General features: G+C 45.5%; 7 protein-coding genes, 1 long non-coding RNA gene and 1 pseudogene across 9 annotated transcripts in view; 7 read left to right on the forward strand and 2 right to left on the reverse strand.

Annotated features, from left to right (window-relative positions):
• The window catches only part of LOC100831887 (probable E3 ubiquitin-protein ligase LUL2), a 3,957-nt gene extending 1,286 nt beyond the window's left edge, over nucleotides 1–2,671 (forward strand). Inside the window, exons 2-3 of the mRNA XM_003558276.4 lie at nucleotides 1,244–1,745; nucleotides 2,084–2,671. Coding sequence (XP_003558324.1) covers nucleotides 1,244–1,745; nucleotides 2,084–2,266 — 685 coding nt within the window. The 3' untranslated portion in view covers nucleotides 2,267–2,671. The remainder of the gene's footprint in view (nucleotides 1–1,243; nucleotides 1,746–2,083) is intronic.
• Nucleotides 2,672–5,093: 2,422 nt separating this feature from the next.
• LOC100832184 (chorismate synthase 2, chloroplastic) lies at nucleotides 5,094–9,405 on the forward strand. Its single transcript, XM_003558277.4, has 13 exons — nucleotides 5,094–5,384; nucleotides 5,903–6,053; nucleotides 6,407–6,483; nucleotides 6,580–6,638; nucleotides 6,763–6,846; nucleotides 6,980–7,072; nucleotides 7,543–7,623; nucleotides 7,709–7,840; nucleotides 7,970–8,072; nucleotides 8,163–8,257; nucleotides 8,366–8,431; nucleotides 8,785–8,869; nucleotides 8,954–9,405. Exons 1-13 carry the CDS (start codon nucleotides 5,243–5,245, stop codon nucleotides 9,106–9,108), a joined length of 1,323 nt encoding a protein of 440 aa, XP_003558325.1. The 5' UTR covers nucleotides 5,094–5,242; the 3' UTR covers nucleotides 9,109–9,405.
• A 1,333-nt stretch (nucleotides 9,406–10,738) lies between these two features.
• On the forward strand, nucleotides 10,739–19,386 carry LOC100832687 (protein TPR3). Its single transcript, XM_003558279.4, has 27 exons — nucleotides 10,739–10,953; nucleotides 11,073–11,230; nucleotides 11,314–11,493; nucleotides 11,572–11,685; nucleotides 11,804–11,962; nucleotides 13,301–13,478; nucleotides 13,562–13,682; nucleotides 13,781–13,896; nucleotides 14,028–14,181; nucleotides 14,279–14,388; nucleotides 14,480–14,549; nucleotides 14,626–14,699; nucleotides 14,808–14,903; nucleotides 14,990–15,085; nucleotides 15,187–15,314; nucleotides 15,400–15,634; nucleotides 15,746–15,910; nucleotides 15,990–16,091; nucleotides 16,193–16,339; nucleotides 16,746–16,856; nucleotides 16,975–17,154; nucleotides 17,234–17,362; nucleotides 17,451–17,546; nucleotides 17,631–17,819; nucleotides 17,899–18,065; nucleotides 18,523–18,802; nucleotides 19,073–19,386. The coding sequence occupies exons 2-26, from the start codon at nucleotides 11,151–11,153 to the stop codon at nucleotides 18,728–18,730; spliced, it is 3,405 nt and encodes a 1,134-aa protein (XP_003558327.1). The 5' UTR covers nucleotides 10,739–10,953; nucleotides 11,073–11,150; the 3' UTR covers nucleotides 18,731–18,802; nucleotides 19,073–19,386.
• A 4,438-nt stretch (nucleotides 19,387–23,824) lies between these two features.
• Nucleotides 23,825–26,200, reverse strand: LOC100842411 (patatin-like protein 7). Its single transcript, XM_003561763.4, has 2 exons — nucleotides 24,656–26,200; nucleotides 23,825–24,519 (listed from the first exon to the last, which is right to left on the reverse strand). Exons 1-2 carry the CDS (start codon nucleotides 25,766–25,768, stop codon nucleotides 24,241–24,243), a joined length of 1,392 nt encoding a protein of 463 aa, XP_003561811.1. The 5' UTR covers nucleotides 25,769–26,200; the 3' UTR covers nucleotides 23,825–24,240.
• A 4,963-nt stretch (nucleotides 26,201–31,163) lies between these two features.
• Nucleotides 31,164–32,463, forward strand: LOC100842717 (cytosolic sulfotransferase 5). Its single transcript, XM_003561764.2, has one exon. The coding sequence runs from the start codon at nucleotides 31,258–31,260 to the stop codon at nucleotides 32,308–32,310; it is 1,053 nt and encodes a 350-aa protein (XP_003561812.1). The 5' UTR covers nucleotides 31,164–31,257; the 3' UTR covers nucleotides 32,311–32,463.
• A 1,171-nt stretch (nucleotides 32,464–33,634) lies between these two features.
• LOC100843021 (tyrosine-specific transport protein) lies at nucleotides 33,635–37,474 on the reverse strand. Of its 2 annotated transcripts, none has more exons than XM_003561765.4 (7): nucleotides 36,792–37,474; nucleotides 35,777–36,200; nucleotides 35,170–35,307; nucleotides 34,827–34,986; nucleotides 34,540–34,672; nucleotides 34,267–34,437; nucleotides 33,635–34,134 (listed from the first exon to the last, which is right to left on the reverse strand). In XM_003561765.4, exons 1-7 carry the CDS (start codon nucleotides 37,158–37,160, stop codon nucleotides 33,880–33,882), a joined length of 1,650 nt encoding a protein of 549 aa, XP_003561813.1. In that variant the 5' UTR covers nucleotides 37,161–37,474; the 3' UTR covers nucleotides 33,635–33,879. The 2 variants fall into 2 exon arrangements, with proteins under 2 accessions (XP_003561813.1, XP_024313887.1); XM_024458119.1 differs by lacking the exon at nucleotides 36,792–37,474 and adding an exon at nucleotides 36,327–36,535 and having other exon boundaries at nucleotides 33,710–34,134.
• Nucleotides 37,475–39,426: 1,952 nt separating this feature from the next.
• On the forward strand, nucleotides 39,427–44,131 carry LOC100832995 (probable disease resistance protein At1g61300). The gene is made up of 2 exons (XM_003558280.4): nucleotides 39,427–40,664; nucleotides 41,955–44,131. Exons 1-2 carry the CDS (start codon nucleotides 39,633–39,635, stop codon nucleotides 43,701–43,703), a joined length of 2,781 nt encoding a protein of 926 aa, XP_003558328.1. The 5' UTR covers nucleotides 39,427–39,632; the 3' UTR covers nucleotides 43,704–44,131.
• Nucleotides 44,132–44,585: 454 nt separating this feature from the next.
• Nucleotides 44,586–46,260, forward strand: LOC112271461. Its single transcript, XR_002964444.1, has 2 exons — nucleotides 44,586–45,351; nucleotides 45,753–46,260. It is a non-coding gene; the product is annotated as an uncharacterized LOC112271461 (long non-coding RNA).
• Nucleotides 46,261–50,816: 4,556 nt separating this feature from the next.
• On the forward strand, nucleotides 50,817–57,255 carry LOC100833311 (annotated as a pseudogene).
• Nucleotides 57,256–60,948: the final 3,693 nt, after the last annotated feature.

Genomic DNA, 60,948 nt, shown 5'->3' on the forward strand with positions numbered 1-60,948 from the left:
GCGTACGAAAATATTATCTGGGAACACCAAGATAGATATAAGCCCTCGGAGCTCAGTCATCATTTGCAGTATCCTTGCTAGTTGCTATCCTGGTCTTTGCAAAGAATTCTTCTTCAATAGCTTTTGATCTATTGGCAGACAAGTTAATACAAGTTGGCTTTAGCATTTTCTGCATGTTTATTCATTACTCATTAGATTGCCTCAAAAGTTCTTAGCAAAAACTCTGTGGTTGAGAATACTGTAATAAGGAATTAAGGATGAAGTTTGAATGATCTGTAGTGGTCATAAGCCTGCTTATGTGGATTCATTAACCTTAATAAGTGCCAGTCTGGAATCTGGAGGATGGACACTACATATTTGGGGTTCCTGCCTGATTAAAATGTTGGAACTTTGGAATTGATCGTGAGGTTTACGCCGGATGCTCTATTGTCCATTGTTAACACTTGGTATTACATATGCCCTATTTCCGTGGTGTCCTAGTCAACACTTGATCTTAAGTATGTTATACATTACTCGTTCTTCCCAGCATCACTGTCTGCTCAATTGCCTAAATAACTTGATTGATTTAAATTTGCCTATTTAAATTGTCCCTCTTATTTTTTTTCGACTACGTGGTATATTCTTTCGCGTGGTTAGTTAAGCCTTCGGTTCCTCAACATACATAATGCCATTGTTTTAGTTGATAGCTAGTTGTTGCTGTAGGAATATGTTCATCATCTAGAACATGCCCATCTTGGTCAGAAGTGAATCTGCTGTGACCAGATGTTGGTTACAGAAACTAAAGTGAGTTTTTTAACTTTTAAGTTCTAGTTTATTTGTAGTGCAGCCTCTTATTTTGACCAAACAGTATCTCGGAATTCCAATGCATCTAAGTTCGTGATACTGTTCTGTGATGAAACTTACACCTCAGTTATGTTTTAGTCAATTAGTTTAGTAACATGTTGTTGAATTGTTAATGGCCATCAACATATGTATTTTGAATTCAATGCATTTTTCTGGGATCACTTTACCAAACATAATCAGACTTTCCTCCAAATGTGTTAACGGTCTGCTTGCAGAGAACTTTGGTGCTTTGTGATAACCTGTATTGCTGTTTACAGTAGTACATAGTGTTATTATAGTACCAACATTGCATGACTCAAGCATTACAGCTGTAATTTCCTCATGACGCTGAAAAAAAGTCATATTCTTTCTGTAATTTAAGGTGATTTACCCATTCTTCTTCATCTACTTCCTTGAACAGCATGATTGTCTACTTCTTTGCAAAGGAAGAGCTCAACTGCAACCTAACAGCAGTGAAAGCAGACTTGATTAAGCCTGTTACCGTTAGCTTCAAAGAGGGTCTTGGCCAGAAGTTCAGGCAACCTTCAGGGACAGGAATTGATTTCTCAGCGTTCGAAGACTCTGAGTTGTTGAAACAGGGGGGCATGGAAGTATATCCGCTTGCAGTTAAAGCTGAAACAATATTGTCAGTTGATCCACCATCAGAAGGGGGAGACCAGAAGATAAAAACTCCAAACTCACAGATCACACAGGCTGTGTTTGAAAAGAAAGAAAGTGGGGACTATCAAGTAAGAGTTGTCAGTCAGATCCTTTGGGTAAATGGAACTAGGTATGAATTGCAGGAAATATATGGAATAGGAAACTCTGTGGAAGGGGATGGTGATGCAAATGATCCTGGGAAAGAATGTGTTATCTGCCTCTCGGAGCCAAGGGATACTACTGTCCTTCCATGTAGGCATATGGTAAGTCTCTAATTTATAAAAGCACTAGTTTATGTGCAACATTAGTGATCCATTATTGAACTTAAGTAAGCTATGAATGTGTTTGTCATGGTATTCTAGAAAAAAGAACACGAACTCCAGAACTTCACACTGTTGTTACAAGTATACTGTATATGATTTTTCTTTACATTAATTATACTGTATATGCTTGCCAAGCATGATGTAGGACGGTGCATATTCTACTTTGTAATCCAGAAAAACTCTATTCGACTTTACTGATAGTTAGCCATTTCAAAAGAGTATTTGGCAACCGACTTTGTGCCAGCATCTTTAGCTAACATTTGCACCTCTTGCTGCAGTGCATGTGCAGTGAGTGTGCCAAGGTGCTGAGGTACCAGACCACCCGGTGCCCCATCTGTCGTCAGCCTGTTGAGCGGTTGCTCGAGATCAAAGTGAACAATAAATCTGAAGAGCAGCTTCAGCAGCCGTCCCAATCGCCTCCGCTACCTCCACCCCCTTCTCTACATCAGGAAGAAGTGTAGCTGCAACCAATCTCAGGACAGCGCAAAACATTATATGCTTCTAGATTGCGGCCTTCAGGCCTTCCCCTTCAGGGTGCTCACTCGTTTGAGCATATGGGATGTAAAACTTGCCTCGGTTACCTGTAGTGTATGTAAGCATGTTGAAGCTTCTGGCATCATCATGTGGCTTGCTGACTCCCGTGGGGGGTCTGGCGGATGCCAAGATGGGTGGGTGTAAAACATCTGATACATTCATGCGTGTACTGTTGAATATCTGAAGAAGTGCAGCAGGAGGGCGTGCCTCATGCCTATTTGGTTTCCTCCACCAGGGGAGGAGAAAAAGAGGAACAGAAGGAGACCCCAGATTTGTACAAAGTTTGATGATTCCTATGATATCATATTTTACCGTGATGGTGATACCTTACTCTTCTTGGTTAATATGGCTTGTGTGTATGATACTATTCCGCTTGTGTTCTGAAGCGAAGAGATAAAACATCCGTCGTTATTCTCACTGTTAATCAAAACTTAAAGGAGGAAAACATAGTCACCAACCCTTTCATGAGCAGTTGAACAATATCTGCCACCGGGATTGAGTTGGTAGTGAAGAGCTCGATGTGCTAGCCAACGCAACCAAAATACCGATCTGATAGAAAAAGACCAGTCAATCCACTTATACTTCAACACTCCCTCTCACGTGTGGCTCCCGCAGATTAAAAGTGCGCCACAATTTAATTGCGGCAATAGGGTCTTGAACTCGAGACCTCTTGGGTCTGATATCATGAAGAGCTTCATGCGTTAGCCAACAAAACCAAAATACCGGAAAGGACCGGGCAATCCACATATACTTCAACAGGTAGCGGTAAGCCTGTAAAAGACAAATAAGATCTTGCGGTGATGCCCGCTTGGGGTCAGAATCCGAGGCAATGTTGCACCGTTTGTCTAGTTCAGGCCCTGCCAAAGTACCTAGTCTGAGCAATCAACTGGGCAAATTTCGGGTCAGACATTATGACATTGTCTCTGAGCAATTGTCTTGGATTTAGTACAAAGTTATAAAACACTTATTATGAATCGAAGAGAGTACGTCAATAGTAGCAGTTTTTTTCCTCTCTTTTTTAGACAGTTAGCCGTAGTACTGGTAGTTTTTTTTTACAATATGCAAGTTTTGTACTGTGTTCTAAAAAAGGTTTTTGTGCTACGAGCTTTGTTTAAGAAAAATCTTTTGTGTCGGGTATATCTCGAGAGTTGCTATTGGCATGGCAGAAGTTATACAATGGGGCGTGATGTTCATATTGGGGGGAGGGGGGGGGGGCTCAAAATGGTTTTACTTCCATGCTGAAATAGGCTTGGCAAGGAGATTATTTACAAGAGAGAAAAAAAGAGCCGGTGGGGGGAGGGGGACGATCCCGTAGTGAAGAGAAAATGTTTTTCTCTGCTGTAGCAGGGATACACGTCGCTGGAGTTTGTTTGTTATTTTTATTTTTTTGCGAGAAGAGTTTGTTTGTTATTGACTATGTGGATTCTCCGGTGTGTTACCTAAATTGATGGTAACATAAGGGTGCCGGCGGATGGATCTGGTTTCTCTCTCGGGACAACGGTGGCTTGTCCCTGGCGTCTGCAGGTGAAATGTCTGCGCGTGTGGTCTCATGTGGTAGTGGTGCTAGCTGCACGGCGGGCTGGCCTTATCTGTGCTGGCGGATAGCATGTGCGGTTGCAGCCCTTTGTTGGCTGTGTGCGCGGTGCGGTAGTCTTTGGCAGAGGCAGCATGGTTCCAGCTTCGGTGTGCTTGTGTGTGCGGCGTGCATTTTTGGCTATCGGGCCTAGGTGCCCGTTGTCCTTCATCTCCCTCCCCCATCGCAGGCTGCTATGGGTCCGCGTGAAAACCTAGGAAGGCGGTTGCTGACTCGGTCAATGACTGCGCCTATGGGTGTCGTGGTCCTAATTGGAGACATTGTTATGTCCCTTTTCCGTGTGAAAACCTAGGTACCTAGATCGGTCGACGCCAGCACTCCTTCCTCATGGGCTTCTTGGAGTCGCCATCGGGGAGATGTGAGAAGCTAAGCGAGTCAAATTGTGGCTAGTGGATGGCAGATGTCAACCCTTCCTCGATGTCATCTCGCGGTGATAGTCGTTGCTTTGTGGCGAGCTTCGGATTACTGGTGTCGTCTCGGTTAATTGGTCCCTTTCGGCTGTGTAGAGGACACACATCAGTTTGCAAGGTGCTTAGGGGTTGTGAGCTAGGGTGTGGTCTCCGTTTCACAATGTCCTTCTGATATGCCTTGGCGGTCAGACATCTTTTGACAACACCGAAGAAACTTGTTGGCATGCTCACTGTCTGTGGTGTCGATTGCTAAGTAGGCAATGGTGTTGTGTAATCCGCAAGGTCTCGGTATCGTGATACCCATCGATAACGTTAGATGTGCTCGTACTATTGTTGCTTGTTACTTTTCTTGTGGTGAAGGACGCGTGTGTGCCATCTTGTTTTTTCTTTGTAAGCCCTCTATCTTAATTTAACGAAAGCAATGCTCGTTTCATCAATAAAATAAAATAAATAAATAAGATGAAGTATGAATAAAAATCTATATATTTTTTAAGATAAAGGATTGAAAACCTTTGATCTAGATTAATTTGTCTTCTTTGGAAAGCGTAGGAAAACTTATCAGAGATTGGTATTGTTATTTCTTTTGTTTCAAAAACAGGCCAGAAAGACGAAAATTCATAGAAAACCAAACAGCATGAATTTCTTTACAGTTTCCTCCAGGCCTGGTCAATCGTCTCACCAACCCGAATCGGACCGGCGGTCGTAGGTGCAGGCGTGCAGCACGTCCACGGAACCAGACCCGAGCCGCCGGCGCGCGGTGGTAGGTGGCTGGCGAGTGGCGAATCTCCGTCGCGTATTGAGATTTAAGAGGCCACGATCCCCTCTCCTTCCTTCCTCCTCCGCTTCGCCTCACCAACCGAAACCATTCCATACCAAACCAAGCCAATCTGAGTCTCCCAATGGCAGCAGTGCCCACGTCGCACCAGGTGGCCGCTGGGACGCCCTGGAGCTCCCTCCCCCGCGGGGGCTTCCGCGCGTTTACGGATTCCGCCCCCGCCTCCGTCCGCTTCTCCGTCGGGCGCCGCCGCGCCTCTCGCCTAGGTCTGTCCGGCTGCTCCACCCTCGATTCATGCTGTTAGAACCATTTCGTGCACGTCCGCTGTGTGTGCTCCGTTTATCGGGGTTGGGATAATTTTGACTGCACTGTAAGAGGAGCTTGGGAATTGGGAGTGCTTAGTCAGCTTATGGCTCAGAGTATGGCCATCGCTACTGGCATGTGGAGGAAGGGGCTGTGAAGCTCTATGGAGAAAAGTTTTTGTGATGCTATCTTTGAGAACCATACTTCCGTCGTTTCATTTTTCAAAGATCATTCCCCTAAAATAAAGAAAAAAAGATTCAAAGATCACAGGAGTTTTGATCCTATCACGCATAGCTCAGTACTGGGTTCAATGTTACCTTTCTAATGACTATTTTGAGATCTGGCCATCTGGGGAGTTGTGGTAGTAGCTAGTACTTCTAATGGTCCTTTCTTTTGGCCTTCCAGTGACATCATGAATTTGAATGCTGTATGTAAGTCTTGAGACGAGCTAACATTTGTTGCTCCTTAATTTGGAGAACAGAGGTGAAGGCCGCTGGAAATATCTTCGGGGACTACTTCCAGGTAGCAACTTATGGAGAGTCTCACGGAGGTGGTGTTGGTTGCGTTATCAGTGGTTGTCCACCCAGAATCCCACTCACTGAGGAAGACATGCAAGCAGACCTCGATCGAAGGTGTGGTTCTTCCAGATTTTTATTAGTTTTCCAGTGACAACTAACTGCCGCCAAAATTAGGATGTCACAAATACATTCTCTTGGAGATATAATTATTTCCATGATGGTACTCCCTCTGTTTCAAATTATAGGCCGTATTTGATTCACTAAGACAAGGGACCAACAATTACATTATCAATATGTAATTTATAAGACATGAAATCATTAGATTCTATTCAGAAGTACTCACTTATGCTTATGTATCACAAAAACCACATATTATTAGAGTAATTGTCGGTCAAAGACTTGCCTTACTGAATCCCTATATTTTAAAACGTAGGGAGTAACTAATATGAAAAGGTTGATTATTACAGGCGGCCAGGTCAGAGCAGAATAACCACCCCAAGAAAGGAGACTGATACTTGCAAAATTCTTTCAGGAACGTTTGAAGGTAAGGACCTCTCAAGACATGAGATAACCTTTTGATTTTCAAAAACAATGTATTAGCTTGTGTCAGTGTTGTGACAGCGCTCATGGTTTTCTGCAGGAATGACGACTGGGACGCCAATTCATGTTTTTGTCCCGAACACAGATCAAAGAGGGGGTGTAAGTATATGCTGTTCTTCATATCTATTTTGTAATAATTGTAATTCATGGTAGCTGAACATTTAGAAGGGAAATAATAGTTGGTAATTCTCTTTTTGTTTGACAATCATATTTGGTTCCACAGGATTACACTGAAATGGCCAAGGCGTACAGACCTTCTCATGCTGATTTAACTTATGACCTCAAGTATGGTGTTAGATCTGTGCAGGTACCTTTTGTCATGCACATATAAGAAGTCTAGAGTAATCACATTGAAGCACTAACTGTTGCACCTTTTCTGCTACAACTTTACTTCCTTGAATACTTGAATTAAACATCTTTCTTTGCTCATTGGCTGATAGGGAGGTGGAAGGTCATCAGCAAGAGAAACCATTGGAAGGGTAGCTGCAGGAGCTCTTGCAAAGAAAATTCTTAAGCTCAAATCCGGCGTGGAGGTTTGGTCCTTTCTTGGCACTTTCCTTTTTTACTTTTAACTGTTCCACATTTGGGTATTCGCTTGATGGGCAATATAACCTAAACAAAGAAAAGTTGCATGTGGATACATCCGAAATATGTCCAATCATTTAACATTTGTCTTAAGTTTAATATTAACATTGCTAGGTTATAAAAAAATGAGTAGTGTTTGGCTGTTAGCACAGTATTTTCCTGTTAACTGGCCCCTCTTCATTTTGCTTTCAGCCTGGTTCTTGCTTGACCTAAATACAACAACTCAGTTGCTTATGTAGTTTGATCATCTTGGATACTGTTATGTAGAGCAATACACGATAATACGAGTATCATGCCGCAGTGAATACTGATTTATATCACCTTTTTGTTCACATGCAAAAGGGCAAAATTTGTGGCTCTCTCCCTATTGATAACTTAATCCTTCAGTAACTTATAGCAGAAAAATATATACCTGCAGATTCTGGCATTTGTTTCCAAAGTGCATAAGGTTGTACTTCCAGAAGATGCAGTTGATTATGAAACTGTAACCATGGAGCAGGTCTGGTTCCCACCCCATCTCACTAGTATTACAGGATGCTCTCAGCGAGTTACTGAATTTATCTTGTTTTAAAAAAAAAATCCAGATAGAGAGCAACATTTGTAGATGTCCCAATCCAGAATATGCACAGAAGATGATCGATGCAATTGACGAAGTACGACTTAAAGGGAATTCGATCGGTGGGGTTGTCACATGCATTGCAAGAAATGTTCCTCGTGTAAGTGTTGAGAATGCTGTTATGTTGATTGTGGTGTGTCATCTAGCATAATAAACCAATAAGTTCTCTACCCATGAGTCCACGACTACCATGGTTTTGGCTAATCATCATTCATGCTATAATTTTTAGGGGCTTGGCTCTCCTGTATTCGACAAACTTGAAGCTCTACTGGCGAAGGCTATGCTTTCTCTTCCAGCAAGCAAGGGATTTGAGATTGGTAGTGGATTTGCAGGTAATAAATTGACTTGCACAAAGTTAGTCTTGATGTGTTTGTAGATACCTCCTTTACAGCTGCCCTAAAGTACTGGTATCTTGTTCCCAGGTACTGACTTAACTGGAAGTGAGCATAACGATGAGTTCTATATGGATGAGGGTGGAAATGTCAGAACGCGAACTAATCGCTCGGGCGGTGTACAGGTTTTTTTCCTAGCACCCTATTATGTTACTGTTAGAATGGCCATATTCAGTACTTATAAAGTTATAAGTAGAAGTTTGACACTGATTGATACTTGTATGCGCATGCAGGGAGGGATATCAAACGGTGAAACTATATACTTCAAAGTAGCTTTCAAGCCTACAGCAACTATTGGGGTAAGACATCCTAGTTAAGAAAACTTCCTTTCAGAAAAATAAAATAGAAAAATGTTGTTTCTTGAAAGTGTAGCAACATATTTCCATTTCATGCTTTTTGAATGATAAGAACTGTAATGTTGTGGACACAATTGCAGCTTACAAAGTTACAATCACTGTTATGACGATTATCAAACTTCTCAACAACTAAGAATATTCAAATGTTTATTTGGTGCAGAAGATTTGACTTCTTTCTATTTGAGTATAGTATTATATTTTGTGTATATTTACATAATGTGGGTAGCATTTCATGCTTGCTACTTTTGGAACAGTTGTATACTGATTTATCTGAGATATTGATTTAATTTGCCCAGAAAAAGCAAAATACTGTATCAAGGGATCATGAGGATATTGAACTTATGACAAGGGGTCGTCATGACCCGTGTGTTGTCCCTCGGGGTAATGGATCTATCTAACCTTCTACTTTTTGTTACTTGTAGTGTGTCATATGATCTGATCTTTGTTTCATCATTGCTTTTGTAGCTGTTCCAATGGTGGAAACAATGGCGGCATTGGTTCTAATGGACCAGCTGATGGCGCATGTTGCTCAATGTGAGATGTTTCCACTGAACCTTGCCTTACAAGAACCAATTGGCTCTGCCAACAATACACCTGCACTGGCACCAGATCTAGCATAATGCCTGAAGCCCTTCTATATTTCCACCATCTCTTCTATTCTGCTCTCATGTGCCATATATCTTGGTTTTGCTATGCAGTTCGCAGTTTTGCACCAAACCTGTATCCTAGCGTATATCTTTGATTAGTGTACATCAATAGATGCAATGAAAACCAAAATAAAGCATGTTTATGTTTTGCGGCGTCAACAGTTTGTGAAGGACATCCTGTTAATTAAGCAATGAGTGTAATTTTACTCCATTTGTGGGAGATAACGTTTTTCTATGTGCGCCAGTATCACGGTATGACTTCATGCTTCACCTCGGTCTCTGTTCCTGGCATTGAAGCCGATTTTCTGAAATATTTCCGTGCAGAATTATACTATTATTTATGCAATGTTAAAGTGATTTTTGAGATGTAAAAAAAGATGATAATTTGATTCAAGTGATTATTTGGATTTACAAAAAGACGATAATTCGATCCTTTCACAGAGATTCAGTGGTATGGACCATGACACCGGTCAGTTAGTGACAAAATTAAACTCTAAACACTTTCGTCGTTTGTTTCTTTCCCTTCACAAAATTACTAGGAGAGGAGCATTTGATTTGCTGTAACAACGAAAGAAAATTATTAAAGAGACAAAGTTGCAACACTTGATATGGACGGAGAAAATGCTTATTACTCCCTTCATGACTTCGATGACTCATCAGAGTCGCTTACTTATGGACGGAGGACTATATTTATCATGACTTCGTGTCACAGGAAACATGACTAAACACAATAAGTTCGTATACGAGTAGTATTTATCTTTTTTAAGGGAGTACTTATCTTTCTTAAGGGAGTATGCAACTGACGGTGCTCATGTACGAGTTTAGAAAAAAAGAAGAGACGGTGCTCGTGTACCTCCGTGCACGTTTGGTCTTGAGAACCGAAAAGACCAATCTCCTCTAAAGAAAAAGAAAAGGCCAATTATTTTCTCAGAACAATTAAAGGCATCTTTTAGTTGTTGAGGGATGAGTGAGAGCAGACTGGAGAGGTCTTCATTAAAAGGCAAATCCAATCGCGGATTCCCTTGCGTTAATTGCGACGGCCCCCCGTGGACCCACCATTATGTCCCGTTCATTACAGGGCTTATCACGCTGAGCACATCAGATGTAATAAGTAGATAAGCAGATTAATAAGCAGTCGGCAAAGTTGATAAGTTGTCGTACTTATCAGTGGCAATACGAGAATTCCTATAAATCGCAGCCAGATGGTCACGTCTTTCTGTCTAGTTCCCAGATCACTTTCTCACCCCTCAAGCTCTGATTAGGTGTCCTTCCAGACAGAGCTCAGCAAGTGTTTACATAACCTTTGTTTTTGATTCAGGACAAGACCGTGGGAAAACTTTAGATAAGAAAACCCCAGACTTATTTGTGGAAAGATCTTTGTTTTAGATGATTTGTGCCAAGATCTTGGCACGAGAAAAGCCGTATATGCTTTGCTCTAATTTAGGAAATCTAGGGTTCAGTCATACGCACTCCATTGGTTTATTCTGCACGTTTTTAATTCATTAGCTGGAAAGCTAATCCCGACATCCTTACACACACACACACACGCGGAATTCCATTCTTGTTTCCAGCGGGTTTAAATGCGTTTAGAATTCTGCCCCCCAGGTTCCATTTGTTGACTTACCATACTGCCCCTCGCTCAGTCTCACCCTCCCGGCTCTCTCCATTCCTCTCGCGATAGAGCCTGGCCGCCCCCAAATCGGAAGCCGCCTGATCTCCGCCGGCGGCGCCGAACCGAAGCACGCCGCTTCGAAGTCTCCTCCAACCCCTCCCCTCTGCTGGACTGGCGAGATCCACCCGGAGGGATTCCTTCCGTTGGTAATCCCTAACTTGCTTGGATCGATCTCACTCTGATCTAGTATTTTTTTTTTCTCCTGGTATTTCCCTGCGAATTTGAGCAATCAAAAACTAAACCTGAATCCGAATTTATTCTTCAGTGGGGGTCCTGTGCCCCCGTAGGGCAGGAATAGAACCAAGCCGTCTCGCCCCCTGGGTGGGTAGGTCGTTGGAGGAGGATGTCTTCTCTGAGTCGGGAGCTGGTCTTCCTCATCCTGCAGTTCCTCGACGAGGAGAAGTTTAAGGAGACTGTCCACAAGTGAGTGACTGAAACAAAAAATATGACAAAATATGTTGTTTGTTTGTCTAGTATGCTCAGTTGGAGCTCTTGTCGCTGTTTAGGCTTGAGCAGGAGTCTGGATTCTACTTCAACATGAAGTACTTCGAGGACGAGGTGATCAATGGGAATTGGGATGAAGTGGAGCGCTACCTCGGGGGCTTCACCAAAGTTGATGATAACCGCTACTCAATGAAGATATTCTTTGAGATCCGCAAGCAGAAGTATCTCGAGGCCCTCGATAAGTAAGTGCGACGGGGGAGGTTTCTGTAGTATTTTAAATCCTTGACAGCCTTAATGACTATGGGTTTCTTTCCTGGTAGGCATGATCGGTCGAAGGCGGTCGAAATATTGGTCAAGGACTTGAAGGTATTTGCGTCCTTCAACGAGGAGTTGTTTAAGGAGATCACACAGCTCTTGACTCTGGAGAACTTCAGGTGAAATTGAATCCTGGTGATTGCATTCATGTATAACGTTAGGTTTTGGCCATCATTATTGTGGCTCTAATGGTTGCTGGGTTGCTCAGTGAAAGGTTTCTGCCTTTTTTGTTGATAGGGAGAATGAGCAACTCTCTAAGTATGGTGATACAAAATCTGCAAGAGCAATAATGCTTGTTGAGCTGAAGAAGCTGATAGAAGCTAACCCCTTATTCCGTGACAAGCTTCAGTTTCCCAATCTGAAGAGTTCTAGATTGCGGACACTTATCAACCAAAGGTAGGACATGGAGGAAAAAGTAATCTGGATTCTTTTCTGCTGTCGGGACATGTTTTTTGTTCCTCTATGCTACATATTCATTTGTGCTAATGCTAGGGGGAGTATAATTACTAGTTGAACATTCTTAAGTCTTATAAAACCACTTAAATCTCATCAGTGGACCTTAACCCCCGTTTTCTTGTTGAAATCTGGTAAAAATGTTAAGTTAATGTGGTTGGTCCACTTGTTCTGTTCCCAAATTTATTTGAACCCACCTTGTTTCATTAGGAAAAATTTACCCTGGCTTTATTTATCCTAAGCAAAATGAGGACTGATGTTCATTCATTCACTGAAGATGATAAAAGGAACTTGTTTCATAATGTGTTAAAATCGTGTCCATTGACCCATTTCTACCAATTTTACATTATGATTTCTTTTCATATGAGTTCTGTGGATCCTACAGTCATAAATATATATATTAAGTTAGTTTGCATTTTGTTTTGTTTCTGCAAGTTCATAGTCAAATTCGGCTTAAACTTCAAAAGAGAAAAGAACATACTTTGGTTATTTGTACGTGCCTGCGTATCTCAGAGCAGCAGTTATTATCACGATTTGTTAACCTGTGGACGCCACTCCTTGGAATTGAAACATTTATATATGCCACAAATCTTTTTAGATTCCACTAGTTCTACTATTTCTTTTATTTATTACTATTTACTTCTCAATTATTATTTTCCATCAGAGTTAGTACTACTGTGCTAGTTCATTCTGGGTTCAATTTCACATTCACATGTTGTGTAGAAAATCATGGGTATGTTTGGATAGTTGCCAAAATGTAGCATACCAGTTTTTTGGTCATGAGTCATGACCAATTTTTTTGGCCTTTATTTAGATGGTAGCCTATTTTTTGGCATGCCAGTGCCAATATCCCTACCCACTCTAGTTCATTTTAATTTCCAAAGTTGGCCAACTCATAGACAAGCAAAACCATGACCCATATTTTGGCTAGCCAAATTTTTTGGTAGGGTAAGCTTGGGCTCAAACCAAAAACACTCCATATTACCCAGCATGTCGAATTATTGTCGGGCTTGACCTGTTCAATGCGCTCAACTTGGCTGAGGGCAATCCCAGGAGGCTGTTATGCCTTACCGCGTGCTAGGCTTAAACTACATCCTCGTTGATAGGAGGAGGTTGTTTGGATAAGAATAACATTTATGTTTAAGTTAATTTTCTTTTTGCATTTGTTGTTGTCTCTGTTTTTCTCAAGAGGTTTTTTAAGGAGGTGGAAGGTGGAGACCTCACCACCAACCCCATTTTTCAAGTAGTAATGTCATTTTATGATATATATATATATGGCAGCTTAAACTGGCAGCACCAGCTTTGCAAAAATCCTAGGCCTAATCCTGACATCAAGACCCTCTTTGTTGATCATTCTTGTGGACAACCAAATGGTGCACGCGCTCCATCTCCAGCAAACAATCCGCTACTTGGATCTATACCTAAACCTGGTGGTTTCCCCCAATTGGGTGCCCATGGAGTAAGCTCATTGAGCATTTTTGGATACGTCGTCTATATGGGGAAGTTTACAATTTTTTGTAACTTGATTCATGTATCTTTCAGCCTTTTCAACCTGCACCAACACCTGTCGCACCTCTGGCTGGCTGGATGTCAAACCCGCCAGCAGTAACACACCCTGCTGTTTCTGGAGGTGCTATTGGATTTGGTACTCCTACGAATCCTGGTACTTATGTTTGTTAATATTGCGAAGAATCTTGAATGGTGTGGGTAGGTGGCATTGCATATGGTTGATCAATATCATTTTGCATGTAAATCTTGAAGCTGCTATGTTGAAGCATCCTAGGACACCGTCAACTGCCAATCCTGCTATGGATTATCCACCTGGAGATTCTGATCATCTCTCTAAGAGACCTAGGCCAATTGGGTTGTCTGAGGAGGTATTAGCAATTTCTCTCCCTGAAATATCTGTTGCCACTATACGATTTTTGCAATCAGTACTTGATAAGTCATGTTGTGCGTAATTAATCCTCAATACATACTTGATTGCAACTGTGGTGGTATTTCACAGGTGAATCTTCCGGTGAATATGATGCCGGTGACTTATCCACAGAACCATAGTTACCCACAAGAGGATTTCCATAAAGCTGTTGCACGTACATTGAGTCAAGGATCAACTCCAATGAGCATGGATTTCCATCCAATTCAACAAACTCTTCTTCTTGGTAAGTTTAATTTAATGTTTCTTGCCATCACAAATCTGGATTTATCTCTCCCATAGCACCTCATTTTGTGCTAATTTTTACTTGGTATCTCTTTTAGTTGGTACAAATGTTGGTGAGATTGGGTTGTGGGATGTTGGCTCCAAAGAAAGACTTGTTGTAAGAGCCTTCAAGGTTTGGGAAGTGGCGAAATGTTCTATGCCCCTCCAGGTTTGTCCATTGCAGTATGTAGTTCAGCAACTTGGTATTTTTTAACCTCATTCAATCTGAGCATGTGTGAAATGAAAAATTCTACAAACAGGCAGCGCTGGTTAAGGAACCTAGTATATCAGTTAATCGCATAATATGGAGTCCGGATGGAACTTTGTTTGGTAAGATGGCGTGAACAGTTGTTTTGCTGTGTCCTTTTATGTCAGTACTATTCTAATGTTATTCTCTGTTCCAAAGGTGTTGCTTATTCAAAGCATATAGTACAGATTTATGCGTATCAAGGTGGCGATGATATTAGGCAACACCTGGAGGTATGGCTGCGTATTCTTAGTTCTTACCATCTGCTTATGGTTCATTGTCTTGTACATATTTGACTGCTGTGTTTCCTTAATTTGATTAACCGTTGTTTCCTTGATTAGATTGAAGCACATGTTGGTGGTGTAAATGACATTGCATTTGCCCATCCAAATAAGCAGCTATGTATAATCACCTGCGGAGATGATAAGACAATAAAAGTAAGTTCCTGTGGTGATATCAGTTCTGTGACTGTAGTATATTTGTTGAACTTGTGAATATGAAGTCTAAAATGATTGCATACTAGGTCTGGGAGGCCACTAGTGGAGTGAAACAGTTTACCTTTGAAGGTCATGAAGCTCCTGTATATTCAGTTTGTCCACATTATAAGGAAAATATTCAGGTACTCATGCAGTAATTATGACAGTCATTTGTGTAATATTATTTGCTCTTTTGTATAAGAAAACTAATGTTTCACCTCATGATACTTCACCTATTATGCAGTTCATCTTTTCAACTGCTTTAGATGGGAAGATAAAGGCATGGTTATATGATAATTTGGGGTCCAGAGTTGATTATGATGCACCAGGTCATTGGTGCACTACAATGTCATATAGTGCGGATGGTTCAAGGTTCATAATCTCAGTTTTTGTTAACATCTTTAGTTAGGAATATGCAGGTGTTTGTACTTAGTTTCACTTTCTCTTGGCGCTGTAGGCTGTTTTCTTGTGGGACTAGCAAGGACGGTGAATCACATCTGGTGGAATGGAATGAGAGCGAAGGTGCTGTGAAGAGAACATACCAGGGATTCCGTAAGCGATCGATGGGTGTTGTACAATTTGATACCACTCGAAACAGGTTTTTGGCTGCTGGAGATGAATTCGTGATAAAGATTTGGGACATGGACAACACAAGTCTTCTGACTACCATTGATGCTGAGGGGGGCCTACCTGTGAGTTTTTTTTCGCGTATGGTTGTCTTGGTGAATGGCTGATTGAAACAAATGATATACTCGTTCCGATACATATTATTCTAACCTGGTGCTTGGTCCCACAATTATCAGGCAAGCCCACGCATCCGCTTTAATAAGGAGGGTACTCTGTTGGCTGTTTCTACTGCTGATAATGGCATCAAGGTCTTAGCAAATGCTGATGGTGTTCGTTTGTTGCGCACACTGGAAAATCGTTCTTTTGATGCTTCTCGTAGTGCATCTGAGACCGTAACAAAGGTAGTAGTTAGTCTTAACCACTAAGGATTACGAGATTTTTTTTTCTGCATGCATGATAGAGTCATTTCTTATTTTGCAGCCTCTGATAAATCCGTTGACTGCTGCTGCTGTGGCATCTGCCGCCGCCGCCGCGGCTGCAACCAGTTCTGGAACTGCTGCTCCAGCAGCTATAACTGCAATGGTTTGCTATATCCAATTCCTTTTCTTTTAAATTTTATTCTATTTAAAAATAATTCTGCTATGATCCAAACTAAGTTGGTCATGCTCTGTTTATTTTTACAGAATGGAGATAGCAGAAGCTTAGTTGATGTAAAACCTAGAATAGCTGATGAGTCGATGGATAAGTCAAAGGTCTGGAAGCTTATCGAGATAGCTGATACAACTCAGTGCAGATCATTAAAACTGAGTGATAGTGTTAGGACAACTAAGGTGGTACTTCTTCCCTTGATTCCTGCCTCAACTTATATGTTGAATATGCATTTTTTTTCTCTCTAGCAATCTTGTGGGTACACTGTTGTTTCTACTATTATTTTGATTGTATTAAGTAGCAGCTGTCTTATCTCTTGTTCGCATGCTTGAGGTTTGACAATGTCTTATACTCATGGTCATGGATGTGAACATTTCAGTGTGACTACTAAGTTCTATGTCCATGCTTATCTATTTGCACCTTAGAAGTTCTGCACGTTAGGACTTCCAATTCAGTCCATGATTGTACATAGAATGGAACGGAAGGCATCTCACATTTTGACTTGTATTACTGGTTGCTCCATTCAACTTAGCAATGCTTGGTTTGTCATAAGTCTTTCTCAAGAAATTTATTTGTATGTAATTGCAGATCTCGAGACTGATTTACACGAATTCTGGTGTTGCTATTTTGGCTTTAGCTTCAAATGCTGTCCATCTTCTATGGAAATGGCCACGTAATGACCGAAATTCATCTGGAAAGGTAATCTGCATGTTTCTGCATACTTGCTCAGGTTGCTTATTAGAACTGCACATGAGAGGTGAGTATTTTGTACATTTGACTGTTATTGATTGGTTTAATTTGCTATCAACTCTTCTAGGCTACTGCGAGTGTTTCTCCTCAATTATGGCAACCTCCGAGCGGCATCCTCATGACTAATGATCCTCATGACAATAGTCCTGAAGATGCTGTTCACTGCTTTGCTTTGTCAAAGAATGATTCATATGTTATGTCAGCTTCTGGAGGGAAAATTTCTCTATTCAACATGATGACTTTTAAGGTTGGTATATCATCATGATGATTTGTAATATATTCATTCTCATGTAGAAAATACCCCTTATTGCTAATGGTGTCTGCAGACTATGACAACATTTATGCCTCCACCACCAGCAGCAACCTTTCTTGCATTCCATCCTCAAGATAACAACATAATTGCAATTGGAATGGATGACTCGACTATCCAAATTTACAATGTCCGGATTGATGAGGTATTAGCACCTACTATCATGATTAACATTGTTCTTTTCTACATTGAACAAGGTACACTCAAATACAATTTGTTTGTTCTTTATACAGGTCAAAAGCAAACTTAGAGGACACTCTAAGAAAATTACTGGCCTCGCCTTTTCGAATGTGTTAAATGTGTTGGTATCTTCTGGAGCTGATGCCCAGGTTATTTACTGAACTATTTAGTCAGCTCATGTCTATCGAGTATTTCTGTTACATCCTTACTGTTTTCTATTGTTCCTGTTGTAGATATGTGTTTGGAACACTGATGGGTGGGAAAGGCAAAGGAGCAGATTTTTGCAGATACCATCAGGTCGCACAACATCCAACATCTTAGATACACGAGTTCAGTTCCACCAAGATCAACTGCATTGTCTTGTTGTCCATGAGACCCAGATTGCTATATATGATGCTTCAAAACTAGAACCCATGAAGCAGGTAATGTTTCTCTTTTTATTGTCCATGCTTTGTCTTGCTATGAAGGTTGTCTTGTGGCTCACCTTAACTTTTCTTTCAGTGGCCTGTTAGAGAGAATTCGGCTCCAATAACACATGCCACATTCTCATGTGATAGTCAACTGATTTATGCAAGCTTTCTGGATGCCACTGTCTGCATATTTAGCGCATCAAGTTTGAGACTCCAATGCCGAATTCTTCCAGCTTCTTATCTTCCTCCTAACATCAGGTATTCTAGTTGGCTCAACCAAACATAATTTATGCTGTATGGTTACGGGGAATGGATACCTCTTTCAAGTACTGTTTTAAATTGGGCAATTGCTTCTTCTGAATTGATCTTGCATGGCCTCATTTCAGAGTGTAATTATTGGCATTTGTTCTCAAGTAATTACTTTAGTTCAGTGCAATTACATGATACAATTTTGTGAGTGAAAAAAAATACAGAATTGAGGAAATTCGCAGTGCTACCTAGACTAGCAGATGCAAGCCCATAATAGATCACTCGACTCTGTTGGGAGACTTGTTGCTTTGAGCAACTAAATCCCTAGAGTTACATACCTGAGTTAAATGCCACCTCATGGTATTAGAACAAACATTTTTGAACTCTCAATGGTGTTTTTTTTTCTTCTAAAACGCCCTTATAAGTTTATAACTGACTTCTATGCGATATGTCATTGCTTTTCCAGTTCAAGTGTTCATCCTGTTGTTGTTGCGGCACATCCTTCGGAAGCAAATCAGTTTGCTCTGGGCCTAACAGATGGCACTGTTTATGTCATGGAACCATTGGAATCTGAGAGAAAGTGGGGAAATCCTCCACCGGTGGAGAACGGATCAACGAGCAACTTGTCCACACCCCCTAATGGAGCTTCGAGTTCTGATCAGCCAGAAAGATAATATAGAGAAGTTAGAATCGTTATACTTTTCTATCACTTCTACTCTTCGTGGTGGTATGAGTCACTAACCAAGGTATCCTTCTCATAACTCTGAAATTAATGTGTAATTCAGTGAGATCTGATGCATAGAATGTTCACAATACATCATTTTAAGTTATAAGTTTGATTAATAAACCGTGTTGGAAACTAGAAGAATTTTTTTGCATACCTGATGGATAACATCGTCCACTTAATCCATTGTTTTCTTTTGGTTAGACTAATGTCTGCTTGCATACAGTGTATACACATTGATAAATTCCCAAACTCGGTTTGATTCAGTTTGTTCTCGTCCCTTGTTTTGTAGATGCGCTTCACTCTTACAACTTCACTTTGGAGAGCTGGTTCCAAGGGTGGTGGCGATGAGCACAATAAAAACAAAGCTTATGCTTAACAGCAGTTCTGTCTTTTGCTTATGTTATATGTTTCTGTTACCATTATTAAGTGAGGAGGAATTATTTAGTCCTAGTGTTTCATTTTGTTCTGTTTGTCGTGCTACGAGGAAAGGTCAACCAGTAGATAAGGTGTAGTAGCAGTTTGGCTGTACCTAATCAGTACCCTTATTACATTTCTGTCTAGTAAGCAAAAAAAATATGTTTATCTTTTCTCCCAGTATCGTAACATCTGTTTCATTCGTTTATTTATTGGGTATTTGGGTATGTTGGTGTGGTCAAATTTTCATGTTTAGTGTCCTAGCTTTGTAAGTTGCGCTGCTGTAGGAAACATGGGTTTGTGGTGCTGATTTTTTGGCCTTAATGAAAGACTTGTGTTGGCAGTACAACTGCGAGGTTCGTCAAAAAAAGAATGGCTTGTGTTCAGTATGAAGTATTATTTGCAAGAGACCGTAATACACATGATAGATCATTTCTCTACTGTGTTGTCGGCGGAATGGAGCATCTGGACATCTGGTTTGCTCTGAGCGCGGGGGTTGTGCTTCTGAGGTAAAGCAGGGGCTCGCCTTGCTGGTCTTACGGCTGCGCGTATCAGCCTTTTCCGGTGAAAACCCTCGTTCGGTGCAAACTGTGCAAACTTCATAAAAAGCATGTTTAATAGTTTTAAAAATTTTAAAAAAAAATACCATATGTTGGGATTGAAATGTTCTACAAACCTGCAAAATTTCAACTTCAAAATCAAAAATATTTGAAAGGAATTAAAAAGAGAAATTTACGATGAATAGTGTCAAACACTGAAAGACCACTATTCATGCAGAATTTGCTTTTTCGCTGCTACCAAACGAAACGGGGTTTGGACTTGAAATTTTACACATATATAAAACATCATTTTTCTAACATATGTGATTTTTGTGAGAATTTTTTAAAGTTTTTTCGATGGAGTTTGTACCGTAGAGATGATTTTCATCAGATACTTCGTCTTCCTTGAGGGAGTTATGTATAGTGCAGAGACACGACGCGTCATATGATGAGTGGCCAACAGACCTGTTTGGAACTTCCTATCGAAGGGAAACTGTCCTAACTTGTTACGCAAATGCCTCGCCGCCAAGCGTACCGCACAAGGTAAAGAATTTACAACCAAAGCACCGAAAGGTTTTACAATCCGTTCCAAAAGTAGTAAAATTGACAGAACGTAGGGTCAAATGTGCAGTAGCGGACACCACTTGGTACGGCTATAGCAGGCACCAACACGACATTTAATGAAGCAAACACAAACGGACGTACTCGTAGCACCTGCAGAGGCAGCAAAGCAGCCTGGCTTAGCTTCTGACAAAGGTTTCAGCAGGAAGGAGAGAACAGGCGTAGGCTCAAGAGGGGGACACGGATGCAGCGGCCCTAGCTGCAAAACTGAGCACAGGAGGACAGCTTAACAGGAAGAGCCGAGCCCCCACCGTGGCGGTGAAAGAGAGGCCATGATTGGTGAGGAGCCACCGCTCAGTATATGCAGCCACAGCCCATGCATCAACGCATATATGCAGCCACAGCCCATGCAGTACTGTTGCACTGCTAGCACGGAAGCCTGAAGCACCATGCGTGGACGCCGTCGTACGTAGAGGCCGGCCGTAGGCTAAGCCTGGAGCCCTAAAGGAGTACACTAGCTAGCTAGGCACTAGCCAGGCAAAGCGCCCGGGTGAGCAAGTACAGACAACAGAAAAACAGCAAGGCGATCGGGGCCCTGACGAGTGACGAGCCCGAGGGAGGGAGCAGCTAGCGTTCCACCGGAGGGTACAAGTGCGTGCTGTCCCTGCTAAAAAGGATGGAATACCTGCGTGCATCCCAAGGAGATATGGTCGGTCGTGTACCGTGTACTGGTTCGTACCAGTGTTCCATCACACTCGTACGCACGCTGCCTGCCAGCTTCACTCGGCTCAGGCGCCCCCGGACCCCACCTCCCCTTCTCTCTGTTCTAAATCGGCAGATCTGTTCACTTGCCGTCACGGACAGTTTTACGACGGAACCTATCAGGTTGTCCAGGTTCTCAGGTTGGCAAGCCAGCGATCTCCTTACTGCCGCGGTTTACGACGTACGCGCTGCTCCGTAACCTTTTGCGGCTCGAGTCTTGCGGGTGCCGTGAACGCATGGGGCGAGAGAGTGTTTCTGTCTACCTGCGGCACCAAACAGCAGCTGCAACCCTAGAACAGAACAGGGCAGGGGCAGCACCGCAGGAGAACTTGGCACGGAAAGATTCACAAATCACAATGGAGTGTCGGCTAGCAGGCTCGTGTGATAGACTGCTAGCTGGCGCCCCGCCTGCCCCGGGGCCCAAACTCCCACAAACCTAGAGCACTTGATATATAGAGTGCGGTGCATACTATACTATCAACGTGTCCGTAAGAAATTAACTCGACGCATAGCTGTTTGCTCAGTCTTGGAATAACTATTTCTAAAGTTGTATATGACGTATATATCTCTTTTTTAAACCAGGAAACACACGCATTTCTCTTGTATTTGTTGGAATTGGATGGAAGTCGTAGTGCTAGTTCGTTCCCCAGAAGCAAAGCATGCAATTCTGTGCAAGTATCCATCAATCCATGTAGGACAGCTGCTCGCAGGGGGCATTGTACCTCAGATGCGACATTTGCCCACTAGTCAACAGACAACAGTGCAAAGTGCAAGCCAACAATCGCAAGTGGTGGCAATTCCGAGCTGAGCATTTTGGGATCCCTGCGCTCACCTTTATCCAGCCAAACATTTGATGAGATGAGTGTGTATGGCACCAATGCAAGTAAGCCCACCACATTTTACTTATTTCTCTTCGCACAGAGACCATGCATTGGTTCCCTTTCGGTCGCAAAAATCCCTGGAGGCAACGAGAGGGGGAGGGTTCCAGGAGATTCTTCTTCAGTTCATCTCGAATCTTTTGAAAGGTCCCACCAGAGAGAGTTATTACTGTTAGGAGTGGAGTACTAACTTAAGTAGTAGAGCACTAGTTTTTTCTTTTCTTTTCTCAAAAGGTAATGCACGACTAGTATATTACTACCAGCACTCTCTGTAATGCTATGCAATGAAGACTGACGCCCTTCCCCTTCGGTTTTGTCCTAAATTCTCCGAGCTTCTAGTGCATGCAGAAATGCATGGGAGTAAACCTGGTGGCCCACGCCAAAACGAAAGAACGAAAAAAACTGGTTGAAGCATGGGAACAGCGACGCGAGCAACTTATGGTCCAGTGCATGCATGCTTTGCTCCTCGTCGGGTAGAAAGAACATCGTCGTTATTAGCGCGGACGACATTTCTCGTCTTTCGATGCGAGAAAAGACCACAAAGTTGCGCCCAAGATTCTGGGTCAATCAAGGGGCACCAAGTTTGTCTGTTGTAACACGGGCACGATCCGCTAATGATTCCACGCTAATTAACATCACGGGGGTGAAGTGGTATATGGCTAAGAAAAAGCTTCACGGTTCCTTCGAAAAAAGAAAAAAGAAAAAAGCTTCACGGGATGGAGTAAGTACGGGACATGATGGGCAGCCATAAATCTTCAGCAGAGTCCAAAACTCCGGTCAGGATTAGCCTGTCGGTTGACGGAGTTACAGCCTACGGGACGCCCCCGGCCGGTTTCGATCGGGCACCGTGGCGTTGGAACGCAACGTACATCCTAGACAGCGAGGCGGCGCATGCTCCAAACCTAACTACCAGCAATCATGGAGCGGCAGCGCTAGGTCCGTTCCATCACGGCCTCTCAAAACTCAAAAGACGACAGCCCTCCTCCCCGAGACCGACAGAAATACTCCAGATACTAGCATAAAACCAGACCCCAGCTTTGGACAAGTTAACCCGCCCAGGTGTTGCGCAAAATGTGCAATCTCCAGTCCCGTCACGCTGTGTGTTCATCTGTTGCATTCAGTCAGCCGCTTGCACAGAGCGCCCATATGCACGACGCGAACGTACGGTTTGTCCTGTAGTAGTACCATAAACGTTAACCTACAATCTAAAGCAAATTCAGCTCGAACCTCTTAACTCGCCTGTTAAGGTCATCAGCGGCTGCATGCGGAGGAAAAAGCCGCTACAAGTGCTTCGTGGCATGCTTGGAAAAGAAAACTGTTATTACCCGATTGGGAAAGTTAAATATGAGCCCACGCCCCTATGCTTGATTTAGTTTGCTTGGAGGAATCTTTAGGCTCTTCAATGGAAAAGCATGTCCTGGTCAGTATCAAAGACAGTGATAGGACAAGATATCTACAGGGGTTTTCTTTCTCTGTCTTGCAGAAAAGGATCTCTGAGAGGTCTATTTCCCATTAATCATGTATCGGCATATCTGAAAATAATGCCGCAACAGGAGGAAAAGCCAACACCACCTCTGACTGCTACTCGTTCCCATTAACCCAGGACCGCTCTAAAACCCATGATTGCTCAGAAATGGACTGGTCACTGAACTATGAGATTTAATGGGGACATTGAAGGGATGCAGGGGAAGCAATCTTCTGAATGTTCCGTGCCCCTCGTGCGGCCAGATGCTACAAGTTCAAATGGATTAGCCTTCGTCCAGTAAATAAGCTGTGCCTTTGCAAGCAGCAGACATAAGAGAGGAGTTTGACATGGTTGAATTTCAGGTCAGCATCAAGGACGTCCAGCTGATAAAGATCACTTGCACTGAAATTTTGCAGTGGTAATTCAGCAAATAAATAGCGCTACGGAGATTTTATTTCTTTATTCGGAGAGCCGAAGGCCTGCAATGCAGAAGCGCAGGCAGCAGTACAATCGTTGTTGTGTCCACTGTCTTTCAGTCAGCAGATCATACCACAATTCAAACACCTACATCGAGGTATGTCGAACAATGGCAGGGACAACATGATTCTGCAAGATAGGTAGTAGCTACATATCTACTACTGAAAAAGTAGACATGAAGCTTCGAATATGTATCTCATAGATGTCCGTTTCATATATTTTTCTCCCCTTGGAGTTTCCGGTGGCCATGCCTCGCTGACAACTGCCACGTAAAAAGTGCAGCAGAAATTCCAACCAAAGCAAGGGACGAAGCGAGGGAGGCCTACATGTCCTTTTGTTGCTCCACCACAGCCACCGGCTCTCAGCCCAGCGTCGGCGGCTTCCGCGGCGACTGCTTGAACGCGACGGTGGGCGCGATCCGGGATCCCCTGCTGCGATGCTCGGCGACGAGCTCGGCCGCGAACCAGTCCAGCTTCTCCGCGTTGGTCTGCTCCCCGATCCGCCTCCCCTCGAAGAGCACCGACTCCACGTTCCGCTGCTTCAGCGTCTCGTCCGCCGCGGCCAGCAACGCGTGCACGTTCGCGGGCGTCGGCTCGTACTCCCCGTCCGGCCCGCACGGCGGCATGCTCTCCCGTTTCGCCTGATCGATCAAAAGCGACACGTTGCACAAGACAAATTTAATCCACGGAAACATTCGTCAATGCAAAAAGCAGAAGTGCAGAACATGTCGTGAATCGTGATGCGGACCGAGGAGAATGAATGTTCGCTCTGCTGACCTGAATGCGCAGGTAGTTGGACGAATGGCATTGCCCGAAGGCGCGCGCGACGGCATGGTCCACGAGGTCGGCGGCGCCGTCGGCCGCGATCCGGGCGATGGGGCGCGCCCACTCCTTGGCGCCCCAGCGGCGCATGCGCAGGACGTCGGCGTCGGCCGCGGCTCCAGAGCCACCGCCGCCGGAGCAGCCGCCGATGGAGAGCACGAGGAGGTCCTCGACGCCGCGCACGAACGGGAACTCGTGCTTGTTGTGCAGCACGTGCGTGATGGCCGCGGCCGCCGGGCTGCCCGTGGTGGGCCCGCCGTCCACGGCGGCGCAGGAGGTCGCGCCGTCCACGGACGCCACCTCGGCCGGCTCGAAGCGGCCGGGCTCCGACCAGGCCGCGCGCCCCACCTCGCAGAGGCGGAAGTCGTAGCTCTCGCTCTCCAGGGCGTCGGCGCGGGAGAAGAGCAGCGGCGCCGACGACTTGAGGTCGTAGCAGGAGATGAGCACGGGCTTGATTGTGTCCCGCAGGGTGAGCTCCTCGCCGAACGCCGCCTTCATGGCCGCGTGCAGCGCCGCCGTCGGCGCGGCCAGGGGCCGCTTCCTGGCGCGGCAGAAGAAGGAGCTGGAGCTCGCGGGCCTCCGGAAGAGCCTGGGCGCGTGGTCGGCCACCAGGCGCCAGGTGTCCTCGGCGCGGAACAGCGGGGCGCCCCGCGAGTGCGTCGAGAACAGCATCGCGGCGAAGACGCCGCCCGCCCCCGTACCGGCGGCGAGGTCGAAGTAGTCCGCGACGCGGGCGCTGGGGTCCGCGGACGCCCGCTGGAGCGCCGCCTCAAGGTGCGCGAGCGCGCGGCCGGCGAGCAGCGCGCGTAACCCGCCGCCGCCGCCATCCACGCACAGCACGCACACCTTCCCCCGCTGCGCCGCCTTGCCCCCCGTAACGGCCATCGCCGCCGACGCCTGCGCCGGCGGCTTGGGCAGCCACAGCTGGTGCGGGTCCGTGTACCCGAACAGGAACTTGCTCTCGAGGATGGAGAAAATCTCGTAGCTGAGCTTGTCCGTGTCGGCGCCCCCAATCTCGGCGTCCTCGTGCAGCCTCTCCACCTGCATCTCCTCAGCGTCTTCCTCCATGCCTACCCTAGCCAAACCCCCTCCCGGTCAACAAATTCTTGTGCTCCCCCTACGCAGAAAAAGCAACAAGGAGGGAACAGAATCTCTCGAGGATTCGCAAAGATTGCCGCGAAGACTGCTCGCCCGACCGCCTCGCTTTAATTTGCCCCCGCTCCCTTAAGACGCGACGCTCGCTAGTGGCGCCTTTTGATTCTTGCGCGCAGCAGAGAGCACGCGAAGAAAGAAACGAACGCACAGAGAAAGGAAGAAAGAAAGGTGCGCGAGAGAGAGCGGGGCGGCGGAGGCGGAAGAGAGACGAAGCTAAAAGAGGCGAAGAGGTCGTCGTCCTCGTATGCTGGTCGTCAAAACTGCATTGCCCTCTGATCGTGTCTCTGCTGCACCGTAATTCCCTAACGGATGGAAGTATGGAACGAATTGCCTGGACACCCCTAACCCGGTCCACCGACGTGGAACATCATGCACCGTCCAATCTCGCCTCGAAATCCGTGGTACGGCCTGGCCGCTGTGGACCGGGTCCTCTGATGCTGGTGCCGTGGCACGCTCGTCAACCTGGGGGGTTCCGGGTTAGCAGCAGACAAATTCCAGCAGAGGCGGAAAAGCAAAGGAGGAAAATAATTAATGGGTAGAAATGGTTTCGCGGGCAGCGTAATGGGGAGCTAATAATGATTGCAGCCGTTCCAGGCGCTGGATTTTACCAGGCCGCAACGCCGACGACGTGGACGCCTGTGCGCGGCGACCGTCTAGACCCGGTCCACAGCTGCCGCCTGCCTGCGCGGCCGTGCGTGACGTGGAAGTGGAACGCGAGAGCGACAAGATCAGACCGCGCCACCGCGCCCGCACTCGCAGCACTCTTTTCCCTTTTAAATTTCTTAGTTTTAGGATATGTTGGAGGCAGCAACATTTTTTTCTGAAAGACATGTCAGCGTCACAGCGTGCATGTAGTTATTGTAGTTTGTGTGATTTTGCTCGATCGCAATACCGGATTTTTTACCCGCTCCTCGAAGGCTGCGAGATCACGACTAGACCTGTCGGGTACGGCTGTGTAGGTGCTTACTGACTGGAGGGCCCTACCGCTGGAGTAGTACAACAGAGCTGCGTGTGTCGCGTACGGTCATGTGTAAGTTAAGCAGGGGGCGCATTATGGGGAAAACGAAGTGTCGCCATGGTGCGCAAGACCCTTTTTGATTTGGGATATGCATAATGCATGGTGTACAAGGACTTGGTCTAGCCGCTGCTTCGGCGGTCCAGACAAAAATAAAAAGAGGGTAGGATGGTGTCGTCAAACAACAGGGTTCCTGCAGTTGAGGCGCGCACGGCCCGTGTGTGCGAAAGACGACCTTCGTGCTCATTGAGCACCAACGGCTTGTTTTAAAGCTTCCGAGTTGGTCAAAGGACGAACGGCGGGTACGGGAGCAGTAGGAGAGTGGCCGCGCCCCCACGGACATTCTAAACGCAGCAGATGCGCAGCGCAGTGCCCGGCCGTTCCGTTCCGTTCCCGCCATGTTTCAGGAGCGAATCAGCGGATGACGGGTCGTATGAGCCGAGACGCCAACGCCGGAGACGGCCGGTCGACGACTCGTCAGTGCGCGGCTCTACTGCACGCCTCACGTGTGCCGCGGCCATTGGGAACGGGAGAAAACACGCGGGGCTTCACGTGCTCCGGGTTCGCACAGGTCGTCGTCGTTGCTGACGTTTTTTTTGCCGCCGCCTACTCTCCTCCCCGGCTCCCCGTGGTCAATGGGTTAGGGACAAAATCATGACCGTGCTCGGGTTGGAAGGGATGAGCTCCCACTTGTAAGTTGGAATCAATTGACTGAATCAAGGGGACGCGGAAAGGCCGGAAAGGGAACCGAGACAAAGTTCACATGAGACGCACTTTTTTTTTTGAAAACAGAGACGCACGATATTTGTGATTTGGGACTAATGTTTTCGTACGCTGAGACCGAGCAAATAATAATGCACAAATCCTTTTTTTCTCTAATAGTACAGCTTGATTCGGATGGAATGGGCACATTATTCGGTGTTGTTTTCTTCGATAAAATTAGCTCGGTACTACGTTCCAAAAAAGACTTGCATCACCACTCACTAGATACATTTAATGTTTCGGAACCTGATAATCCATGGAAGTGCGCGTTGACAGGCAGCACCCTACATTCTGCTGTTACTACGGTACTACCGTTTGCGAATTTTCTTTTCGTCCATAATGGATGGCAGTTCGTCTCTTTCGCCAAGCTAAAAACAAACCTGTACGATTGTGCATTGCATCGTATCCCGAGATGTACAGCCGACTTTCAAACGACTTGATTTACGTATTGTACGTTTGCACCTACTGTACTGTATACGCCCAAAATATGAGCAAACTGTACAAGGACAAACTTTTAAGATGGAGCAATATATAAAAAAAAATACTAAATGTACCACTCTAAGAAACTTCTGTCACTTCAGCTTGTATATTCGTGTAATTTACTCAAAAAAAATGTTATGATTGTGTGTCGACATATAATCTCCTAATTTTGGCGGCCATTAAGTTAAGTTCGCCCCCTTTGCTGTCTAATCCAGTGCAAGCTGGTTTCGCTCATGCAGTGCTTTCTATGCCGGTTGTTGAACCAGTCCGACCTTTTACATACCCTAGAGGTCGTCTTACCATCACGTCGGTGAGCAGGTTACCTGCATGGGGTCACCGGCTGTTGCCATGTTCTGAAGTCCTGGTCTCTATGACTATGTACGCCGCCGGAGTCCCAACCTTTCAAGTTGTTGTATCGCGCCAGCCTCAGCGGATGATTCTGCCCATTCAGTTTTTATCTATTTACTTATTTCTCATAAGTCTTTTTGTTATACCCAAGGTGATTAATTATTGAGGATAGCAGAACACATCCCTTTTCTCTGCAACGCAAGACATACCATTTCAGAATACTGATATCTTCGGCTCTTTGTGTTCTTCTGTACTGTACTGAACAGATAGCTGCTAAAGTTGCAGATATCCCGGCATCGGTGGAATGTGAGATCGATCAGAGCGTCAGCGTACACGCTTGCCATGTGATTGCATCTTGTTATTCTACTCAGAGCCAGATCACGATTACTTTACCTCCTCTCCCATTCGTGTAAAAACTTTCTTCACCGGCCATTGACAAAATGAAGCATATGTCCTATCCTCCCACGTCAAGATACCTCTCGTTGGATATCCTCAATGTGCGCTGCGCACACATTTCGTCTAGACTAACACGCAGCTTAACATATACAGTATGACTTTTGTCTTCACCATTCCACTTTGTTGGCGGAGTATGTACTATTACCATGCATGCTTAGAAACTAAGCGAAAAATTAATAAGCGAATACGGACACGTACGCATGGAGAACAGTGGCCGTATATCTTGCGTAAGTGTGTCGAGTTGCCGTCGGTATGCGACGTGGCTGGCTCAAGTCGCCGATGGGTAGGCCGTGCATCTCGATCGTTAGATATGTGTACAGGTGACCCACGTACATCGACCTGTATATAGATATATACATATGGCCCTGCATCCTCTTTTGTGGAGCACTCGACTATAATTAACAGCTGTCACGGAGTCCACACAGTTAACCAACAAAACTTGCAGTTAGCTAGTGGGGGTACAACGACTCCTGTGGATCAGCTAGCTAGAGAGACAACGTGTGCACACTGTTAGGCTTTCTCCACGATCTAAGCCGCTCGTTGGGGACACAGCAATAAGTCAGCAAGCTTAATTAACTAAGACCACGCAGCTCAGATCAGTAGTAGTTTCCGGCCTTAACATACACGAGTATATGGTTCCCCTCTAGGCTATTGGCCGGATTACTCTATTTCTGATCCCAAGCTAGAGGGGAACTGCAGCCTAGGGGAACCGCTATCGTATAAGTCCATTTGCACCGACGATATAAGAGGACACAAACAATTGTATGGTGGATCAACGGTCACATCACATCCGGTCGTGTTGCTGCGTTGATCGATCATCTCCCTCCCGCCTGACAACAAAAGAGCGAGTCAGTGGCGACGAAAAGCACTGAAAACATAAATAAGCTCGTTCGGCATGCAGTCGGCGAGTGTGTGTACAAACGCTATAGTGCGTCCATGTACACGGGCCACCAGTTTCTGGATGACTATGATTTATGAAGCCACCGGGGCCAAACCGCAAAATCCTGTGGGAGGAGGTGACGCCGTGTCGGTTATCAGGAACCAGAGAAGCCTGTTCATCCTTGTTCGCCCGGTGTTGTGTTGTGTTTTTTTTAGAGTCACATGTAATTTTTTGGCCGTTCTAAGTTTTTTTTTAAGCGAACATTGTTTTTTAAATCACCTGTAACTTTTTTTTGTAGCGGAACATTGCTTTTTTTTTTTAGAGGATGAAGCGAACATTGCTGTGCTATACATACCGATCAGGCTATCGTGTGCGAGTTTTGTCAGGCCACCAAATCCCATACGGCCTTAGTTTCTTGTTTGTCAGCATTAAGACCCAACCGAACAGCCACGAGTCCAGGAGCGAGGAAACCCCAGCCCAGCACACATGCACAGTTTTTTTGTTTTTTTTTGAGACCGATGCGGAAGGCCCAAAACTCACCCAGACACCCGCAAGTCAGGATGCCAACGGCTCGTACACGGACAGCCGCAAGTCCAGCAGACTCCGGAGGCACCGGGGGTCCGCTTTGGCCGCAACATGACAACATACTACACGGGCAGCCGCAAGCAGCCGCGTCCAGATGGTACGGTCCGGCGTATACCATGTGCCCAGCCTGACAACCCGGCCGAAAGACCGGGCCGGGTTTGGACCTTGGTACCATTACAGTTTTCGGGCTGGGCTCGGACTTCAATTTCCTGCCCAAAATAAGCCTGGCCCGGTCGGAGAGAATGAACGAATTTGTAAAGGCCTATCCGCTCCTCCGTCCAACGTCGTCTCTCGTCTGGGCCTAGCCCAACAAGGCCGACGCATTTAACGTGGTTCCCAAACCCTATCTCCTCGTAGCAAGTCCCCTCCTCCAGTCTCTTCCCTTCTCCACGAGTCCGCGTCCGGTCCTAGCGGCGACCCGAGCCCGCTGGTCCTTGTGGTCATGCAAATAGTTTCAGTTACATAAAGTTAACGTGATACTCCGTCACGAAATAAGTGACGTGTATTTTTTTAGATTTTTATTCTTGGATGGAGGGACTAGTTTCTTCCAAAATAAGTGTCGCCCACTTTGTTCTGATCCAGCGACATTTATTTTAGGACGGAAAAAGTTGATGTTACGTAGGGCAGTGACACGCAGTTTAGTTGCTTGTTTTGTCAATACGTTTTCGAATAGGCTAAAAGTACGTACATCCATCCAAGCTTGACGTTATTTTATTGACCATGCGATCCATGCGTTTTTTAAGTTAACGAGGAAGCGCATCAATATCAGGCAATCAGGCAAAATGATCTTGTCATTCTTCTATTTATAGCGTCAGATACAACATAGGTCGACGAGCACTTGCATCCTTGATCATTCTTTGCTAGTGCTCTAGTGCAATGGTGAGTAACGCAACAAGTACTCAAGCAGGCCCCGTCCCATTCAAGGACTTCGAAGACGATGTCCACCAGGCCACCGTGGCGCCGGTGCCGGAGAGGCCTCCGGAAGATGAGGACGTTCTGGTCTCCTCCCTGCCGAGCACGGTGCTGCCCGGCGTCCCGTTTTTCAAGCTCCGTTTCTACCAGGGTTTCTGGCTGCACGAGGGGCTGATCCCGGGGGCCATCGCTCTCCAGCGCCGCTTCGAGCCCCACCCAGACGACGTCGTCGTCGCCAGCATACCCAAGTGCGGCACCACGTGGCTCGCCGCGCTGGCGTTCGCCACCATGGCGCGCCGCGCTTACCCGCCCGCCGGCGCCGACCACCCGCTGCTCCGCCTCAACCCGCATCAGGTTGCCCCTTTCATGGACATGTTCTTCGCCCAAGGCCGGGACGCCGTGCTCGACGCGCTCCCGTCCCCGCGTCTCATGTTCACGCACATGCCGCTCGCCATGCTCCCGCGCGCCGTGCCGCCGGCATCCGGCGCTGGCGGTGGCGGGTGCAGGGTCGTCTACATCTGCAGGGAGCCCAAGGATATGGCCGTCTCCTTGTGGCATTTCCGTCGGGCGCTCTGCCCTGAGCTCTCGTTCGCCGACACCTTCGAGTCCTTGTGCGCCGGCCATTCCAGCGGGCCGTTCTGGGACCACATCCTCGGGTACTGGCGCGCGAGCGCCGCGACGCCGGACAACGTGCTCTTCTTGCGGTACGAGGAGCTGCTGCGTGACCCCGCGGAGAACGTCAGGAAGCTGGCGCGCTTCGTCGGGCTCCCGTTCTCCGACGCGGAGGAGGAGACCGGCGTCGTTCACGCCGTCGTCGAGCTATGCAACCTCGACAACATGAGGAGCCTGGAGACCAACAAGAGCGGCCACCTGCCCTACGTCAACTTCCCCATCAAGTCCCTCTTCCGGAAGGGAGTGGCCGGCGACTGGGTGAACCACATGACGCCGGAGATGGCACGCCGCATGGACGATATCGTCGCAGAGAAATTTCGAGACACGGGGCTCACTTTCCCGTGAACCGAGGACGCACGTCAATTCGCCGAGCCCCTATTTTTCATCGCAATAAACATTGAGTGCAAATCTGAATGGAGTGTGGAAAATAAATTTAAATGTTGTTATTGTTATTATGAAGTTGTATTATAAATTCGTTGATCTCCAAATTCATGTTTACAAGACGGGAAAGACAACTCATTCATCATGTACTGTATTGTGCCATTCATTAAGTAATTTTCTGTCTTTACCTCAGAAATGGCATCGGTGTACCGTGCCATATTTCCTTCCCTGGTGTTGCCTTTTTTTTTGCAATTTTAAAATTTGCACACTTCATTTTCATGGATTCTTGTAAGTCTCTTTCTTTCCACATGACAAGTCCCCTTTTGTGTTAGAGAAGTTTAGATGTATGCCACTACAAATTACTCGATCTATGCACATAAAACTTCTGATTGGATTTGTTATATATATGCACATAAAACCATCACGTACATACGTGCATCATACGAACAGGGTTATATAAATTGAGATGGAGCAGAGATTTCTGTAAAGAAACAAGCCAAACAGAGTGTGCATGCTTAACTAAGAATAAACAATCGATTGTTCGAAAGATGCATACTTAACTCATATCAGTCTGATAATACTGTTCAATGGTGCAGTTGTATTCTTTTTCTGTACATACACATATGATATCCCAGCAAAAAAAAGAAGTTATCGGATAAACTGGAACTCGCCTTCATGCATATTTACCCGAACAATGAACATTGATTATGAGTGTACATGATCTTGCTCCAACTTTGGGTGTATAACACGCAAGAACAAAAGGTCTAAAGAAGAAAACAGAAACTGTAGACCATCTAGATGTTTGCTAGTGTGTGTTATTTTTTACCTGCAGATTTTAGTAACCATGTAGGTGCAGCAGACAAAGCTTGTGCTCAAGCACAAAACCAGCCAGTTAGAAGATCCCAATCAAGTTAATTAGCAAGTCACTACCAAAACTTGTGGCACCATGCCCCCTGAAAATCCGAAACTAGTTAATTAGAAGATCCCAAACAAGTTCATTCAGTAACATGTTAACTCGTCAATTAACTGACAAATTACACACCAAATATTCAGAGTTTCTTCCTCCTCTTCTTTTTGAGGTTCTTTGTTTTCTCTCCTTTTCTGGATTTGCACAATGGCTTCTTAAGTTGCAAGACACCAAACTAAAAGTTGAGTTGAAGGATACGCACCTTTTTTTTGTATTTTGGGGGGGCCTGAACATATCCCTCAGGCGTGGTCTGGTGTTCGTCGACAGCAGCTACCTGCTGCTCCCCGGCTGCATCCATCTTCTCCTCCTCGACGGCATCCATGGTTGACCCTCTTGTGGGCACAAGAGGGTAATTTTTATTGATTTATGGTAAATTAACATGGGTAAGAGGCAAAGTTGTGCGCGGGAAAGGTGGGTTCACAATCGCCATTTGAACTTCAACAGTTACTGATTTACATGATGAAACTAACATCTTTTTTCCTCAACCATGAAACCATATGGAGAAACATTCTCTACTTATTCGGCACTTGCTAGTTGCTACTCCTTTTTTTTTACTTCTTTCTATCCTAGCTAGTCCACGTGAGGAGATAGGAGTTAAAACTTAACAAGTCTTGCAAGATTTGCTCGAAGACCATTAATACAGAGAACACCCCCATCCCCACTAGGACTGGTTTTGCACTAGTGAAGTCCACCTTTCCCTTGCCACCCATAGATGTTTCTACTTCTGCAAGCCCGACGTTTTGATCAGATAACTTAGAGCCAATAGACCAGGCCATCAGTGGAGGGAGAACACCATACAAGATGGTCATGCAGTAGCCGCCCTAAACATGAGAAAATCAAGCGTTTGAGTTACTAGTAGTAAGTTCTCTATAATCCGTTGTGTCTAATTTTCCCAAATTAATTTAGCCCAAGAGTTGAAGGTGTGCAGACATGTTTTTGATGTATACACTTACTGCAATGTCAGTAGCTATGGAAAATGAATCCGGGACAGCAGCTGCTATGATCATGGTTGGGACAACCACAACCCCTGTGGCAACGTAGCTGAGCCTGTTGTTTTCCAGCAACGTTTTCCAACCAAGATGCTTTGATCCATCATCCTCAAAAGCGTCCTCGTTGGTCTTCTCCTGCACTCACCACTTGCTTTGTCAAAACAAGTTACTAAGAGATTGTTATTTGAAGCAGTTTGGTGAGCATAAACCGTTGTGGTGTAGCAGCATTGCACATACATCTCGCTGGCCTGAAGAGAGCACTAGACTGGTCATCTGCTCGATGAAGAACTGCGAAGCTCCAAGCAGAGTCCCGATGAGCGACGTCCCGACGGCCAGCAGCGAGAATGTCTCCACCATCGCGTTGCTCCATCTGCGAAAGAACGTAAATCATTTGCCGATGGGATTCAAATCAATGCCTCCAGCGTTATCCAGATAGGCCGCAGATCGCTGGCACATGTACACGCGCATTTTCTTCTTGGTACGACTGCGCGGCGTGCGCAGTGCGCCTAATAATAACTGCTTACTCTGTCTTTAACACGTCCTGAATGCCAAACCCGCTGAGATCCGTGGAGAGGCCCAGCGCGATGTCGTCCCACACGAGCAAGGACAGCAGCGGCACGATGCTCCCGACGAGGATCGAGAGCCGGATCCTCGCGAGGTCCCCTTCCAGGTACGCGCAAATCACTGCGAAAATAGGGAAATGTTCAGTACGTACTGCCACGTACATATGTACCTGGCACGTACATATGTTCAGTACATATGCTTTGATCCTACGAGTACGACCTTGAACCAATTTAATTTGATCTGGCGGGGTGGAAATAAGCTGGAGCGTGGAAAATCGATATGCGACGAGAGATTGATTTGTACCTGGTGCGATATCGTGGTAGACCAGCGTGAAGATGATCACGGGCAGCGTTGCGGGAACCTGCTCCCAGTGGGTGTTGGCTGGCAGGCTCAGACCACCACCCAACGCTACAGCCGAGACTTCAATCGTTAGCAGTAACCCTGCATCAGTACCCAGGACAGATCATGTTGTATATGACAGCAAGTGTGACAAGTATCGTTACTTGTAAGTCGTAAGGTGTATCTGCTGTTCTGTTATCACTTCAGCTCTCTTCTTCTCTTTTCAATGCAAGGTGTTATTAATTCTTACTCTGTAGTCTACTTGGAGCTGGGAATTGGGACCCCTATGCTACTTTCCGCTAGGAATACCATGTGCTTGTATGACAACAAGTGTGGCAAGTATATGCATGGAAATGATCAAACAGCAGAATAAACCACGGGCTCGGAGCACGATCTGTCCTCATTGTGCATTAATGCACATCTAAATAGCGATCCATCCGTTCTCAGTACTATTCCTATGCTACTTGCTCTTCATCTCAACAGATACATTTCCGGCCATGGCAGCTAAAAATTCAGATGCACAACTTGCGTCGCGTGCGTGAGCGAGCTGCAAAACGGTACTACTAGTTACCTATCATGAAGGAGGTGAGCAGCTGGTTCACTTGGGCGGTGACGCCCGTGCCACCGGCGGCGATGAGGAGCGCGAGGGCAGCCGTGAAGGCGGCGCCGGAGACTGCCTCGGGCACGTCGGTTAAGCGCGACAGCACCTCGCCGGATTTAGACGTGTAGGCGACCATGGAAGTGTAGGACAGGAACAGGTAGGCGATGGCGGCCAGGTTCCCTCCCCACTCGCCCAGCGTCTCCTGCGCCATGCTTTTCAGGGATATGACCTCCAGGCCGCCGCCGCCGCTGTTCTCGCCATCATCCTGCTCGTCTTTCTTCTTCTTCTTCTTCTTCTTCCGCCACAGGTGGACGTTGATCTCCGCGAGGAGCAGCGCTTCGGTCACCAGGAAGGCCCAGCAGACGATCATGCATACGGCGCTCGGAATGAAGCCCTGCCAATTTGCCGTAGTGTTAAGGGGAGAATGATACTTTTTTTTTGTCAGACCGAAAGATTGTTAAGTACTGTATTGTTTCTGTTGCGTATTAATCCATGCAGAATTAAATGGGTAAAATTGTACTTGGTGAAATTCTTGATCTCCCTTTTTCTTTCTTCCAGCTCTGGGCATCGTGTTTTCAGATCGAGAAGGCTCCAAGTGGGACAATGATGCAGACAAAGATTGGTTCCGCCAGCCAAAACTGACGAGTACGTTACCAATTGAATGAATGCACGCAGCGACTAAGGAACATCAAGTTAATCGGGTTATGCTGTGGGCAGGTACATGTGGCTGTCTGGGATGTGTGTATTGCGGAGAAACTTTCCTATGGGCGCCTCCGTACTGTGGCAATTCACTGTGCTGATAGAGGTGCGGGTAGCTGGGCCATCGGAAATTACTCCACTCCACATCATCCTGAGATCTCACTTTCATCAGTGGAAGGATCGTTGTTGGTGCAACTGTGGACGTGCCGAGAGCCCCAGAGGATAAGTTCACCCCAGCGGTTTTATTTATCTCTGGCAGAAACCTCTGGTTCAAAGAAGAACTCACCGCGGGAGCGGTGCTCTGCGGCACGGCGAGGATGCCGGACCCGATGCTTGTCCCCACTATGAGCGCGACGGCGCCGGCCACGCTCCCACATCTCTTGGCGCCACCGGCGGACGACGCTCCGGTTCCGTCCCCGGCGCCAGCAGCGTCCTCCGGCCGCGGCGGCGCTTGCTCCCGGCGCCCGCGCGCTCTCACCGCGACGGCTCGCGCGCGCTCGCCAGCGGCGGCGCCGCAACGTTTGCTGGGGCAGCAAAGGCTTCTGCTTCTTGGGATGCATGACGCCGGGCAGATGAACGGGACGTGGCGGGGGACCTTGGCTGGACAGTGCCAGTGCGCCTGCGCCTGCGCGCGCCTGATGAGGACGCCCTGCATTCTGGAGGAGAGCCGATGGATGACAGATTGAGAAGGGGATTAATCACTGGAGAGCGGCCTGGGAATGAATATACTCCGCGTGGAAGGAATCTCGAACTCGATTGGCTGCGTCCGTCTGGAGAGGAGACGGAATCTTCGAAGCTGTGGTGCACAGCAAGACAGGCGAGCGCATGGATGCTCGGAGATTCTGGACCGTGCATGTCACTTTTTCACCGTACCGTAGAGAAAAGGATAGGGGAAATCCCATATTTTTGAAGATTGACTCTTCATATGTTCATAGCTCAAAAACTTTGGAACACTTTTTCAAAAAGAAAAGGAACTTTGGATCACCTGAATAAACATTGGCCAAACGATTTAATAAAATTGCATACCTTCAGAGGCTGCAATATAAAGTTGTTTGGTTCCTATCATTTGGTCTTAGAATAATTGAATTCATTTTGCATCCAATGAACCAACTTGGGAGCCCAGATGTCGTCGAGTATAGGAAGACGTGTTGGCCCGGATCAACGACAAAGAGTTGGTATAACTTCGAGTTGACTCGGGAAGTCGTGGCGACTCAAATAACTGGTCGAACACCACACTTATCACTCTTCCTAACATATGAATAGGTCACACACCACGAGCCGACAAAATATATTCAAAAAACATCAATGTGTCACTTTAAAAAATATACGACGACCTCCGCGGTAGCGTAAACCTAAACTAACAACTTAGATCTAGGTCAATCAACACCGCCTAATTCCAATGTTGTCCCTGGGCAACAACAGGCTCCATTCCAGGTAACGCTGGAAGGACAAAGTGCAATTTCATACGCCCTTCATTTGTAAATAGATGATGTTTTGGACATGTACAAGATCTTTTTTTCTTTTGAAAAGGAGGTTCAATCTCAGACCTTTGCATCAAAATGATGCACACATCCACATTTTATTGATTTATTCGGCTTGACAAAATGAATACATTGATCCAAATATCCAAAGGCACCAATCTCTACCTACAAGCCTGATGAATGGGGTGGCCATTATCAGTACCGCATGCCCTGACGGCCTACCAATCTATGTACAAGATCTCTAGTTGATTCATCCACCGATGTTTTTGGATTAATGGCTGTGTGCATCGATCGATGCAGAGGCCGGGGGAAGTCCTCCTTTTCGAAAAAAAAAAACACTACATGCAACGACGGGCTAGCCAAGTTTTTTTTCAGGGGTTGATGATGTCCCCTGAGTTCAGGTTAGGCCTTAGTCCCTTGTCTAGTTTGTTTTTCTGTTTCTTGTAAACTTTGTATTTTGCAGGTCGAACTCCTTGGAAATATAGTAATACGATGTACTGTTTCGTCCAAAAGAATGCCACCAAAAGAATTTCATGACAGATCTAATAGTATTAGTTTTCACTTCACCAAACTATTTTCTGTTGGTATAGCAACTGTCAAAGTTATAAAGTTGGACTGCAGATATTCTAGAATGCCGTCTATTTACGAACCACCGAATAGTTCATACAATTATTAATTGCTGCACCTTTCTTCTCTTCGATGTCATATTTACGTCACCGTCCAAGCTGGCGATTTCAAGGTCCATATAGCAGCAAGTAGATGATGGAAGTAAACATTTTTGTGCTGCGACTAGTAATCAGGGTTTTCCAGCTCAGACCTTCACAATGTTGGGTCCCCTGATGCAAGACCCCACATTTGCAACAAAGCAAAAGTGGTTTGAAAAACGAAGTCGCGGCCTCATCAATAATCAATTCCTAACCATCCGCCAGTTTCTCCTTTGATCGATCATACTCCAACTCCACGGTGGCCCATGGATTCATGGTGTTGTTACCATTGCCCCGGCCACGCAGAGTTCATACAGTCGACGCATCTAGAAAACTGAACAAAAAAAGTATGAATCAGATATCGATCAGTGGTTATTGCACGCCATTTGTATGCTTCCTGTCCCTAAACCTCCTACGGCCCTAGCCGTGCCCCGCGCTCTCTCCGGGACAGCAAAATTAATGAGGTCGCCCCCGGTTTCGTTTGTCTTCCCTTGCACTAATGAGAGCAGCTGAGCACCGGTGGATCCATGCCCTGGCGCCGTGAATGTCATGTGAGGAAGGCGCAACGGCAACGCCACTGCGTCTTCTGCATGGCCGGCCACCCCAGCCAGCGTGGATCCCTGAGACTCCTTTTCGTTCGTGAGTCCCACAAGTGAAGGCAGCTGCCCAGTCCGGCCCAGCCAGCCAAAGCGTCCAACCGATTTCGATGCCGCCTTCATTGCGCCATTAACTCCCCAGACTCAGAGCTCAACTACTCACTCCCCCCTTCCACTTAAACCCCCCGTCCCCTCCGTCGTGTTCCACCCACACAAACACGCACGCCATTGCGCACCGATGCCAGCTTACCTTCTTTGCTAGATCCGTCCCCGCGCCACGCCGCCGTGCCTGCGAAAGAAGATCCGACCGCGCTGACGGCCGATTTTGATCTGTGGTGGGAGATCGATGGAGATGCAGTTCGCGGCCGTGCTCGCCTCGCTCGCCCTCGGCGGCGCGCTGCTGGTGCTCTTCTTCGGCAAGTGGTGGCAGCCGCTGGCCGACGCAGACAGGCGCGTCAAGGAGCTGGACGACGCCGTGGAGGCCCTGCTGCAGCTGCGGGCCGCCGTGCTGAAGCAGCTGGACGGCGCGCCGGAGTCGGAGCAGACGCGCGCGTGGCTGCGGCGCGCGCAGGAGGCGCAGGACGAGGTGGCGTCCATCAAGGCGCGGCACGACGCGGGCCAGCTCTACGTCATCCGCCTGCTGCAGTACTTCCTGGCCGCCGGCGCCGTCGCCGCAGGGGCGCTGGCCGAGAAGCAGCTCAAGATCGTGCGCGCGATCCAGGAGCAGGGCGCGGCGCTGCTGGAGGCCGCGCTGGCCACGCCGCAGGCGCCCCCGCCCTTGCTCCTCCAGCCCGAGGAGCTCGAGCTCCCGCTGCCCGCGACGACGGGCGCCACCAGAGCCCGCCTCAACGAGGCGCTCCGCTTCCTCGGCGACTGCGACGCCGCGCTCGGCGTCTGGGGCGCCGGCGGCGTGGGCAAGACCACGCTGCTGAAGCACGTCCGCGGCGTGTGCGGCCGCGTCGCGCCGTTCTTCGACCACGTCTTCCTCGTCGCGGCGTCCAGGGACTGCACGGTGGCGAATCTCCAGAGGGAGGTCGTCGCCGTGCTCGGCCTGCGGGAAGCGCCGACCGAGCAGGCGCAGGCCGCCGGGATCCTCAGCTTCCTCAGGGACAAGAGCTTCCTGCTCCTGCTGGACGGCGTGTGGGAGCGCCTCGACCTTGAGAGGGTCGGCATCCCGCAGCCTTTCGGCGTGGTGGCGGGTCGGGTGAGGAAGGTGATCGTGGCGTCCAGGAGCGAGACGGTGTGCGCTGACATGGGCTGCCGCAAGAAGATCAAGATGGAGCGTTTGAACGAAGACGACGCGTGGAACCTATTTGAAGGTAATGTTGGCGAGGAGGCCGTCCGTTGGGACACGCAAATTTCCACACTTGCGAGACAGGTAAATCGCTCGATCTATTTCTGTCTGCGTTTGGAAGCTTCAGATTTGTTCAAATCGTACGCTGCATTTCCGATTTGGCAACCATTTTATTCCCCCTACGTATGAGTTTTAATTCATTTGATCATACATGCACAGAAGCTACACGATGATTATAATACAAATTTTAAAAGTAGTGTACAGAGTTCAATACAAAAATCAATCGGAACATTTGTAAATTCTGACAAAAGTTGGCCTAATGTATACCCTGTAACTACACATAATTTCATATGGACATGTAGTGTACACATTATTTCTGTACTTCCTTCATACAAAATCCAATATACCCCACTAATTTCAATTTCAGTGAATTTCGTTTGCATCGATGAAATGTACTTCTAGTCACTAGATACATAGCCGTATTGACTCACAACATAACAAATTCTCCGGTGATTGGTATGGCAATTGATCTGATATGGATGATGGATGAAGCGATAATGCAAATCCTAAGTCGGTTGAACACATAGCAAAACAAATAGTCTAAATGGGAATGTTGGATGGTAATCATATCCAAATTGCCACCCGATCAGTGAGAGTCTCCTTGATTCACGGGATTTTGATATAAATTTGGAGGTTGGGAGCCTTAGTATTTTTGCCTAAATATGTGGATCGTTTGATTTGTAGGAGTAAATAAAGGAATTCTTTTTCTGAATTTTGGTTCCTTTACACTATGTTTCGTAGACAGTTCATTCATTCATAAACACCTGGAATATTAATTTCTTTTCCTATGGTGCAATTTAAAAACTTTATTGCAAATTTAAACATTTATAGTTCAAGTGGGTATGAGATTGCACTCCCAATCCTACAGTTTATTCATATATCTGTTTTAATTGTGCGAGTCAAAGAGGCATTCTGGGGGCTGATGGGCAGGTTGGGTATGTGTGACCTTGCTGTATCCATAAGTTCTGAATTCGTGTCGAGATTGGCGATATTACGGCGAGGTGTTGAGTCTTCTATAAACAGTGAATATTATTTTCTCGCAAGGGAAAATAATCCAATATTTCCATGACAAAAATTCACATCCCAACCTAGTGCATCTGCATTTCATATTGTCTGTCCATATAGAAGTTTCCACCAAATGTGTTTTTTTAATCTAAAAGCAGTATTTGGCCTTTCTGCACTGACTTGTTCAAGGACATGTAATTTCTAATCTACATTTCAGTTCAGATTAGTTCAAGTCTACTTTTCACTGAACAGACGATTTCTTCAAAAACCATTCTTCACTGATAGCTTGCTCGCCCTGTCCCAAAACAGGTGGCTGCAGAATGCAAGGGCCTGCCTCTGTGCCTCGCCATCGTCGGCCGCGCCATGTCAAACAAACGTACACCAGAGGAGTGGAGCAATGCGCTGGACAAGCTAAAAAATCCGCAGCTCTCGAGCGGCAAGTCCGGCCCAGACGAAAGCACGCACGCCCTCGTGAAGTTCTGCTACGACAACCTGGAGAGCGACATGGCGAGGGAGTGCATGCTGACCTGCGCGCTCTGGCCGGAGGACCACAACATCTCCAAGGACGAGCTCCTGCAGTGCTGGATCGGCCTCGGCCTGCTCCCCATTAATCTCGCCGCCGGGAACGACGACGTCGAGGAGGCGCACCGGCTCGGGCACTCGGTGCTCTCCATCCTGGAGTCCGCCCGCCTCCTGGAGCAGGGGGACAACCACCGGTACAACATGTGCCCGTCCGACACGCACGTCCGGCTCCACGACGCCCTCCGCGACGCGGCGCTCCGGTTCGCGCCGGGCAAGTGGCTGGTCCGCGCTGGCGTCGGGCTCAGGGAGCCGCCCCGCGACGAGGCGCTGTGGCGCGACGCGCAGCGGGTGTCCCTGATGCACAACGCCATCGAGGAGGCCCCCGCGAAGGCGGCGGCGGCGGGCCTGTCGGACGCGCAGCCGGCGTCGCTGATGCTGCAGTGCAACCGCGCCCTGCCGCGGAAGATGCTCCAGGCGATCCAGCACTTCACCAGGCTCACGTACCTGGACCTGGAGGACACCGGCATCGTGGACGCGTTCCCCATGGAGATCTGCTGCCTGGTCAGCCTGGAGTACCTCAACCTGTCCAGGAACCGGATACTGTCTCTGCCCATGGAGCTGGGCAACCTGAGCGGGCTCAAGTATCTCCACATGCGGGACAACTACTACATCCAGATCACCATACCCGCCGGGCTGATCTCGCGGCTCGGGAAGCTGCAGGTCCTAGAGCTCTTCACGGCGAGCATCGTCTCCGTGGCGGACGACTACGTCGCGCCGGTCATCGACGACCTGGAGAGCAGCGGCGCTTCCGTGGCGTCGCTCGGCATCTGGCTGGACAACACCCGCGACGTGCAGAGGCTGGCCAGTCTCGCGCCAGCAGGCGTGCGCGTCCGGTCGCTGCATCTGCGGAAGCTGGCCGGCGCGCGGTCCCTTGAGCTGCTGTCGGCGCAGCACGCGGCGGAGCTCGGGGGCGTGCAGGAGCACCTGAGGGAGCTGGTCGTGTACTCGTCGGACGTCGTGGAGATCGTGGCCGACGCGCACGCGCCGCGGCTGGAGGTGGTCAAGTTCGGGTTCCTCACGAGGCTCCACACCATGGAGTGGTCGCACGGGGCGGCGTCGTGCCTCCGTGAGGTGGCCATGGGCGCGTGCCACACCCTGACGCACATCACCTGGGTGCAGCACCTCCCTTGCCTCGAGTCGCTCAACCTCAGCGGCTGCAACGGGATGACGAGGCTGCTCGGCGGCGCCGCGGAAGGGGGCAGTGCGGCCGAGGAGCTCGTGACGTTCCCGCGGCTGAGGCTCCTCGCGCTGCTGGGGCTGGCGAAGCTGGAGGCCGTCCGCGACGGCGGCGGGGAGTGCGCGTTCCCGGAGCTGCGGCGGCTGCAGACGAGAGGGTGCTCGCGGCTGAGGCGCATACCGATGCGGCCGGCGAGCGGGCAGGGGAAGGTGAGGGTGGAGGCCGACAGACACTGGTGGAACGGGCTGCAGTGGGCGGGCGACGACGTCAAGTCCTGCTTTGTTCCCGTGCTGCTCTGAGACTGAGAGCGATGGTGGTTGCTGCTGCTAAGCTCACGCTCACGCAGTTTCGAGTTTTGGCGCGTCTTGGTCTGTTTGAAGATGATAAATAAGCTCGGATGCATGGTAGGAAATGGACAACCGAACAAAGCATACATGATTTTCTTTTGAAGTTTAAGTTTTTGGAGTTTACCTTGAGATAGCAAGAAGGAATTTGTTTTTTTGGCTTTTAAATTTCTTCATAGCTAGTTTTAGCCATTCATTTTAATTACCTTCAACATCTATAATTCAAAACAGAATCTAGTGCATGCACATCTCTGTATGTGCAATAAAGGTGTGAGAAAAATTGGCAAGGAGCACGAGGGTAGATGAGCTAACGAAATCATTTTAATTAGTTTATGTATGTCAGTTAATTCGGAACGGAGGGAGTAGTTCTATCAAGTTTTATTTATTGGGATCATTTTTAAAACAATTTATGAACATCTGTATCAACTTTTGGATTTTGTTTTTTTAGAGAACTATATCAACTTATGAAAATTTAGAGTACTCATCAGTCATCATGGGCTCGTGGCCCTCTGGGCCTTCCCCGGTTCACTTTCCGCGCGACCGCCCTTCCTCGCCGTTGGATTCATCTATATCTATATCTATCTAAAAAATACGAACTGTTTCTTTCATCACAGTTTCGTCACCTATCAAACATCCTGAAAGGCGTGGTCGTAAACTTGTAAATTATGTTGCATCAACCGTTCTCCCCAAATATCTTCTCCTCACGTCTCTGCTTTGCTCCGTCGTCCGTACGTAGTCCCAGACTGCCCACCGCGCGCGTCGAACGCTCCTTTCCACGAAGTGGTTTTTTCTTCCGTCCTCCCACCCGCACACGATGAAAAAGGGCATCCATCTCACCCCACTACGGCACTACCCCACCTGCTCCCTCCCCTTCCCTCGTCAACGCAGCGCAAGAGGGCAAGGGGCTACCTTTTTGCCCTGAGAGCTTCTGCGCAGCGGCCCCTCGCGGTCCTCAGCCACCTCCGCTTCAACATCGCGGCCCCACATGAAGCCCCCGCTCGCCGTGCAGCTCGTACGCTGTTGTAATCGTGCGCTGCGAGCACCACGCCGCGAGCCCATCCGTCCACATATCCTGGCAACCCAACCGTCGCGCGCCTCCCGGGTACCAGTCCGTCTTCCCCCCCGGCCACTCTCCCTTGCGCGTCCCCTCTTTTCCTGCCTCGCCCCCCTCTGTCTCTCTCCCCTTCTGCGTTGCCCTTGCTGCTAATTGGACGATTAATAATGTTGTGTTCTCAACAAAGCTACCTGATCGATCTTGGTATGCTTGGATTGGTTTGTTAACCAAGCACTGGAGTCCTAGCTCCCCAGTCTGCTGGACGGCATCGCAGATAAATTCAGTGTGGTGTGTGTGATTGATCAACGGTAAATTCAGCTATGTGATTTTGCAGGAGTTTTGAGTGGAAGAAGCCACCCACGCCATCCCCTGCTACTAGCCGCGCCTTCCCTGCTTTCTTGCCTATATCTTTTTACTAGGAACTTTTCCACTTGGATGGCCTGAATATTAGGGGCTTAAGGAAATGTCTTATACCAGACCAGTCTTAGACTCTTAGGATTCTGTGCTGATTCCATGAGTGCATCATGAATTCCTGGTGGTTTTCTTCAGGTGGAATACATAGCTTTGGCATGGATTTTTCATTTGTACATTTTACTGTACTTAGCTTGATATATACATAATAGAGATCAAGCTTCTGCAAATGCTTGAATTGTTAGACCATTTCCAGGCTCTATACCAAACTGTGGATGTGAACCTGCAAAAACTAAATTTTGTAAATCTTAATTGGTAACAATCAATTTAGCTCAACAGTCATAGAAGCTGCAGCCTGAATATGCAATTAGCAACTTAGCTCTAGGATTTGAGTCTGGTAGTGAGCTAGCTAGAGCACTTGTTGTTTCATAAGATCGTTTAATCTGTGCTAAATATAGTTGAAATGTCAATGATATACTGGTACTTAGCTCTTTGCACCACAGAAACGACATTTAATTTACTCACTGTTGCTCTTACAGATTGTCATCTGATCATGAATTTCTCATTGTTGATCTGAATTATGCAAGCATAAATTACAGTGAGCTCCTGTTTTAAGCACTATCTGGCTGTGTGTCCTTCAAATACTGAAGTTGATGTTCTGGGATATATTTTTCTGAACCCTTTGTGGGTCATTAGAAAACTCATTAGGCTATGCTTTCTATGCAGAATTTTTAGTCGAGTTTACTTTCATTTGGAACCTGTAACACTTGATTTTGAGATCAAGAGATGGGCTGCTTGGAAGGAAGACAACATGAAGCCCTTGTTATCAAGATTTCAATATGTTAATATGATGTTTCCAGTATTGATACATCTTAATTTGTGTGCTCTTGTTGGCAAACTAATATTTTACTGAGCCCTAAAAAATGTGGCCAAGCCATGATTCTTGTTAAACATATTATTTTTGCTCCACAATGAGCTCGGTGAATGACTTCAAAATTATCAAAGTGTAAGAAATTTGTGGTTAAATTTTAACTTAAACTAGCTGAATGCCCGTGCGTTGCAACGGGACAATAAAAACAATTCATGGAAGAAACCTTTCATAAGAAATCTATTGTTTGCCAAGTTTATTTCATATGTAATCCCTAAATTTAGGCACTGAGATAATTTTACAAAAATTTCTGCTGCGAACTTCTGTCGGCTCCCACTTGTAGACTAAACTACAAGTATATATGCTCTTAAGAGATCTCCAGAGTCTGCATAAGGAAAAGGTTATACCGTGCGATTATGCAAACAAGTCTTGAGCAATACCTTTTGCTCCCGTAGTGCCTTAGCTACAAGCTAGGATTTTGAGGCTGGGTGGTCCAATGAACAATTTCTTTTTACCTCAAATATAATTTGCAACCAAAATTATGCAATGATTTGAGTTTGAACAACAAGCAAATCTTGATTTGATTAAGTGAAAGGCCGAAAAGGGAGTTGCCATTTCCGGCGCTGCTGCCGTCGACTCGTCGTGGTTCGACGTTTGCTGGCGGCCGGACACGTCCTATACGTCTAACCAGCCGACTGCAAGTTCTTCCAATCTGCACGTCATATTTGCAAGTTGGCCGGTCGCGATCGCTGGCTCGCTGCAAACTGTTCATTTTTTGTTCTCAGCAATCGTTAGGCCAAACTGCTTGATTCACGTACACAAAGGCAAAGAAGATCCAGGAGGAGATCATGGGCTTGACATTGGGCGTCTAGACCTGTGTTTGGCTGTATTTTTTTGTGTGTATTTTGTGTTGTGACATTAAAGAGTATATAGGCTGTATCCAAAATCCCAGGATGGTCCATGGACCACCCTGTCCACCCTGTGGATCCGTCGGTGTATGTGTAGGATATTTGTAACTCTAATCGCCCAATTTAAAGTCCCAAGGCTACTTAGTTCTTACGATAATACAATACTTTCTCTGATCCTAAATTCTTGACTCAAATTTGTCCAAATATATATGAATGTATCTATTCTTAAAAAGCGTCTATATGCATGTAATATTTCGACAACAATTTATGATCGGAGGGAGTACTATTTAGATATGCATGGGATATTTAGCAATTGTAAAATGTCAATTCTACTCTCTACATCGTACTGCAGTTTATAACATCAAGAACGAATGCCATAGTTTACAAAAAAGAAAAGAACGAATGCCATACAGGAAACAAACTCGCAATGGAATTAGTGTGTGTGTGTGGGGTGTGTGTGTGTTAATTTTGCAGTACAGTGACACCATTAATTTGATTCATCCTGTTCCCCTCCGCACACATCGACTCCTCCAGCTCTGTCAACCGCTTGCGGCACGGCAGCTGCGCAGCACGCGCCCTTCCGCGTCGCCCCCGCCATCCGTGCCTTGTGCCTCTCGAACCTGCAGTAGAACATCATAAGACGTCCGCTCAAACGGGGAAATAAACTGAAACATGAAGAGCAGAGAGGGAGATTACTTGGTTTTGCTGCGAAAGAGCAGGATGACGATGAAGAGCGCTGGAATTGTAAGGGGATGACACGGGAAAGGAGTCCTGACCAGAGGGAGGCATGGAGGTAGAGGCGGCGGGAGGCGATGGCGATGCAGCAGAGGTCGCGGGAACGGGTGTTGTGCAGCCTTCATCGGCGCCTCGGCCGCTCGGCCGAGCGAAATCTGGAAGTTCTCACAAGGGGCGTCGGCGAGCAGAGACCCGTCCCTAGCCGGGAAATCAGCAGCGATTATTTTCTTGCACGCGGGCGTGGGCGCTGGTACGGGCATGCGGAGGCGGGCGGCGGTGGGAGAGGGTGCAGCGGAGAGAACTCAGTGAAGCATGGGCGTTGGGGAAGGAATTGGGGTTTGGAATTCGGTGATTGTGGGACGAGAGACGTCGTGCGAGGTTTGACATGAAGGGCGGCGGTGGAGGTTGGGGTAGAGATAAGAGTGACCGGGTTCGATTTTTCTTTCCTGCACGCAGACCGGTGCGAGGCGGACAGAGGGAATTTGACAGACGACGAAACCGCGTAGTGAAGGGAACGGTCGGTATTTATCTGAAGATCTGAAATCATAGATGATGCTGAGATGGAAGGTGATGTTAATGGATCATTCAAAACACTTGATTCACAATTTTTTGCTTTCTTTAAAGGCCGGTTTTCAAAATCTTGATCTATGTTCTGCAAGCACAAAAAAAGGATGGAGTCAACATATGGTTAAAGCATAGGTACAACAAAGTAAAAAAAAATAGAATTAGCATAGATAGTCAGATGCAATTAGCAGATGGTTGTTCATCAACTTATTAAGGTATATTGATTTCAGCGTGGCATTAGCATATAGTCATCAATTTTATCTTGTGGTACATTGTATAGTGGCCAATATTACCAGCAAGATAAAGACAAGGAGTGGTTGGTCTCTTCTCTACATCAGATATATAGCAGGAGGTAAATTATATTTTTTGATCTGGTTCATGTTTGATATACTCGTACTATGCATATTTCCTATTTTGTTCTAACAAAATATGTATATTCTGTGCTGTTAGAGTGAATAACTCAATGCAACATCTATGAATCAACGCACCATATAGTTTAGTTTTTATTTTTCATCCACTCAGTTGGTGATTTTGATGACTTGTTGCAGATACTTGTTACGGCGAAGTGCTTTGGAATTATTTATGGTAGACTGGTCAAATTTCTTCTTTGATTTCGGGGTATGACCTTTACGAACCTTTACTCTATAGTTTGAATTCCATGCATGACACAGCTGAATATATAATGATGATTGGCAGTAATCCATGTTATCTTCTTCAGAGAGCCGAGCAAATCCTTAAAAGAACTCAATTGATGGAGGGCTGGGCTAACTGGGAGGTACACAAGCACTAAATATGTTTTTTTCTTCCATGTTTGTTGATAGTTTCAAGATCTAAGCTGCCAAAATCTGGTTTGCTGCTATCATCTTAACTGTAAAAAACTTGCAGCGAAAAAAGGATCATACCATGGTTGGAGATGGATTGATTGGTGAGACGCGGGGACTGGGGGCGTGGATCGCTGCTGGAAAGAAGATGATGGATATCTCTTCCTGGGGTGGGCGAGGCGAGCGTGGGGTGAGGGAAGGAAAGTGCCTGATCGATCTCTTCCTGGGGTATTTTGGGCGGTACCTAAACTGATACGGGTTATGTATACATGCGCGCGTCCGCTTATGGCCGCTGCCGTATTGGATTCAGTTACGTGATTATTGTATATGGCAGTTCCTGTCTCATCTAGATCAATCGGAAGAACCTGATAGGCGAGGCGAGCGTGCCGATCGATCTCTTCCTTGGGGCACTGCTGGGCCTGCGGGGTGCTGGGCCCGATTGATCTCTTCCTTCGGGCCCTGCTGGGCCTGCGGGGTGCTGGGCCTGGGGCGTGGGATCGGGTGAGGAGAGCGTGGGGCGAGGTAAGGAAAGTTTGACAGGCGACGAAATTTTTTGGTGAAGGAAATGGTCCGTACTTTTTATACAGGTATAGATATGTGGGTGCTGAATAGCAGAGCACTTCAGTCATAACACAATTGACATGGCACTTTATGAGAGTGATAAGGTGTGCTTAAAAAACTATCCTTGTCTTTCGGAATGACCAAAGATGCATAAACCGGGGGAAGAGATATGATTAGCGGTAGTTAATCATTAGTGGCAAGATGAAGAGATATGTTTAGCGGTAGTAAAAATAATGACATGCTGCCTCTGCTCCTTAAATTAGGGTGTGTATTGTTTACCTTCACCCTACTTTTGACCAAGAATTAGTCTATTAGTGTATATATATTTTGAAATAAAATTTATATCATTGCATTCTTATTTAAAAATACTCTTGTTTATGGTTATAATAATTTGTATCACATAAGTCACACGTGATGGAGTAATATTGGTTAAAAGCCTTGATAAAAAAATATATCCCTAATAATAAAAGCAGGAAGGTTTCCTTCGTCGTCGTCCGCCATGCATCAATTTCAGTGCATGTCCTGATTTTACGTGTTTCCTTACACTCCATCGGATCTTCCTTTGCCTAAAAGCAGGAAGGTTTCCTTCGTCGTCGTCCGCTATGCATCAATTTCCGTGCCTGTCTTGATTTTCCGTGTCTCCTTACACTCCATCGAATCTTCCTTTTTCTATTCCCACGGCGCTGCCTTCCCGGGCCGCCACCGCCGACTCAACTGCCCGCGCAGCACCTCCCTGCGGTGACCGCTCTCGATACGCGCCGACGCCGGATTAGATTCCCGTGCAAGAGATGAGCAAAGGGGTCCAAGACTGACCGGCGCTATCCACCGCCGCGCGGTTCCTCGTGCACCGCGACAGGGATAATATTTCGAAAAGGCACTTTACTTTCTAAAAAGTAAAAAAAAAAGAGTACCGCGTGCTCCGTGACCTTCTTCTGACGCCAGCCACAGCCGGCGGGCGACGTGGACTGGGTGCCATGTCCGTGACCGTGGCTGCTAGCATTAGCTCCGAGATCATTTTGATTGAATGTCCAATTATATTGTTATGTTTTGTATAAACATGAATTTTCGCGTGCACATGTTTAAGAGCCCGTGGCAACGCACGGTCACTGCACTGGTAAATCATAAAGGAACAATAGTTGGAAGAAACGGCTCGAGAAAGAACATCCCCATCCCGTATTTCCTTCCTTGTCCCCTCGTTCGGTTCTTCGTCTTCCCCTCCTGCAAGTAAACGAGGGACCTATGGCCTCCCGGATCACGAGGCTGCCTTACCACCAGCAACGCCATCTCCTCGCCACCGCTGCTGAAGCCTCATCTCACCGCCTTCCGCGCGCCCGCGGCGCCATCCCCAAGGTAACCAAATAATGGGAGTAGATAACCCTAAACCCCCTCAAGGTGTTCGACTGAATGCCGCGTCAACCGTTGTCGTTGCTGCATTATTTCTTCGGTGCAAATGGGATTTCCTCTGTATGCTTAGGACTCCTAAGCTCGACCTAATACCCTTTGCCCAGATTCTACAGTTTTGAACCGTAGTTGCCAATCTAGTACGCTATACTGTTCACGCCTTCTACTTAGACTCTTGAACAATGCATGTGCTGGTACTTTTTTTAAAAGTTGAATGATTCGTGATTTTGTGCCAATTTTTTTTTAGTGACTGCCAGTACTCCTCTTGTACCTCTAGTTTTCAATATTTTGTTCTGTAAGGCTATAGCATTTGTTCATGCCATGGTAAATTGGTAATTGTTTCTGAGGTATGTTTGCGTTTCTGCTTTGGCAGCGTGTACCTTAAAGTCTGAATTTGTTTCCCTTTCCTCCATTTTTCAACAGGATGTGGCTAAGGCTGAAGGTTCCCTTCTCTGATCTTGAAGCTCGCTAGATGATGTTGTACAGTATTAAAAGTCATGTATTCTTATGTGTCCGCATTCCTGTTTCTTTTGGTCTTCTGGATATTATTGCATTTGTGATTTTGTTTTGTTCCTGGTGACCGGTGCCGAATTACACCTAGAAATTAGGATGCTTAATGTGCTTCAGTTGAAATGAAATTAGGTTTACAAAAAAATTCTTAATGCAAATTAGAATATGTGTTCATATTATTGCGTCATGGTATTGTGAAGGGATCATAGGATCATGGTGTTGTGAAAGAATCATCAAGCTTTCTTGTCCATTGCTAATTCAGTGTGTCCAACAAGGTTTTGTAAAACTGAGATTGGATGGTATAAGAGAAGAACATCATAAAAAGTCAAATATCCTAGCAGCATACTCTATGAGCCTACAACTTATCTTGTTTCTCTCAACATTACCTTTATTGGTCTAGCTGCAGAACTGTTTTTACGAAAGTATACCATATCAGAAAAGTTCATATTTGTACATGTTAAATACAATCAATTGAGGGATATCTTTGCATGTTTACTACCCCCACTTGATGGTACGTATCAATACCCCAAAGGAAATACATGCAATGAAGTAAGAAAGCATAGCTGTTCAGTAGCTTCCCTGTTGGGCGAAAGTTCTACTTAATATCTTATTAGACTTGAAGCACCGGCAGTTGCAGCTTGCGCCTGGATGTTCTAAATGCACTATGCGGTTACTAATGTAGTAGGCAGTATCCACCAATACATGTCACCTGCTAGTGCACTCAGGAATTTGTTTATTTTCTGTTAGCATCTTTTATTTTGAAGGGATAATTCGAATAGAATCGGATGTCCTGTTATTATGTGTACTTGCCATAATTTATCTTATGTTCATGCAATACTTTTCAATTCTAACAGAAGAACTATCCCATTTTTATAACCTTCTTGTTAGGATTTTTTTGTGTTAACATCTTTTAGATAAGTCAAGGATAGAATTTCATTATTTTATCTACTGTGTCTCATATCTACTTCCCTATACTTTATTTAGTGAACCTTTCTTTGAGAATATTCTGCTGTTGCTACACTATAAGTATGAGCTACTCTGCTGTGCGTGAAACCTTCTAGGATGAAATGGTTAAAATTGAGAACCCACAATACACTACTCCATCCATTCCTTTTTATAAGAGGCTCTAGCTTTGTACTAAGCCAAACTTCTTAAAGTTTGACCAAGTTTATATAAAATCTAACAACATTTAAAACTCTGAATTTGTTTTATTAAATCTGTCATGATATATATCTTCATAATATACTTATTTGATGTTATAGATATTAGTATATTTTTCTATAAACCTGGTCAACCTTTAAGAAGTTTGACTTTAGGACAAAGCTGGAACATCTAAGGAATGGATGGAGTATTTCTTAAGCCAAAACTCTGGAGGCATTGATATGCTTTCACCAATGAACTAATGATATGCTTTACCAATGAACTAATGATATGCTTTATATGAGCATACATATGCTGTTATTCACTTTAGTTGCATCAGTACATGCAAATTGCTCTGTTTGAAATGATCGAATGTATCCTATATGTGTTTTGTTGTCGACTTGGGATTTTCAGTCTGCAGACGTGATATTCTTTTGGCAAATCCTTCAGGGTTTTCTTTGAAAAATTCAAGGTGGTACATGATCAAGTCGAGCCCTTCTAATCCTCTGACAATGCGGGAGTGCCGCAAAGTGTTCCCTTCTTTAATAAGACCATCTGCATCTTACTCCACACAAGCATCAGACCAAAAAACCCAAAAGGTACATGCTACTATCTCTGTTTGATGATTTAAAGCATTTGATGCTATTTCTTGTATATTTTCCTGCTTGTTTTGGCCTTTCGTTGGTATGGTTGTGAGCGGTGCTGTTAATTTTTTGGACATGCTACTATGAGTATTTAAGTGCAGCATAGGAAATCATTAACCGTCAGTTTGACCATCTGCTGTTGCTGCTGAGCACTTGTGCATGCATACATGAGCTTTAGTAGGTTTCTTTTCATTTTCATAAAATCAAGTTACGTAGGGATCAGTGCACTAGGAAGCTGCTGCACCACTATTTAAGAATGTATATACATTTGCCTCTATAATGTGGGTTTGAACAATATATTTTATAAGATTGTTAGGTACTCCCTCCGATCCTAGGGAGTACTATTTAAATGCTATTTGATCAGACGATGTTGCATATACTGAAAAGGTTCTGCTTCATTGGTCGTATCAGTATAGGTAAATTGTTAGGTGCTCTTGTCGTCTTTTGGGTTCATCATTTCCAATTCTCGATCTTGCATGAGATAACCCAATTATGCTCTTCATTTAATCTAAACCAGATTCCTTCGCAACACATGGATTATTGATGTCACATGGCAAACCAATTATGTTACTCCCTCCGGCCGGAATTACTTGTCGAAATATTACATGCATCTAGACGTTTTTAAACATAGATACATTCACATTTGGGCAAATTTGAGACAAGTAATCTGGATCTGAGGGAGTACTTGAGTTTATTGAAAGGATTGAGTCTTGTTTGTTCTCCTCTTGCCATAAATTGACAGCATATCACTGGACAAGAGGAGTCTTGTGTATTTGGCATCACTCAATACTAATCACCTAATGTCTTCCCTTTTCAGTTTTTGAGGTCCCCAGTTCATTTATATCTTAACCCAAATTGAAAATAATCAGCAGAGTACTTTTATATGGTTCTATTAATTGTTTTCTGTTTCCTATTAATAGATGTTTTCTTAAGGTGCGAGCTAATGCTTTATCATGTGTCATTTTTATTGTTATTGCTTATAGCCTTATAGAACACTGCCCTTTTTATCCTCAGGAACGAAAAGATTTGTCAACTACTGAAGATCCCTTTGATGATGCCCCTACATATAATATACCTGAGAAGCCAGTGACTTTTGCTGAGGGGGCTTCTTACAGTCTTGTAATACTCGCGGGGCTTGGAGTGGCAGCACTCAGCTGGATATGCTGTTTTCAAAGAGCTTATTTTTGAACCAAAAGAGTAAGTGACAAATGACAAAATGTGGATATTGTGTTCTTCTGATTGAGCTTACGGACATTAAATGACAAAATGTGGTACATAACCATATTGACAGCTTTAGGAAATTTTATAAGTTATAACTAGTTACAACACTTTTGTGCAATTCTACAAGTTACCTTATAAGGGCATCTACAAATGTGCACAGCCACTATTAAATGCCACATCAGACATGCACTAAGTTTGCCTTTTCCGCTGTAGCGTTTAGCACCATCTTCTCTCCTAGGTGGGAGCCATAACTAAATGAAAAGAATATCTCTTTTCTCTCACCCTTCTACATTTCACTCACAACAAGCTCACCATATTATTTTTCTCTCACCCTTACTACATTTCACTTACAACAAGCTCACCATATTTTCTTGGGTTGGTATCGGAGCAAGTTATGGCACCACTGCATGATCTTATTGGCTTGGTTCTCCCACATCCTTAAATGTGTTGTTGCCCAGATCACCTCTTTCTTGGTACCGGCCTCAAAGGCACATTGCACCTAACCTTGTATCTTCGTTATTAACAAACAGACTCTTCTTTTTTCTGAATTATGTAGTATTATTTCTCATACTAAATCACTTGCAAAGTTACAATATCTCTTTGCGAATTATAAAAATTTACTGTAATTAATAGCTTAATATTGTGTGTACTCCCTCCATTACAAAATGTAGGGTGGTGTTATTAGATTCATATTCAAACTACTTATGATTGTGATTTTATATCATATAAACCACATATTAATGGAGTAATTATTGGTCATAGCCTTTCTTGACCAAGTTTTTTCCTACGGAGGGAGTAATATGTAAGCAGAATTTTCTGCTAATTGAAATACATATTGTTGTTAATTTGGTGGCCATATCATATATTTATTGCCCATGTGTGTATTTTTTTTCCCATTCTTTGTGTGCCACTCCCAATCATTTGTTTGATGTTCTAGATTCTCCAACTTGCAGAAAATCACGCTCTCTTCCATTAGTAATCTACACAATTTGTGTATTAGTTACGCTGTAGTTCAGTGTCATAACCAGCTTTGTGTCGCATCTCTTTGCATACTACTCTTGTTCCTATGCATGACACTTAGGTTCCCTGAAGCTTGTCAAACAATAGAATTCATGCGCATTATAACTTGTCTATTAAGTTTTTGTTTAGCATGTTGCCAGTTCCCACATATGTGTTGAATCCCACCTGATTTACCGATTTCTTTAGTGCATCAAATGAGGTGTTTCGTCTGTTTGAGCGCCTTAATGTATTTTGTACATCACATGTTTGTACTTGCTTCTTTTTTACTAAATATCAATCCTGGTCTATGAGTCTATCGCGCTCCTGGAAGATGCCTGTGGTATTCCTGTGCAATCTGAATGTGATATTGCCTAATGTTGCAATGTTACCATCCTACAGGTACAAGATCTTTGGGAAAGCTCTAGCAAAAGTTCAGAGTGATAGTCAGGTTTGTGGGTGTTAGTGGTACTATTCTTTCTGAGATATTGATGTAGGTCTTCTCTCTCAGTATACTTTGCATTCCACGTGTTTTGTCAGGTTACAGCAAGAATCGGGTACCCTATTACTGGCTATGGTAGCGAAACCAGAAACCGTGCAGCCCGGCAGCGCGTTCCAAGCAGGATTTGGACAGATGAGGAGGGTGTTGAACATGTGGAGGTAGCATATATTACTGCCTCTGCTGGCTGCTGCTGTGACTTTAGTTATGCTGTCTTACTTGCACATCACTCAATAAAAAACATAGAAGTTTACTAGGTTACTGCAATAGATGAACAGATTGGTGTCCTGAAACTTTATTAGCAGCATATGGCAACTGAGCCAGTGACTTCCGTTACCAGGATCAACACAGGGAGAGTAGACGAGAGCCACTGGACATTTTTTTTTTTATTTACCAAAAGGAGTCTTGAGTTGTCGCCAGCAGTAATACAATTAGTTTGTCTTGTGATGGCTCCTTCAAAGTTTATGTGCTTTCAAAATTCAGATGGTACTTTGCTAATTTGGAAAGGGGCACTAGGATGACATTTGATAACCTGTAGAGTTTCCATAGTTGTTGATCACTTGAACTTTAGTTCTCACTTGACATTTGGTTGTTAATCACATTACATGCCTTTATATTTGGTTGTTAATCACTTGAAATCCACATGCATGCATAATTTCAGGTCAACTTTTATATCCGAGGGCCGCATGGAGCTGGAAAGGTATATTCGGCGATGTTCAAAGATAACTCTGACAGATCATGGAAGTTCACGTACCTTCTGGTTGAGTTTACAGCACCGCATCAGGGACAAGTAATGTTAGAATCTTACATACCAGCGTAAGAATGCAAGAGACTTATGCAGCTAGCAGACACAACTGTTATTAGGAAAATTTGTACAAGTTTTCTCAGCATGCAGGTATGAAACTGGTTTTGGGCAGTTGATTTCCAGAGATACTTTTATGCTTTTAAAAGTTTTATGGTGCCCAAAAAATTGGTGAAAGCTCTGCAAGCCTGGATGTTCTTATGCATATTTTCCTTCCGTCTATCCACCTGACTGCACTTTATATCGTCTAGACGTGGCACGTGGGACCTATGTAAAATTATAGCACAGGATCTGTACTATTGCTACGATTGGAGTGGTTGTAGAATTAAATTATTTTGAGAAGAATAATTACAATGCATGGCCTTAATTGTATGGATAGTTTGTTCCTTGACTGAACAGGCCATTCCATTTTCCTTGGGGATGACGATGGCACTTGGAACCATATTATAGCTACCACTAGTTTTGATCGCTTTGCCCCTAACGCTTCGTCATGTTCCCGTCACGTCTGCCTGCTGGTACACGCCGGCGAGCGAGGAGCATGTACTCGGAACTTCGGAAGGAGTCGATGAGAGCTATACCGTCGGTAGTATTTTAGCAAAAGGTGGCGAAACATGGTAGCGATGGCATTAATGCATTATGTCGAACGGGGGACATATTATCGATCAAAGAATGTATTATGAGTTTATGACTGATTGTTTTCCTAAAATATCATCGTACTTCTGAGAGGCTTTCGAGGCAAGTGTCCTTTGCATCATCGTGCCTGTTACTCCGCCCCCCACAACAATCAGGCCATTTATGGTCCTTGATACCAGGCACATCCCATTCCTACGTGCCATCAACCATTTGCTACTGCCTTTAGGACTTTTGGAACAGAGCCACGCGGACTTTAGAGGTTCAGTCACCTCATGACTCCATCATGCATGGACCAGGACCAGAAGTATTCCCAAATCCAACACACGCAATACAATTACAAGCTGGTGACATGAGCCGACGGAGCGAGGCATATCACCCTTGCTTAGTTGCTTGATCCTTGTCTACATCCCCCGGACCCGAAGTGTACCATAGCTCCTACTCCTGCCAATCAAATCCTCTCACCATACGCATCAGGCCTCTAGTTGCTTCAAGCCATCGCTGGTGTTGCTTTCATCTGTTAGATCAGCGTCCCTGATTGGGGTCGAAGCTGTACGTACTGGTAGGGCTTCAGATTCACCTGCCCCCAATAACGCATGAAGTGGATGTATCTTTCAGGGTTCCAATCTTGCCCGTGGATGCACTGTGCTGTCGATTCCCAACGGTGGAAAGACCTCATCGCGAGGCCGGGGAAAGGGCATGCACATTCACCAGACCTGGAGAGGCAATTGTGCTGCCATCCCTTGGGCTAGGCCGCTAGGCTACGAGTGAACTTTTTTTAAGTGCAGGAGTAGCAAATGAACATTCGTTTTAAGGCGTTTCGGGTACACTCGTTCTTTTAGGTCTAATCCACAAAATCATGTCAGGTGAAAATTAAGAATGCGATGAAAAAGCTCCAAAGGATTCTACTCCCTCCGTCCATATTAAGTTACTCAAATTTGCTTACATATGGATGTATCTATACCTAAAAAACATCTAGATATATGTAATATTTTGGTACTTAATATGGGACGGAGGGAGTATAACATTTGGCACCACACACATCTACTATCATAAATTTTCAAATACAAATCAGATGTACACAACGAGAAACAAAAATGACAATCTCGTATGTAAATAGTAGTTGAACAATATAATTTGTCTTTGTACAGATTCAATTTGGATTTGAAACTTGGTGACATGGTAGATACGGCTCAAAACAAAGCATAATCTTTCTGACTGTTCGGTGGAAGAACAGAAATGTTGGAAAAAGGGAAATTGAATTATCTTTCTTGCGAAAACAGAATGATGTATCCATAGTGTGAATTTTCCATTTAGTCTAGTTTGTCCACACCAAGCAAAACTAAATATAATCAATATCTCTCCCAAAACCCCTTCGCATCCTGTCCTCCATGGGGCCACTGCATTGACCGACGGCCAACATTGTCTGTTCGTTAGAGCGACAGTGTTGGTGTTCGTTGTCCGCCCCTTCAACACCCTATGCGCCCTTTCAACTTTTGTGTTCCGTAAAACATTCACTTTTGTATCTATATTCTTCCGTATTCGCTTTTGGTAGTATCTGCTTTTTTATTTGTTTCCCGAGTTTTTGTATTCAATTCCGCTTTTGCTTAAAAAATACGGAAACAAACATGATGGTACTAGATTGTGTATTTTCATCTCTAGTGGTAGATACATCATGCTTTAGTTAATGTTATAAGAAAGAGTCCAGATTTTGTAAATATGGAAAAATTGACCTTATGGCCATTCATCTTATCTGATCTTTACACTTATAAAGATTTGAGTTGGTGGTCGTGAGTTCACTCCAACAAGACTACCCCTTAATGGCTACGAAATTATCTAATTGCCACTCATTCTATACATATCACGATCTTTTGACTATGCTTGATTGGTTTTCATGACTTTCAAAATAATTGTTGTTTTCAAAAATAGTATTTGACAAAATTCCTATTTATCAGAAATTTTTATAAATATTAGTGACACATATTTAAACAACTTATGCATAATACAAATTCTTAATTTTGTAGGAGAGCACGGATATTTAGCTAGTTTCACATAAAGAGTTGAGTGCATGTAAATCATTGCCATGTTTGATATTGAGGTAACTGGCAACAATTCTGTTTAGTTGAGGTACTTTTAAAGACATTTTGCTTCTTTTTTCAGTATAACTTTGTTAAGTCAGGCACCATCATTTAAAAAAATTGAAGATGTATTGCCTCCAGCCAATGCATCGAGTAGAACACACAATACATCACCATCGTTTATTACATTGTAATGCAAGCCAAAAAACAAGTGACAGTCCACTCAAACACGCCTATTACATGATCCCCATCTAAATTAGAGCTTGAACTCCCTAGTAAGGCCTCATTTGAGCCTTTTACATGCTCGTCATCTAAATTAGGACATGAATTCCCTGGTCAGCCACTCCAACAGCTTCGCGTCATTCTCTGTTAGTACTTTGTGTTGCTACCATGAAGTATAAACCATGATCGCTGTCAGGCACCACCCCTAAATTTCAACATTACTTTACAAAATTAGCAACCACAAGCTGCGATTGCTCTGAAGATTTCTTCCGAGACTTTTTTTTTAACACTTCTGAGACTTTCTTGAGTATCATGTGTAGTATAAGATGGGGCTTTAATCGTAAAGACAGTCACACACACCCTCCGGTTGTTGACGAGGCGAGTATCGAAGTTGTTAGCACTAACTAAAAAAGTATTAAAAGAAGTTTAGAGCGACCATAATGTCTTGGTTTCGGATATGTTATTTTTCCAGGATTGATCGAGATTCGAGAAGGGCGTCTTCTCGTATAGCAGATATTGACTGGCGAAGGCTGCCGCACGGCTTGAGCAGTTGAGTCGCTTAACGTGTGCATCTAGCTTGGAAAAAAATTGCCTGCCACTGCAGCAATGATGCAGCCAGACTTGGCCAATCAATGATATACTATACGGGGCTAATCTTGGCTCTGGTAGCCGACTCTTCTGATGTTGAAATATTCTCGGTTTTAGCCCCTACGAGCAACAGGTTCCAAATTACATACGCAGTCGGTTTCAGAGATAGGTCCAATGTTTTTGGGGTTTGCACCAAGTTCCGGATCACTGTTCCTTCCATGTAAATTCGCTGTTGCTTGAAGCTTGCTTGCACAGATCATCTGCAGGCTTAGACGTATCTGAAATAGACCGGAACGCTTAGAGTATCAATAAAGTTAGAGTCAGTCATTGATATTTCAGATTCTCCACGTCATCTAGAATTTGCACGAATAACTCATATGATGGTTAAGTCTTAAACTGAAAATACATTTGATGGTATTAACAAAAAGTCTAACTCTCCATGAGAAATCTGTTTTACTCTCTTTCCTTATATCTTTTCCACACCTATAATTATTCAAACTAGCATAGCATTAGTACCTTTGTGTTGCTACAGAATAATAATACACGT

Source organism: Brachypodium distachyon, chromosome 1 (assembly GCF_000005505.3).
Source record: "Brachypodium distachyon strain Bd21 chromosome 1, Brachypodium_distachyon_v3.0, whole genome shotgun sequence".
NCBI lineage: Eukaryota > Viridiplantae > Streptophyta > Magnoliopsida > Poales > Poaceae > Brachypodium > Brachypodium distachyon.

What these genes read in the sequence shown, in the direction of transcription:
- LOC100832184 (XM_003558277.4), top strand. Translation starts at nt 5,243, where the DNA reads ATGGCAGCAGTGCCCACGTCGCACCAGGTGGCCGCTGGGACGCCCTGG. An exon ending in AGCTCAAATCCGGCGTGGAG is followed by an intron (nt 7,073 to 7,542) that starts GTTTGGTCCTTT and finishes ATATACCTGCAG; the next exon opens with ATTCTGGCATTTGTTTCCAA. An exon ending in CCCGTGTGTTGTCCCTCGGG is followed by an intron (nt 8,870 to 8,953) that starts GTAATGGATCTA and finishes TTGCTTTTGTAG; the next exon opens with CTGTTCCAATGGTGGAAACA.
- LOC100832687 (XM_003558279.4), top strand. Translation starts at nt 11,151, where the DNA reads ATGTCTTCTCTGAGTCGGGAGCTGGTCTTCCTCATCCTGCAGTTCCTC. An exon ending in TATCTCGAGGCCCTCGATAA is followed by an intron (nt 11,494 to 11,571) that starts GTAAGTGCGACG and finishes CTTTCCTGGTAG; the next exon opens with GCATGATCGGTCGAAGGCGG. An exon ending in TTGACTCTGGAGAACTTCAG is followed by an intron (nt 11,686 to 11,803) that starts GTGAAATTGAAT and finishes TTTTGTTGATAG; the next exon opens with GGAGAATGAGCAACTCTCTA.
- LOC100842411 (XM_003561763.4), bottom strand. Translation starts at nt 25,768, where the DNA reads ATGGAGGAAGACGCTGAGGAGATGCAGGTGGAGAGGCTGCACGAGGAC. An exon ending in CCAACTACCTGCGCATTCAG is followed by an intron (nt 24,520 to 24,655) that starts GTCAGCAGAGCG and finishes TTGATCGATCAG; the next exon opens with GCGAAACGGGAGAGCATGCC.
- LOC100842717 (XM_003561764.2), top strand. Translation starts at nt 31,258, where the DNA reads ATGGTGAGTAACGCAACAAGTACTCAAGCAGGCCCCGTCCCATTCAAG.
- LOC100843021 (XM_003561765.4), bottom strand. Translation starts at nt 37,160, where the DNA reads ATGCAGGGCGTCCTCATCAGGCGCGCGCAGGCGCAGGCGCACTGGCAC. An exon ending in CAGGACGTGTTAAAGACAGA is followed by an intron (nt 34,673 to 34,826) that starts GTAAGCAGTTAT and finishes GTTCTTTCGCAG; the next exon opens with ATGGAGCAACGCGATGGTGG. An exon ending in TCTCTTCAGGCCAGCGAGAT is followed by an intron (nt 34,438 to 34,539) that starts GTATGTGCAATG and finishes TGGTGAGTGCAG; the next exon opens with GAGAAGACCAACGAGGACGC.
- LOC100832995 (XM_003558280.4), top strand. Translation starts at nt 39,633, where the DNA reads ATGGAGATGCAGTTCGCGGCCGTGCTCGCCTCGCTCGCCCTCGGCGGC. An exon ending in TTTCCACACTTGCGAGACAG is followed by an intron (nt 40,665 to 41,954) that starts GTAAATCGCTCG and finishes GTCCCAAAACAG; the next exon opens with GTGGCTGCAGAATGCAAGGG.